This window comes from Cryptomeria japonica, chromosome 9 (assembly GCF_030272615.1).
Source record: "Cryptomeria japonica chromosome 9, Sugi_1.0, whole genome shotgun sequence".
Classification (NCBI taxonomy): Eukaryota; Viridiplantae; Streptophyta; class Pinopsida; order Cupressales; family Cupressaceae; genus Cryptomeria; species Cryptomeria japonica.
In genome coordinates, this window is record NC_081413.1 from 650740727 (window position 1) to 650812815 (window position 72089).

Sequence of the window (72089 nt, forward strand, 5' to 3'; positions counted from 1 at the left end):
ATTTTGTGAAATTGTTCAAGTTTTTCTTTACGATTCGACATTTCTATGTGTATGAAACTGGGCACTTGTGCTTTGACGGTTGCATACACTCTACAATTATTGTGATCCATGAGAAGTCTTCCCCTCACTGCACTATGACAAATAGCTCACATGTTTTCTCTATGCTTCCACACATTCGTGCATGTTGACCGAAGCAATTGGAACTATAATATCTGACGCATATCTCTCTACCATTATACTTCGATACATGTGCATACTCTATTCAAAGCCCCCACTTTGGTCCATAGGTAGGGAGGGCGCTGAGAAAGGCCACGAGACTAACATTTCTTTGAGGCATTTTGCTTAATAGTTTAGTTTCACTATCCATAATTGCACATCTTCCACGTATGTCTATAACCGGTTCCACAGCTCAAGTATTATTATAAATAGAGAAAAAAAATTAGCGAAGGTTTTGGCTTCATAGTCGACAGTTGCATTTTCTTGAAGTTCATAAAGCTTTATCAACATCACAATTTTGTGCCTATCTTTCAATCAAACAGCTCATTCATTTTGTCTATGTTTTTCCACACTTTGCATTCATATCGGCCAGGGTAATAGCGACTAAAACATTCGATGATGGACGTTTACAACTTGCTCTGAATCTTCCATTACACACAAAGGTGATGACGTTGGAAATCAGTGTAGAACTTGCCTTTACACCCGCCGCTTGCATTTGCTCGAGGGCTTAGATACAAACTTGTTTTACAAATGCATTTTGTGCATAACCTGCAATCTTCGCATTCCAGGAGAAGACATCTCTTTAATGCATTATATTAGACATCTCACATGCCATGAAGGTTATCCATTTTCTTTGAATACTGGAATCACATTATCACAGTGTACCATGAGACGATATTGCTTTGAGACATTGTTGGTAAACTGTTCATACACCTTCTCTTAGCTTCCACATTTGCATTTACGTCTTTGGGCTTTGGACGAACGTTTATGACCAATTTTGAATCATGGAGAACACTGGCTAAAGCTGTGGAATGTGGCTTTACACCTACAAATTGCACTTGCTTCAAATGTTCTAAAGCATCTTCAATAGCTCCATTTTGTACATATCCCTACAATCACAAAAATTTTGTTTGTTCCTTAGGTAGTTATAATAACTACCTTGTTTTAACTATTTCCAATCCAAATCTTATCCATAACATAGGTCAAAAACTTTGTTAAGTTGTACAAAATACCGATGCACATCTAATTTGCCTTTGTTTCGGGGTTTTGGTTAGGCACACTAACTTGACGATAAAGCCTTTCCCTATTCCAGAGTTGTTGCCTACCAATAACTATTTCGTGCATATATTGCAATGGTGCTACCTTCTTTAAAGAAAAACCTTGGTAGTTATAATAACTGACACATTTTCTCTTAAACATATCGACTTCTTTACGAAATTGGCCAAGTTGCCTATCATAACCATGTGGGTGATTTGAGAAATAATCCATCTCACCAAATCACCACATTCATTCATCAGGGTTGTCCGATACTTTACAGATTGAACCAACTTACCGATGAGAGTTTGCTAATCCTCCATGTCGTTGTTTTGTTCTCTCTCAACAAATTGATATCGAACTTTTCATCTCTTTGCACAAGTTGTCGATTATATGAAAGTGTCGATAAGAATAGCACCCTAACCTCCCTTTGCCAGTCTATTATACAAGGTGGCCAACTTAGATGAAATTTTGATGCCCTTTCGTAACTCTTATCGATGTTTTAATGAAGTGCTAAAACTTGCCGATGGCTTCTACAAATAATGTCTCATCAAAATTTTTGCTTGCTTTTATAACACTGATCAATAATTTAGATTACTTTAGCAAGTAGGCGAGAAGGTCGATACATTGTATTTTGTCGACATGAAATCCTTCATTTATAACTTCTTTTGACCATGAGCTTATCAATATGAGGGGTTTGGCATGAATGTTTAAAAATAAATCAAATTTAAAAATTGGGCTAACAAGTCTATAGAAGGTGACACTATCCTAAGGTAGCACTTGAACAAATAGTAGAAATGCCACAAATATGCTTATTATTTTCTATCAACATTACAACAAATATGCAAACTACATGCAAAACCATATAGTATTAAATCCAAATGGACAACAAAATAGGTAGAAAAAACCTTTGGTGCCTCGAGTTGTCATGGCCTAGTTTGATGATTTTGTAGGTGTTCTTAGGGTTTTTGGGTCATTTGACATAATGGTAGGGTTATTTTTGGCCCAATATACCTCTTGGATCAAGTAACTTTCTCAAACTTCAAATCCTTGTAACTTTTGCCAAAATGGTTAGATTCAAACAAAATGAAAGGCAATATTGACTTTCGCAACCATCTTAGACTTAATGTTGATAATGGAGCTCCTCCAAAACATGCCAAAAATAATCTATAATACAAATTCTCTTATCTATAAATAGCTCTACCCTTAGTTTTGAGAAGGGTTTGCATGGTCATGGCTCTTATACCATGTCAAGGTTACAAACTTTAGGATCACCAGCAAAAGTAAGACACCTTTCACAAGAGAGTATGCAATAATGAGATTTTTGAGATATGAGATATGTTATAGATGTACAATCAACTTTATTATAAAGGAAAGGTGTGATGATGTATGTCAAGTACCCTTCATTCAAATAATAAATGCATGATAGAAATATTAAATGCCTAGATAACTAAAAGTAAATGAGATAAACATGGCCCTATTATAACTAATTTCTAGAATGCCACCTAGGACCTAACTAAACTTAACAATGAATAGGTTCCCATTAATAACTAGTTACGAACATATGTAACCTTATTCAAACTAACATGTTGAAGCTGCAAACTTTGGGATCACTAGTAAAAATAAAGATGTCTTCCACAAGAGAGTATGCAATAGTGAGCTTTTTTCAATATTGAAACATGAGCTATGTTACAAATGTACAATCACCTTGATTATATAGGCAAGGTGTGATATAGTATGTACAAATACCCTTAACACAAACATTAAATACATTTGTATTTATATTAAATACCTACACGACTAAAAGTAAGTCAAGTAATCATGGTATCATTATAACTAACTTGTAGAATGTCACCTAGGACATACGTATTTACATAACATGTGGATAGGTTCAACATAATAACTTGCTAGGAACATAATCGTATTCACACTAAGATTCTCTTTTAGTCGTGTCTCTGATATATGACAAACCACATGTCTCCCCTTAGGAGGAAAGAAGCCCGCCAATAATTGAAGAAGCCACTCCCAGTCCAACTAATTGGAGAGAAGAAGTCTCAAAAGATGAATCTTTGCAAACTAATTGAGTGCCTATGAATCTATCTCAACAAAATAAGGTGTATCTCTAATCAAGGAAGAAGATATAAAGGATAGGAAGACTCAAGATTAATCTCCTAGGAAGATGAATCATCAAGGGGGAAAGAAACTCGTTGAGTATGTCTTTTGAATTTAAAAAAGAAGAATAACAACACAAAACTGTAATTGATACCTATTGGTTAATAGATTTGTCCTTCTTAAATACCTTTCAAAAATGACTCCCAAATGCTCGAATTGAAAGACAAAAACAAGAACCAACAGTTCAATCACTTGCAATGGTGAGTGCAAGTGCTCTCTAAATTTTGATATGAAGGTACATCTCCCTTTGTTGGATAAAAAATGTATATTTTCTTAATATGCTTTTAATTGGAAAGCAATAAAGGCAAACTAACATATGCTCATAGTCGTGACACAGATGCAAAAAAACATATTAATAATTAAGTGAATGAAGATAAGCAAACACAGTTTAACTACCCACACCCACAAAAATACCCTTTCCAATAGAATAAAAATGCCTTGGACTCTGATCGAGTCTCTCTCATGCCTCAAAGGAAAAGGGGGGTCAGAATACCCAGGCAAAGAGCTAACAACAGATTTCTTTCCAACATACAAATTATTTCTAAAATCAAAGTTTCAAAATCAAATGCATATACACAATTTGATGTAATAGAAAAGGAAATGAAAGGTAATTACAAGAGAAACAAATCTCATGGTAACCAAAAGAAAATATTGACAGATACGCAGATCAACAAAATCTTCTTTATTTCATCAATGCCAAAATGTGTGCTCACGGACTCAACACTTCTGAAAAATAAAACTGTGTAGTCCAGAAAACTACATTGCCCTCTCTTTTTTTACAACAGAAAAAGAAAAAAGCCCCGGCTCTTTCCTTTCCTTACATATATAGCCTCTTTTTTTTAACATACTTTCAATTATCAATAACTAATTCTTGAAAAGATTATTTATTTCCTTCTCACTTAACATTCCCATGGATACAATTCTCACCTTTAGAGAAATAAAGCTCAAATATTTTAATACATAATTGCCCTTTCTAGTCTCGGTGAATACTTTTTCACTTATAGGTGAAAATACTTTCCCACTTTCCTTAGTGTTTGAGTTTATATGAGTAAAAACCCAAGTATCTCCCAAAAAATGTGACTATCATTGACAGTTTTGACAATGTTGTTTTTTATATTCATATCTTACGAAACAAACATAGTTGTAGAAATCTCTTTGGTGAGGATTTAGGATATTAGGTTTTCTAAAACATATCAAAACTTCATTGAGATCCAATGGTTGAATTGAGAGTTAAGCCCCCCGCACAAAGACTTATTTTTCTGTCTAAAAACAAAAAAATCTCAAAAAATCTGTGTTTACAGGTTGCATTGAAGCTTGACATTGAGCCTTAGACAAATCACCATTATCAGCTTGTTTGGTAAACCAACATGTTATATTATTTCTTTAAAACATCTAACAAATCATGTCAATGTTATTGGATTATTAAACTCGTTGAATTTTGAACTCACACACTCTGAACCTGCATCTGTTTAATCTGATGAATCTCTGAACTCTAAATTTGAACCTCTGAAATTGAACCTGCAAACTCATTGACCTTTGAACTTGAACCTAATCTTTGAACCTGAAATTTGAACCTGAACCTTGAACTTTGAACTTTGAACTTTGAACCTGAACTTTGAACATTGAACTTTGAACCCGAACCTTGAACTTTTTTAAAAGGTTCAATAGTTCAAGTTCAATGACAATTGTTACAAAGACATTTAACTCTTTTCAAAACAAGGTTGTGATACAACATCCTCCGCTTGAACTTGAACCTTGAACTTAGATGAGTTTCAATTGAGAGGTTTAGTTCAAGAAAAAAAACTTCAACAAAACAAAAACCAAGACTTACACAAGCCCAGACTAAATAAAACACTCCTTATTTGAGGATGTGGGAGACATAGTGCAAGCAAAAATATGGAGGGTAACAATTGGCTCTGACTGGGGGATGAGGACTACAAGGATGAAGAGAATCTAGAACATCTTTGGGTGAGACCAATGCCTTATCCATTGGGCAATAGAGTCAAATAAATTGCAGGAATAAAGGGTGTTGTTTTGCAGAGGGGTGGAGGGAAACAGGGCAAGAACTAAAAACTAACAAGCCAAAGCTACTAAAGTCTACAACAAACCAAAACTTTATTTGCAAGTATGTACAGGGGTGGGAAATCCCTTTACCTCAGGGAAACTCCAAGCTGCTCATGCAAAACCGTTAACTGGCTGGGAAAAATATGAGCCCTTCCTCAACAATGGATTGTGACCATGAAATGTAGCTAATAATAATGACCCTCTGGTGACTGCTTCACTACTAATTCTCAGATTCACAACACTAGTACATTTGGGGCAAATTTTTGACGGTCTATCGTCGAAATTTTGACTACTTTTCATCGGATTGCCGACAAATGAAGTTGTCAAAAACTTGTTGTCGGTCATTCCGACATTGCCATATAACATCAGAATTTCGATGACATCCTGAACTCTTTCGATGATGGCCATGATCGCTCATCTGGCCAAAGAATATCATCGAATGGACGTTGGAATTCCGACGCTTACCAGGAATTTGCATCGACGATGACTATGACAAGCATCCGACAATAAAGTGTCATCAAACATACAGCATCCTCATCGGATGTTTCTTCAATTGGCGTCAAAATTTCGACGCCTGGCAGGAACTATGCACCGACGAGGATGTTGTTGGTTTGACAATGTGGCCATCGGTGCAAAGTTGGGTTGATGTCGAAATTTTGACAGTGATTTTTTTTTTTTAAAGAATATGCATGCCAATTACAATGGTGCTTATTGGTTCCCTTTTAGCATGTGGGGTATGATTCAGGCCTTGACCTTGGTTTTAAGACCTTGGGTATTGGAGCCTATTAAGCCTATTGGATAGGGTCTTCAACCTGCCCATTCCCAAACAACTCATGTTCTATTGTTCTTGGTACAAGTTGATAAGCATTGGGTCTATTTGGTGTGTATGCATCTCTAAATAACTGACATGGTGTACTCTCACCTCCAAAAGGTCTATGCTACAAATGTGAAGTGGATGTTGGTGCTCTATGAGACCGCATACCCATAAAAGCTTTTGCTATATCTGCTGGAGTCGAATGAGCATCATCACAAACCTACAACATGTGCCATTATATCCAATATACCAAAAAATAAATAAATAAGTATTGTCAATAGGATGATTTATCATTCTTGAATGGGGGTTGGAAAAAAATGAAATACACATTAAACTATACAATAGATAACACAAACAAAATGTGTCGACGTACATTTCGGGTAATAGAGGAAGACAATGCATCAGAAAACAAGTCATTTCCACAAGAAAGGTTGTCTTTCTCTTCCCTTGCCTTCTTCCTCTCATCTTGCCATCTCTGAGTCTTTGCAACTTGCACTCTGTTTGGTTCATTTCTACCATTAAGGTATTCTCTCATTTTTACATCATAGTTTTCCATGGTGGGAGAATTCTACAACTCGTGATTGTAATAAACCTATCAAGCAATTGAACTTCTCCCTAAATATTACAAAATCAAGTCCTTGTCAATAACATTTTTAAAAACATCCATGGAACATAACAAAAAGCCTAGTTGTTAATATATGCAGTATGCCTCGTCCAATGACGAGCCAGCATTTGTTACACTTGATAAGCCTAAAGTAGTTCAACAACCTCCCTCATAAGGCTTTAAAAAAAGAAATTGATAAATTAGCTAAGACTAATCCTTGGCTTGCTGGAAGAGAAGAGGAGTTTCAGGACTCAAATGGGCAAACAATCTTAAATCTTTGCAGACCTAGAAACTTAACCAATAATCTAATTGACGACTGGTTTTGATCAAAGTTCTCCAAATTGTGATTGAGGATTGGAAAAACATTGCTTGAGAAAGTGACTCCCAAACATTACCAATACCATTAAAGAAGGTTGAATTAAAGCTTGGAAGAAGGTGAAGGTGGATGTTGAAGAGACTAAGTTGATTTCATCCAAATTTTAATCAATTTTTGTCTCACATGATAATCTCAAAGGTATTAGTAGCAAACAAAAAGGTTGATATCTAGTCATTCAAACACCATTCGTAAGACTTGCAAAAAATACAACGTTTGCAGAATGATTAGAAATTTAGAACTAATCCCATTTAACATGAATGACAATAGCTTCTTAGTTCTTACCTAATGATGAGTGTATTAGTGAAGCTCAAAACATTGGGAAAAAGCTATTATGCAGTTGGATCCAGAAATCCATCCTACATTGTAATGTTACTTTCCATGGAAACGTAACACTGTGAGTTACTATGAAGCTAATATGGACAAGAGAAGTGTATCATAGATAGAATGTTTATTTTGCATTTTAGATTTAAACTTATTTAGACATACAATTGATACTGAGATTGTATTAAAGTGATTCGCCTCCTTTCCATTATAACTACATTGATAAAAGTTGCAAGAAGAAAAAACAATGAGTGAAAAGAAACAATATGACAAATAAGCATGATAATGGAAGATAGAAAAGAATGAACCATATGAATGTACTGGAATAAAACAAACTTAAAACAGTAAACATTGTATTAAAAATAATTGCCCACCTCGAGAGTGTTTTATTTTTCAAGAGATGCTCAAGTCCAGCAATTTCAGACTCATTTCTTTGACTTTCCACTGGGATGACTTCTCCCTCTTTATCAATAAAATTTGTTAGCACAACATTCTGCATACATATAAAAAGTAATCAAACCAATTAAGAATGAAATACAATGAAAAATAAACTCAGAAAATATAATTTCACTGCAAGTCATTCCAGTACTCCAGCCAGTAGTATTGTAATTGACAGCTCATCTAATGTTGAAGTGTTGAAGTTGTATGGGATGTTACTCTAAAAGTTGAACATCATAGTTTATTAGATTACAGAATTGAATAAGACCTTCCAGTTGAATAAGACATTACTTTACACAAGCTCCAATATTAGAATTTATTGCATTACAAAGTTGAATAAGACCTTCCAGCTTCCAAAAGTGCAAACAGTCAACTCTACATGTTGTTGTCCAATTAAAGGATTCAATATTTTAAGTGATTTGGGGAGCTATGCCAACACAAGTTGCAAACCAACCTCAACGAATGAAATTTTGTCACCATACAAATTTAGTTACATTATCAACCACTCTCCCATTCAAGTTGATCTTGAAAAAATCAAGGTGACATGATACCTAGCATACCCATGCAAACTCAAATAATTGCACAGCAACATGAGTATGCATTAGGGAGGACCATACATCCATGAATTAATAATGTTTAAATCACAACAACATGAGTCAACCTCGTAAAGGATGAAGTATTTACATAAAGTATGAAATATACCTTTGACACATATAGTGCGCAAGACACATGAATACACATAAGATATCGATCAAACGTAAATCTTGGATCATACCAATAAATAAGTACATATAAATACATGAATATATTTAAGGCATGATTTGAATAAGGATCATACATGTGAATATATGTATCTTATAAAGCATGGGATGTTCATTGTAACACGTAGAGTGTCCATGAATTCACTTAAGCACATATGTTGTGCATGGAGCATGAAGAATACACTCGAAACATGAGGAATACAAATGAATACACATGAGTCATAAGGCATACAAATGAATACCTTGAAGCATGAAGCATACAATGAGCACTTAAAGCATGAAGCATACAAACGAATACGCTTGAATTATGAAGCATGCAATGAATGCTTAAATCATGAAGCATACTCATGAATATACTTAACGCATAAAGCAAGAAGCATACATAAAGAATGAGGCATCTGGATGAATCCATTGAAGTCATAAAACATGCACTTGAATATATGTAAAGCATGAATTCTCTTAAGTCATGAAACATACATATTGTTACACGCAAGATCGGAGCATGAAGCATCCACACAAGACATGAAGTATCCACACAAGACATGAAGTAATACACACAAATACCCCCTAAGGTACAATGCATATATGAAAAAGTACACCTATAAATCATACAATGAGTAAATCATGTTCAAGACACAACAGACACATTAATATCCATAATTTATCAGGTATATATACATAAAACATGAATTTAAGATAAATATACATGAGGCACATGGATGCACTTAAAGCATGAAGTATGCACATAAAACATAAAGAATACATATAGAGCATATACGTGAATATACATGGGGCAAGAAGCATTCATGCAAAACATAGAGTGTACACATAAGGCACAAATACATATAAAGCATGAAGTGTGCACATGAATTCACTTAAGGCATGTAGCATACACGTAGCATAAAGTATACATAAATACCATAAGATGTGAAGTGTACACATGAGGCATAAGATAATGGATACATGTAAGAAAAGAATCAGCATATATGAATATATGCAAGGCATGAAGTAATGCACATAAGGCATGAAGGAGCTATGTAAATCACAAACCATACATATGAATACATGCAAGGCATGAATCATACATGTACACCATGAAGTAATACATAAATACACATAAGGTACAAGCATATATGATAAATTTTCTCATGGAGTGGACATGTTGAAGACACATCGATCATGAAGCATACAAGAGAGAGGTATTCATGGAATAGATATCGGAAAACATCTCATTCATGAAGTAACACAAATACACATACGATATAAAACACATGTGCCAGACACATGACAGACATGGTGTAAGCACAAGGTATACATGAGGGAAGTGTACATATAAAACACCCATGGAGTAGGCATGCTCAAAACATATTAGACACTTAGCAGTTAAAGGCATACTCATAATAATGCAATGTTATCCATATCAATTCAATTTTTGATTTATTTAAGAAGAGGGATGAATCATTAGTTCTAACTGAGTAGTTGTTAAAGCAGGTTCATCCAATAGGCTAGTAGAATCATGCTCGGAATATTATCAATTACATTTGACAATATAATTTTCATGCTCTGCATCACAATGCTTCAATGTTGACCTTACTTAATTCTTTGTTGCTCATTGAAGCTTACACAAATGCTACTAAGGATGTCATGGGAGCCATCTTGTTATAAGATGGTAAAATAGTATGCTACTATTCAAAGGTTTTCTTTTTAACAATGAGGGACTATCTACCTTATGATAGAACTTTATGCATTAGTCTAGGCGATGAGAAAGCATATAAAAAATAGTATGAGAAAGACTCAAATTATGGGGAATACAAATAGCAAGAAAATACATGATCATCGAGGGAAAATCTAAGATTGGTTGACAAACATAAGATAGCAACCATGCAAATCATACAACAGTGATAAGGAGAATGCCTAAATAATAGTCCATATGAATCGCCAAGTAATATCAGCATATAGTCATAATAATCCTCACACAAAGCAACCATGGAGTCAAGTTATAAAAACTAGAACAATAAATTCCATATAAAAGTGGTTAGACTTAAAATGATAAATAAATTTTAAAAATGCTAAAGAAAATGTCAAGTATTAAAAAAACTTACAAGGATGAGGCATATTCATAACTTTTGCAGACCTACCATGGATATCAACACTAGAAGTAACTCATATTGTTAGTGTACATACAAGACAATATGGGAGTTCATTATACCCAACAACTTGTGGTGTTGTTATTTGTGTTGGCTCTGTTGGACCCTGCAATTAAGATTCAATATACATTATTCAATAAGATTAACTATGCAACATAATGAAATATTGAAAAGTGTGTTATCTTATTGAACTTCGCTTGGTTTGAAGAATAGTTTAATATTATCTACTTAACAGGGCCAACCACGTGAAGGTGGAAGCTCATTTGGCCCCTCCCCCCCCCCAACATCACTCTAAATTCCCCGTTAACATCTAACATTCATTCATTATTTCTACCATTAATAAAATATAACATTCATTCATTAATATCACGTAAAATTCATTAACACATAACATTGATTAACATTAATTAACACACATTATTCATCAATATTAATTAACACATATCATTCATAACCATTCATTAGCACATAATTACATTCGTTAACACGTAAAAATCAGTCATTATCAAATAAGGTAGATTACAATAATTTATTTTTTGGTTTTTTCTTTGAAGCTATGAAAAGACTAAGTGGAGCATCATTTTCTTCATCATTTCCCCCCTCTTTAGTTGTTATGTCCTCTGCTTGATGTATGCCTAGTCCTATACTGAGGACGAGGACGTTGAAGTGAAGGGGGGTCCTCTGCAATAACAAATAAATGGGTTAGATTCAAAACATTTTTTATTATTGTTACAAGTATTTCATTAATTTAGAGAACATAACTGTTGCGCTTTTTACCTGATGGGGCCACATAATTTTGTCTAGCCTCAACCTCAACATGTTGAATACCCTCTAGATCCTCTGGAGTTGAAATACTAAAGGTTACATTAATGTTGAACACCAATTGCAATTAAATTTGTTTAAAGCAATAACAATGGTCATCTTTACCTGATTGGGGAATATCACGTTCCTAATGTTGTGTACCCGGATCATGCTCCACTTGGTCACCACCGACTACATGCTCTAAATATTAACAAAAAAGGTTACATTAATTACTACTCTAATTATAAATTAAGATGTTTAATTGTATTAATATTACATAAATAAATTTGAATAGAAAATGAATACCTCCACTACTGGGATGCACATCCGAACCTTCATGTGTAGGTGGTGTTTCACGATTAGCAGGTTGCATTCCAATGTCATGCATATTTTTATCATTGCTTGCTTATTTAAAACAAATATAGTCATTTTATGTTGGAACTCAACATCAATTAGATTATTGCAGGTAAAGTATTCAATTTGAAACAATTTTCATTTAGCTTATTTACTTGTGTGACGAATGCACCAGAATCTTGTGTTTGCCCACTTAATTCTCATAGCCAATCAGCCACGACTGTATAGCCTTGCTGGTAGGCAATTCTCTTGTCATCTTTTGTGGGCGCTCTATTGAATTTAGAGCCCTGCATTTTTGCTTGGTATCGTGAATTTTGCTTGCATTGTTTGATCAAAAAAAAAAATCGTTTGCAATTTATAAATATTTTGATGCGATATTTCATTTACAGATACTTACAATTCATGCGGCAAGTTTCATATAACCACCAGAGCCAAATTTGTGTTGCCCATGCTTTTCTTGTCTTGCCTTGGTTGCCTTTGACATGTCACTCAGTCTATGAAAAGTTTGAAATATGTTAGATTATATAAATATAAAGAGTAATTAATTAGCACATAATTACATTCTTAATAGTATCCCATACCTTCTTTTGGCATCTGGTGGTGTATTTCCTTTTTTTCCTTTCAATTATCTCCTTGGCATCCAAAATTAGGTCCTTCCACTCCCTCTTTGGAATCATGGGGGGACACTTGTACTTTACGTTCTTCTCTAAATGGGTCCTGTATTGGTCCTTCACATACTTTAGATATGTGCCAGCTTTTTCAAGGAGCTTGGTTTTGTCGAATGTGTCATTTCCAAACCACTCAACCATACTACCAAAATGACATTCGTGTCTATGTTGAAGGATAATTAGGGTATCACACTCATGTTGAGTACAATGAGTAAGTAAAGCACTTGATGCCAATGTGACACCTCCAAATAACCATTGTCGGGGTATGCTTTGACTTGTGGAGCCACGCGGAGTCGATACTTTGTACCTGTAACCACTTAACACACATGTCAAGCATACCTTCTCAATATACATCAAATCTAAAGCATTAAATGATCACCCAATGGGGGTCTGAAATCATATCCCATATTGTCATATTTAAATGATACAATCATGGTACCTAGCATTTGATTAAAACATCATTATTTATGTAATTGACCATGATTTCAAGCATAATAATCATAGTTTGACCAAGCCCACAACACATACACATGTTTCATGAAATATATGATCCATAATGAATCACATCTAATAATAGCATCAAAATTTAACCATTTAACTTTACAACATCCATCCCATCCATCTGGCATCTAAATCATGCAATTAGTACCAACACATCCTATCACTTAGGCTAGAGCTAGGTATCAACTTGTCATCACTTCCTCCAGACCTAAGAAGAAATGTAAAGATAAAACAAATAGCTAGACTATCTCTCCTTCCATTTTTTTTTTGAAGAAAAGAGTAAGGTTCCTAAAGAGCTATCATTTGAGGACAAGATAGATTTACTAAACAAAGAATGGTAGGATATCAAAGCTCCATAGGTGTTGGGTGACTTTTAGCTAGTTCTACTAGCCATTAGCTAGTCTTCCTCACTTTTTTTTGATTTTTGTTTTTGCTTCGTTTGTTTATGTTTTTGTTTTCTCTAGTCTCACTTCTAGTGAGACTTTTCTCTTTTTCCTCTATGGCTATCTTGTAAAGGGTGTGGGTCCCTCTCGAGTTTATCTAATAAAAAATACTAGAGGTACCACTTTCAAATGATATGTCCATGCATACTAGTACAAACCTATGCCACACTTCCATGAAGCAAATGGCCCACAAAAATATAAATATTTAACTTTTATTGCATAAAAGTGTTCTTTATGTTTCGAATTTTAAAATGGTGTAAAGTAATAAAATGTAGAATTCTTGAGGAAGTTTATGCTTGTAATTTTTTAGGAAAATTAAAAATTGTTTTGATATATTTTTTTATAAATTTAATAGTAAAATTTGGATTGTTGAAAATTTCAAAAAAGGTGAGGTTGATGAGGCATCACAAAAAAATAGCAAACACTTCATTTTTTTCCTTGATATATTTTTTTTTCAAATAGATAACTTTAATATCTAGTGCAAGGAAAATTATTTTAATATAATTTTCATGTAATTATTTTTTGTATAGTTGGGAAGATTATTTTAATGAATGATTTTATATGAGTAGGTATTATTCGTGACACGATCTAATTCTATAATTTTGAAGTGAAATACCAATATTCTAACTTTTAAGTAATCTATAAGAAAATGATATGGTTAAGATAAAGGACTTTGCATGTTAATTTTTTTATTGCTTTTGCATCATTATGTATGTTAGATATAGTAAACATATAAATATAAATACTGTAAAGCGGAAAATCGCGATTGAACCCTAAGTGTTCCCCCCACCACTCCAAGGAGAGAGAAAGGAGGTCACTAGGGTTGACGGTTTTCACTTAGGGGAGACTTTACATTCAAAAGAGGGGTTGAAACCCAAAAGATCCAATCCCACACAATGCAAGATTGGATTCTAAATGAATTTCAAGCGGTTGTGACAGCAAGGCTACCCTCTTTTGTAAAGAATGTAGATAGAAGGATTGAGCTAGGAATGCATGTAAAGTGAGAAAGATTCGCTTATAAACAGAGATAGGAATATAGGATGAAGCTGCGGACCTGGAATTAGTAGTAAAATGTCGAGACGGCGCTGTCCTGCAAATTTGAGCAAAAGTTGACAGGATGATGGCGCCCGGCGTGCACACGGTCCTCCAAAAAATCCGCGAAACGAAGGGGGATCTGTTCATCTCTGCACAAGGATTCTAGATCTTCAATTATAGCTGCGTACTTGCAACCTACACACAGAAAAGAGAGGATGATTGAGGGGTTAGGGATTAGGGGTTTGCCCTTAGGTCAAACCCCGGTTTTGGAATTAACCAAGAAATGAGAATGCTGTAAATGTAAATGATTGTAATGTAAACAAGTACTGATACCTTGTTGTAAGAATGTTTGTATTCTTACATGCGAAGGTGTAATTGTTGTTGTATGTTGTATGTTGTATGTGATCTCCTCTTCAATGGTTGAATCCTTGTCTTGAATGCAACACTTAGCCTTGAATGGAGACTTAGAATGATCAATTGCTTGAAGGAATGCTTGAATGCTTGAATGCTTGAATGTTTGAATATCGCTTCCGCCCTTTTTCCATCTACCAAAATGGGAGAGGAAAATTTAGTTTATATACTTGTCAATTAGGGTTGAAAGACTGATTTTTCTGACCTTAGGCCGACCAGGAAACATTATTTTCCAATTTGCAAACTAAAAGACCCGAAGCCCCATAAGAGACCGGGCCCAAAATAGGGCCAGGGACCAGGGCGCTAGGCCCTGGGGGACCAGGGCACTGGGCACCATGGTCCCACCTCCAGGGACAGCAGGGTGCAAGGAGGATCAGGCCAGGGTGCTAAAAAATGTAGTTTTTGATGTCATGAACAAGTTTCGGGGTCTCCATTCAGGTTCCGTGTTGCATCGCCATCGTGAAGACCCAAATGCGGTCGAAATTGCAAGTGTCACAATTTTAGGATGCTACATTTAGCCCCCACTTTAGCAGGAGTATAAGCGTACGCTCATACTTCAAGTAAAGTACAAGGAAACAACATTGAAAGACTTTCACCACATCAAGGAGGCAAGACACACCAAGCCCCCAGTGGACTAAGGATCTTACGACTTCGATTGAAAAAGTAAAAGGGAAGATCACGAGGGAGAACCATGACTGTCAGTAGTAAGGCTCCCTCACTATGAGTCATGCAAGAGAAATACCAAAAATTTTCAAGGCAAAGCTAAGTTCGCCAAGAAATTTTCAAGTATCCCTGAAGGGATAGATGGGGTGTATGCCCCCCTATGTTAAAGCAATCGCACACGCCTCAACGGGGGTGATTGCTTTAAGGTAGTGATACACATAAGAAATGAGAAGGGAAAGGAGCACGTTATCACAAAGATTTAGCCCCCAAGTGTGAGATAAACCCAAGGATAATAGACACAAAACACAAAGCACGAGGTGACTTCGCTTTCCTCGGGGTCAGTATGCTGTATGATAATTCATGTATATCATATGTATGTATGCATAATTGCTCTTAATTCCCCAATCAAGGAAGGCCACCTAGAAGAAGGGAACACATGTGTCTTTTGAGTCAACATGAGAGAGACCAAAAGAGATCTCAATGCTTTGCATCGTCCTCAAGTAGACAACACTAAGGACAACAAATAGAAGAATGAGAATAACACATAGAAGAAGTAACAAAAGAGAGGAGGAGAGAGTCTGGTATGCTAATGAAACTAGTCTAGCATGTCATCCACCCCCCAATCTTGCTAATCAATATTTCGGGAAGGCAGGAAACACGCTAGAGGAGGAACATTCAACACAGCAGATGGAGCTATCACAAGATCCAAACAAGGGCTATGTTCATGTTCCAAGCCACGTTGTTCTTGTCTAGGAGCTAGGATAAGCGCTTTCGAAAATTCGTTAGATAAATGGTTATCAACATCAACATATTCATATTCACTATCAGAAGCAAGAGAAGTAACATTTTCATCATGAATAACATTTTCATCTATATCATCATCAACATTTATAAAAATAGGATCTTTAACTCGCACAGGATCGAAACCATCATGCATCTTATGTTTAGGAGATTTTGGCTCAATTTTTGGCTGAGGAGAAAATGGAAGAATACTAGCTGAAGGTGTTTTTGGAGATTGCAAAGTTTGAGAAGTAGCTGCCTGAGCTCTAAGACGATGCTTTCATCGGCGTTCACGCGCAGAATGATTTCATCTAGTCTTAGTAGGAAGTGGAGAAGATTGAGGAGGAGGAATGTTCTCATCCTTATCACTTGGGTGTTTGGGTTGTGGTCTCTTAGGCTGGATAATAGGAGAAGAGGAAGGTCTCTTCTCTCCATAAGAGGAAGGAGGAGGAACTGCTCCATATAAAGGAGGAATATTTGGCTTAGGAAGGAGACTAAGTCCATCATGGCGAGGAGGTATAGGTCTACTTTTAGAAAGTTTATTAGACATAGACATAGTCACATCCATAGGAATAGGTTGGGAATCTTCTTGAGGAAAGACATTAGTTTTATCTTTCAAAGGAAGAACTTCCTTCTCAAGAACGATAGGAATATCAAGTTTGGGTGTTCTAGGTTCACTTAGAGATAGGATCATATCTGTTTTCCACTTTTGATAAGATTTGAAAAGATGATCACTTTGCGGAGGAAGAGATTGGAATTGTTTAGGCCAAAAATAATCAATAGGAACGCTAGAAGTTCTTTCAGCTGGTTTAAAGAGACTATGATTGACAATAACAACTTCACCATTATGGGGAAATTTCAAACATTTATGAATAGGAGAAGCAATAGCTTTCATGGAAGATAGCCAAGGATAGCCTAGCTTCACACAAAATTGTTCGGATGAAGGAATAATAGCAAAGTTCACATCAAGGGATTTGTTATGGACCTCAATGGGTAATGTAATAGAACCAATTGCAAGAGAAGAAAATGCATCAAATAATTTCACAATCACGTCTGTTTTGTCATAGATCACTTGATTCAATTGCAAAGTAAAAAGAAATTCTTCAGTAATAACATTAACCATGCACGAAGGATCAATAAGCACTCCACGGCAAGGTGTATTCTTGACTTTTGCAACTATGTATAAAGGACCATCAGGTGCCCTAATAGTTTCACTAGAATCAAATGTGATGGAAAGTTCTTTAGGGTTTTCTTGCTGCTCTACAAAGTTAATCACATTCGGAGTCATAGACACAAGACCATCAGATGAGAAAGAGGAATCATTAGTCTCAATCACATTAGAGGTATGAGAAGGTAATGGATCAGTAAAAATCTTAAGATTTTGGTTAGGAGGAGCTACAGATGTGTTACCTTTATCATTCACTCCTGAAACAGAGATAGTATTATTATCAATCAAATCTTGAATTTTACCCTTTAAAGAAAAACATTTTTCAGTATCATGCCCAGGTTGACGATGAAATTGACAAAAAGATTTGTTATCAAAATAGGGTGAATTAATCTTTGCAGGATCTATTTGCCTTATAGGAGGGAGAGTAAGGACATTTTGTTCCAATAACTTATTCATAATACTATGCAATGATTCATTCAAAGGAGTAAACTTTCTTTCTTTCCTGAAAAACTTAGAAATAGGAGGCACACCTGATGTTGCATTCACATTGTTGTTGATGATGTTTTCATTGAATTTAACGGACTCTCTGTTTGGTTTAAACTTTCCAAATGGTTGTTGACTACTATCACCCTTATCACTCGGAGCCATAGGATTTGCTTGTTCCATTTGACTCACAGTCAGTTGATAATTGTGAAGAGTTGCACACAACTGTTGGAAAGAAGTAAACTCAGAAAACAGAAGTTTTTCTCTAATATCTTTTTGTAAATTAGAAATAAAGATTCTTTGAACATCATTGTCAGGTACTGGAAAAGAAATTTGAGCATACAAATGCTTATATCTACCAATGAAATCAGTCACTTTTTCTTTAACACCTTGTTTACAATGCATTAAATCAATCAAAGTAACTTTAGGACTTATATTGTTTTGAAATTGTTGAATGAAAGCATTTGCAAGTTGTTCGAAAGAAGTAATAGAATAAGAAGGCAACGAGCAATACCATTCTAGGGCTTTATCTCTTAATGTCCTAGTAAATAATTTTGCAAGCAACCTTTGGTCATAAGCAAAATCAGTACATATTGTTTGAAAAGTCTTAACATGTGTTAGAGGATCACCTTTACCATTATAAAGCTCCAAATGCAGGATTTCAACATGCTTAGGAGGGATAGCTCGAACAATGTCAAGAGAAAGTGGGCTTGCAACATCAAATGTGGGCACACTAAAATTAGATTGATTCATAGAGGCAATTTGTTGCTGTAAAGAAGAGACAGTTTGTGCAAGATTATTAATGGTCTCTTCAGTCGAAGAGTTCATATTAGACGTGTTAGATTGTGATGGAGGTATTATGTTATTGAAAGAAGGTATTGATTGAGAGTAAGGTGGCGGGACACTATGATAGTTAGTCATAGGAGATGATTGGAAAAGAGGAGCACTACAAGGAGGAATGGAATGGTTAAATGAATTGCCCCCTTGCACCATGTTCATTTGTGAAGATGTAATAGGAACACTTATTGAAGGAATGAATGAAGAACTTGGATTGAATGAAGGAAGAGGGTTAATTGAAGAGGAAGGATTGCCCCCATGACTGGTGATCATAGGTGGAATGTCTTGTATAGAAGTAGTCATTATGTTTGATGTAAAGGTAGGTATGCTAGCAATAGAAGTTGTCAACGGAATAGAATGATTGACTTGAGTGGGAGGTTGTGTATAACCTAAAGTTTCGGCACAACTCTTCATAGGCATCACATTCGAATCCACAATGTGTGCAATACCACGCAAAATATCAATTCCATTCTTATCACTTTGAACCATACGTTTTAGACCCTCAATTAATGAAAGAGCTTGACTATCGGGATACTCTTGAGACATCCATTGCTGAAAATCATCAAATTGGTTATCAAATTTTGAAAGTTGTTCTACAGAAACCTCATGGAGAGCTTCTTCATCATTAGGAGGATTAGAGGAATTACCCATGTCCTCGTTAAAAAGGCTATTCAAATTAGGTTCCATCTCCTCGGTAATTAAACCTTGGAAAGACTTAATTCTACAGCTTCGTCTAACGGGAATAGTGTAAGTAGGGCTTATTGTTGTAAAACTCATGCACTAGAGAGGGAGAGAAGATTTTGAATTTTAGAGGTAGAAAATTTCAATAAAATCAGCCAATCTCCTAGATTTAAGCTGTTAAATGCAATCACGACAATCTCCCGAAATTTCGAAAAAAATGTCAGGGACCGTGGCGAACGGAGTGCACACGGTCCTCGCAACTTTTTTCGAAATTTTCAGGGATGAAAGTTATGATGATTTTAAAGCTAATCTGAAAAAATTGAGTGATTTTATGATCTGTAGATAGGCCAAACTAAAGTTGCAATCTCAAAATTGAACCCTACCAAGATTGTTGAAAAATGCAAAATTTGAATTTTGAAAAAGAGAGAGAAACTGAAATTTTGAATTTTATGATTTTAGAGGGAATACCAAAAGCAATGCAAGTTTTGAAATTTAAAAGTTGACTCAATTTCATGCAAAATTCAATTTTGAAAGCGGAAATCAAAGTTGTTGCAATTAAACACTTAATTTCAAAACTTACAAATTGCAAAAATTTGAATAAAGCACTGAAATTTCAAATGAATGCCAACACACTTTTTAGATTTAGGACAGTAAGAACACAATTTCGACACAAAATTTCAATTTCAACGATTTTTGAATGATTAGAAACCTTAATCCAAGCAATCACTAGACCGACTTTGACCTTAATCTTGAAAGTGTTAGAATTGATAAAATCAGCCAAAATTCTGGATTTTAGTAGAAAAATACAGTAAGATCTAGCTCCCGAAATTTCGGAAAAAATGTCGGGGACAATGGCGCTCAGGGTGCACACGGTCCTCGTAACTTTTTTCCAAATTTTCAGGGATGAAAGATATTATGATTTTGTTGCGGAATCCAAAGTTACAGCTGATTTGGAGATGTTTTGATCAGTGAAATTGTCGGTCAAAGGTTGAATCAAGAGGGTTTTAAAAATTAGGGTTTTGACACTTAACCACTTAATTTTCGGAATTAAATCACAAATATGAATTGATAATTTGCAATAGAAGGGTAGATCTGAAACAAGCATTAACAATTAGACATTTCACAAGCTTAATTACTAAAAAGAAAATTTAGGGTTTTTATGCAATTCACCTCTAAAACTTGCAAAAGATCAAACATGGAAATGTAATCAAGGCAGCCAATTTTTCAGATCTAACCATGAATAATCAGAAAGGATGTTCACATCGGGTTCACCAAAATGTAAAGTGGAAAATCGCGATTGAACCCTAAGTGTTCCCCCCACCACTCCAAGGAGAGAGAAAGGAGGTCACTAGGGTTGACGGTTTTCACTTAGGGGAGACTTTACATTCAAAAGAGGGGTTGAAACCCACAAGATCCAATCCCACACAATGCAAGATTGGATTCTAAATGAGTTTCAAGCGGTTGTGACAGCAAGGGTACCCTCTTTTGTAAAGAATGTAGATAGAAGGATTGAGCTAGGAATGCATGTAAAGTGAGAAAGATTCGCTTATAAACAGAGATAGGAATATAGGATGAAGCTGCGGACCTGTAATTAGCAGTAAAATGTTGAGACGGCGCTGTCCTGCAAATTTGAACAAAAGTTGATGGGACGATGGCGCCTGGCGTGCACACGGTCCTCCGAAAAATCCACGAAACGAAGGGGGATCTGTTCGTCTCTGCACAAGGATTCCAGATCTTCAATTACAGCTGCGTACCTGCAACCTACACACAGAAAAGAGAGGATGATTGAGGGGTTAGGGATTAGGGGTTTGCCCTTAGGTCAAACCCCAGTTTTGGAATTAACCAAGAAATGAGAATGTTGTAAATGTAAATGATTGTAATGTAAACAAGTACTGATACCTTGTTGTAAGAATGTTTGTATTCTTACATGCGAAGGTGTAATTGTTGTTGTATGTTGTATGTTGTATGTTGTATGTGATCTCCTCTTCAATGGTTGAATCCTTGTCTTGAATGCAACACTTAGCCTTGAATGGAGACTTAGAATGATCAATTGCTTGAAGGAATGCTTGAATGCTTGAATGCTTGAATGTTTGAATATCGCTTCCGCCTTTTTTCCATCTACCAAATGGGAGAGGAAAATGTAGTTTATATACTTGTCAATTAGGGTTGAAAGATTGATTTTTCCGACCTTAGGCCGACCAGGAAACATTATTTTCCAATTTGCAAACTAAAAGACCCGAAGCCCCATAAGAGATCGGGCCCAAAATAGGGCCAGGGACCAGGGCGCTGGGCACCATGGTCCTGGGGGACCAGGGCACTAGGCACCATGGTCCTAAAGGACCAGGGCACTGGGCGCCATGGTCCCACCTCCAGGGACAGCAGGGTGCAAGGAGGATCAGGCCAGGGTGTTGAAAAATGCAGTTTTTGATGTCATGAACAAGTTTCAGGGTCTCCATTTAGGTTCTGTGTTGCATCGCCATCGTGAAGACCCAAATGCGGTCGAAATTGAAAGTGTCACAATTTTAGGATGCTACAAATACATGTTTAAATAATTAGTGGGTTTTTTTCTTAGTCGAATTCAAATCAGAAAGATGTGTATTAAAGTTATAATGTTAATTGTTAAATGAAAATACAAAAATTATGCACATAACTAGATGCAATCTCTTTAATTTAATACAATTATTTCTTTGTACATCATTTAACTCTTTAAAACATTGAATACATTTTCCTTCATTAAAATTTTCTAAACCTTTGGACATAAATATAAAAAGAAAATTAACCATGGGTTATTAAAATATTAAATAAAAATATTTATAATTTTTTTATATGCATTTATAAATTATCTTCTACAATGAATTTCTTGACATGTGTTGAAAAAAGTTTTTGCAACTTGAGGTTGTTACACTTGTCCTCATGAAAACGGGCAAAGCATATAGTTTACAAATATTATAAATATAGTATTCAATAATCTCTATCATCATACTTTATAAAATATGTTCCCACAAATCTACTTTGGGGGGATAGATTAAAATGGAATATTCCAAATTGGATTTTATAATATTATATGCATCTTTCTTATTAAGTCATTGTTCATAATTGTCAACATAGCTCTCTATCATTCTCAACATATCCCATATCCATATTTGCACACATGCCATGTGTATTATTAGTATGGAATGATGATGAAGATGTATCATCAACTAGTAGTACATTATCTTTATGTATACTAACTAAATAATATAACATATCCTTGAATCTTATTCTTTATCCTAATGCACATCTAAGTCATGCATTTTTTTAATAAAATATATATATATATATATATATATATATATATACACTCCACAATTACTCAAATATATACATCATAATAAAGTACAAAAGGATCCAATGGAGAGTCTCCATGGAAATCAAAGAAGGGTTCGATATCAATATGTACACAAAAAAATCTAGTAAGGAAGAGGCACTAGAAGGGAAAGAATGAGAATAACAAGTGACACAAATTCTAGAGACAAAATTTGATTAATCTATAAAAGAACATGACAAAGAATCACTATTGCATTTGAATTGAACTATTATTTACCTTAATGAATCATATTTGTACTATATGCATGTATAAAAGTAATATAATTTAAATAAGCATAGTATGTAGATAATAATGGTCTAATATGTAACTTATCATAATGAGTTCTATAAGAATATATCAATGATATAGTACAAGGATGGGTGAGTAGTCATCAAAGATAAATATATTGAAAGACATGAATAATAGGTGGATGCAAAACCTAATCAAATATGAGCGAAGAATTAACAAAAAATATATTTGTGTAGTGTCATAAAATTGTGACCCTAGCAATTTTCGACTGCATTAGGGTCCTCACGCATGCGAGATCGAATCCTCTAGCCTGATCGGAGATCAGAGACTACTCAACCATCAGAATTAGCTTCTTTCTTGGCCTCCACACCACCCTGTTTGCACTCTGCCCTGGAGAAAGGGGTAGGACACAAGCATGGTGCCACTATCCCCACTTGGATAGGGGTGTGGTGCCTCTGTTCCCACCAGGACAAGGGCATGGCACCCTTTTCCTCACAGGATAGGGGCGTGGTGGCTTTTTCCTCCCAGGACAGGGGCATGGCGCCCCTGTCCCTGCCCTATTTTGGCATAGGACCTTCCTAGAGCATGCATTATGGGTTGTGCATTGGGCAGGAAAGTCCCCCGATGTCGGCCTGTGACGAAAATCAAATCCACTAACATGTATTTAAGGAGAATTCATCCTCTAATTTGCAAGGATAAAAAGTTGAAGAAGATTGGAGTTTGTCAAGTGGCATAAGCAATCAAGCATTTCGGCATTCTTTTCCAGCATTGAGCATTCTCAAGTCTCCCTTCAAGGCTAGGCGTTGCATTCAGGTCAAGGATTCAACCATTGAAGAGGATATTGATTCCAACATTCAATTTCACTCAAGAACTTCTATCAACATTGCTATCACAACCTCCCTTGAGGTGATTTACAATTCAGTCTTTCATTTACATCTACTTGCAAGTACTTTCTTTCATTACGTGGTTAATTCCAAAACTGAGGTTTAACCTAAAGGAAAACCCCCTATCCCAACCCATTTTCCTCTCTTTTCTGTGTGTAGGTTGTAGGTGCATAGATGTACTTTCAGATTCAGGCTCCATTTGTAGAGGTGGAAAAACCCTTTTCTTTTCACTGATTTTTCAGAGGACCATGTACATTCCCGCCACAATCCAAGCAACTTTTCGTCAAATTCGCAGGGCGACTTCGTATTGACATATTACTTCTAGATCCAAGTGCACAACTTCATCCCATATTCTGATCTTAAGTTATAATCAGTTCTTTGTCACTTTTGCACTACATAATTCAATTAATTTCTTTCCATTTCAAATAAGGAAGAGGGGATCAACTTATCATTCACATTTCATTTAGAATTCAATCTTCATCTTTGAAGGTTGAATCTAGGGAATTCTCCTCTCCTCTTCCAATGTAACTAGGTGAAAAGTGTTTGAAGGGAAACCTGTAGTGAAACTCTTGTCTCTCTTTGGAGGGAAAGGGTAGTTTTCCTCTTGATCTCTCATTCACATTTCACCAACATTACATTTTGGTGAACCCGATGTCTTGCATGCTTTCCTTCGAATAAAATTGCATATTTTTCATTTGCAAGTTTCAAATTTCTACAAACTTAGTGGTTAAATCATTAAAAACCCTAGTTTTTCAAATTAAAATTGAACTCATGATTTATAAAAATTGCTTGTGGTTATCTTAGATTTGAAAATCGCTTTGTTTGTCAAATTCAATTTCCTCATTGTCTTGTTCAATTTGCAAATAAAATTTACAAAATTAAGAGGTTACTTGTTAAAACCTTAATTTTCAAAAATCATCTTGAACTTGTGCAAAAATTGGATTTCCATTTAATTTTCAGATTTTTTATTGTTCTCAGACTTGTCTTCATTCCTACAATTCAAATTTTCAATTTCCCCCGTTTTTTCCCAAAATTTAAATTTCAAAATTAAGTGGTTAGGTCATCAAACCCTAATTTTCAAAATTAATTGGATTTTGTGCAAATTTCAAATCAATTTCATTTAAATTCAGATTTCTAAACATTTTCCAAGGTGTCCCTATCCATTAGGTTTGAAATCATCATAATATTCATCCCTATAAATTTTTTAAAAAATTGGTCAGACCATGTGCGTTCCCGCCACAATCCTTGGCTTTTTTTCTGAAATTTCGGGAAACTGTTATGAGTGTATTTAATAGCCTAAATCCAAAAGATTGGCTGATTTTGTCAATTTTTTATCCCTCTAGAATTGGAAATACCTCCAAAATTCAACATTTCAAATTTCAAGAACATTTTTAAAATTAAGAGGTTAATTATAGTCCGCCCTGATTTTAAAAATTTTGGTTTTAAAATTAAGTGCTATTCCCTTCGCCCTAATTTTAAAAATTTTAATTTCCTTTCTTTTTTTTGAAAATTGTGTCATCCTCTTCCGCCAACAAAGTTCAAACTATGTCATCATTATTTTCTTAAATATTGCATTAATCAATTTTGGTAAGATTTGCTCCAAAATTCAAAATTCAAATTTTCCCTCTAGTGCATGAGTTTTACCAGTATTAGTCCTACCTATCCTATCCCCGTTATACGAAGCATTAGAATTAAGGCTTCCCAAGGTTTAATTACCGAGGAGATGGAGCCTAATTTGGGTGACTTCTTTAATGAGGATCATGCTAATTCTTCCCATCCTAATCATGTGCCTATTCACCCCATTGATGAATCCCATAATGAAGAAGAAGCTTTAACTAGGGTTTCTATAGATCAAATTTCCACATTGGACAATCAATTTGATAACTTTCAACAATGGATGTCCCAATAATACGCTAATAGTGAAGCTCTCCCATTAATTGAAGGCCTTAAACGCATGATTCAAAGTGATAAGAATAGAATTGATATATTACGTGGCATTGCACATATTGTTGATTCTAATGTCATGCCTATCAAGGGTTGTGTTGAAACCCTGGGTTATTCACAACCTTCAACAAAAGTCAATCCTTCAATTCCTTTGACTACTCTTATGACTAGCATTCCTACTTTCACCTCCAACATCATGGCTACTTCAACTCAAAATGTCATTCCTACAACCATGGGTCATGGGGGCAATCCTTCTTCTTTACCTATGTCTTCCATAAGTGTTCCTATTATTCCTCAACCAATCAGTGTGACATAAGGGGGCAATTACTTTCACAACTTTATTCCTCCTTAGAGTGTCCCTTTTCCTACCCAATCATCACCTATGCCTACTTATCATAATGTCCCACCACCTTATTCTCAGTCCATGCCGTCTTTCAATAACATCACACCACCTTCTCAATCAACTATGTCTAACATCAATTCTTCTACCGAAATGACAATTAACAATCTTGCTCAAACCATGTCTTCCTTAAACAACAACAAATTGCTTCTATGAGTCAATCCAAGTTTAGTGTGCCCACCTTTGATGTTGCGAGCCCACTTTATCTTGGTATTGTTAAAGTTGTGCCACCTAAACATGTTGAGAGCCCTTAATTGGAACTCTATAATGGAAAAGGTGATCCTCTTACGCATGTCAAAACATTTCAAACTTTGTGTACTGATTTTGCTTATGATCAAAGATTGCTTGCAAAATTGTTTACAAGAACACTAAGAGATAAAGATTTACAATGGTATTGCTCTTTTCCTTCTTATTCTATCACTTCCTTTCAACAACTAGCAAATGCTTTCATCCAACAATTTCAAAACAACATTGGTCGTAAGATCACTTTGACTGATTTAATGCATTGTAAACAAGGTGTTAAAGAAAAAATGACTGATTTCATTAGTAGATATAAGCATTTGCGTGCTCAAATTTCTTTTCATATACCTGATAATGATATTCAAATAATTTTGATTTCTAATTTACAAAAATATATCAGGGAAAAGCTTCTTTTGTCTGAGTTTACTTCCTTTCCGTAGTTGTGCACAACACTTCACAATTATCAACTGGCTATGAGTCAAATGGAGCAATCCACTCCTATGACTCTGAGTGATAAGGGGAAAAGTGTTCAACAACCATTTGCAAAGTTCAAACCAACAAAAAGATTCATCAAGTTCAATGATACAATCAACAACCACAATGTGAATGCTACAACAGGCGTGCCTTCTATTTCTAAATTTTTCCAAAGAGAAAGACAATTTACTTCTTTGAATGAATCTTTACATAGTATTATGTCTCAGTTGTTGCACAAAAATGTTTTCAAACTTCCTCCTATAAAACAAATTGATCCTTTTGATCTTGCATCCCCTTATTTTGATAACAATTCCTTCTAGCAATTTCATCGTCAATCTGGTCATGATACTGAGAAATGTTCCGCATTGAAGAATAAGATTCAAGATTTGATTGATAATAATACTATATATGTGGTAGGTGTGAATGATAAAGGGAATAAATCAGTAGCTCCTCCTAATCAAAATCTTAAGATTTTCACTGATCCCTTACCTTCTCCTACCTCTAATGTTATTGAGATTGTGCCTAATTCTTTCTCTTTTGAGGAATTCACCTATATGGCTCCAAACTTGGTTAATATGGTAGAAACACAAGATACTCCTAAGGATCCTTGTATTACATTTGACCCTAGCGAGACCATTAGAGCACCCAATAGCCCTTTATACATAGTTGTGAAGGTTAAGGATATCCCTTGTCGTGATGCCCTGATTGATCCCTCTTGCATGGTTAATGTCATCACTAAGGAGTATCTTTTCACTTTACGATTGCATAAACCAATATATGATGCTTCTAATGTGGTTGTGAAGTTATTTGATGGATTCTCTTGTCCTACCATTGGCTCTATCACCCTTACTGTTGAAGTTCATACTAAATCCATGGATGTTGACTTTGTTTTCATACCCTCTTCTGAGCAAATCCATGTGAAGTTGGGCTATCCTTGGCTATCTTCCATGAAGGCTATTGCTTCTCCAATCCACTAGTGTCTAAAATTTCTTCACAATGGAGAAATCATAACCATGATCCATAGCTTATTTCGTCCATCCAAAAGAAGCCCAAGTGTTCCTATTGATTTCTTTTGGCCCAAACAATTTCAATCTCTTCCATCAAGGAGCAATGCTCTTTTTCAATCTTATCAAAAATGGAAGAATGATATGATCTTATCCTTAAGTCAACCTAGATCTCCAACAATTGACATTCCTATTATTCTTCAAGATGAGGTTCTTCCCCTCACAGATAGAACTAATCTCCCTCCTAAAGAAGATCAAAAACCTATTCCTATGGATGTGACTTTACCTTCTCTCAAGGAGAATAACAATATTCTTCCTAATGTTAGACCTATACCTCCTCCTCATGATGGACCTGGTCTCCTTCCTACACCTAATATTCCTCCTTTCTATGATGTAGTTCCACCTGCCTCCTCTTATCAAGAGAAGAGGCATGCTTATCCTCTTGTTCAACCTAAAAGACCTCAACCTAAACCTTCAACTATCAAGGAGAGAAACATTCCTACTTTTTCAAGTGTTCCTCCTCCTTCTCAGCCTTCCACTAAGACTTGACAAAATCATTGTGCGAGAGAATGCCTATGAAGACGTCGTGTTCGAGCTCATGAAACTATCCCTCAAAATACTCAGTCTCCTTAGACTCTGACAGTTGACATGATTCCCTTTTCTCCCAAGCAAGATGTTCAGCCTACATCTCCAAATCATAAGTTGCACAAAACATGTGATGGTTTTACTCCTATTCGTGTTCTTGCTCCTCTTTCCATAAAATTTGATGAAGAAATGGGTGGAAATGTTATTCATAATGGCAATACAACTCCTAATGCTTCTGATAGTGAGTATGAATATGTTGATGTGGACAAGAATTTATCAGATGAATTTTCACAAACCCTAATCCTAGGTCCTAGAATCAAACAATGTGACTTCCAACATGAGCATAGTCCTTGTTTGGATCTTGTGATAGCTTCATCTGTTGTGCTCGATGTCCCTCCTCTGGCGTGTTTCTTGCCTTCCCAAAATAGTGTTTAGCAAGATCGGGAGGCGGATGTCATGCTAGATTAGCACCTTTTGTAGAAGCACCAAATCCTAAGAAAAATTGCAAGACCTATGTAGGTATGTTGGGTTTACCATGTTAATGCATTAAAATAAATGATTTTGACTTAAAAGTTACCTAAAATAAATTATTACACAATAATAAAACCTTAAGATTTAGAGTTGAAACTACTATCTAATGTTGTAAGAGATATTTTAATTAATGTTCAAAATAAATCGATAAACATAAATGTTTTACGATACTAATATTTTGCTAGAATACTATGAGAGGTATAAAAAATAGAGTTGTCATTATGCCTAAGAGCTATGATTCATTAGGGACCATATATACTAAAGTAAATAAATTTTTTTATTTATTGTCAAGTATAATGATGCACCTATAGAAACAAACCTCAAGCCTTGTGTGTGGAAACTCGATCATATAAAACCCTACACACAAGTCTATACTTAGGATGTGGATTAAATTTGACAAAAAAATACAAACAAGAAATATTTTGCCTTGACTTGTCGTACCTACATTTGAAGAGGGTAGTCTCTAGGGACAATATTGAGGACCTTGTTAGGAAAACTATTAATTATACTTTTATCAAACCCCTAGATGTAAGTTGATAATGCATTTAGGATCCTCTATGATGCTACTCTTATGTTCTTATGTGAATATTAATGTTGTTACCATGTCTTATAGGATTGAAATGCACTAAGGCATGCCCTTTAAATTATACCCTAACATATAATTTGAAATACTATATGTTTTAGTTGGCTCATAATGACTTGTTGGCAAGGGGAACATGGATCCAATTCAAAATCTAAAATTTAAAGTGTTGGGTTCAAATATGTTGACACAAAACTAATCTAAACCACTTCCATACCCATGAATATAAATCAAGGTGATGAATAATAGAAATTTGAGATTGAAGCTAAACCCTTGGGATGTGTGGAGATGGAATGGGGCCAAGATAAAGTTATTTGTCAATCTTCACATATATATTAAAAGAAACACAAATATAAATACACTATGTGTTGCATTAGGAACACACTACTTAAAGTAAATAAAAAATGAAAGTAAACACATATAAGATATACACTTTTCACAATGACAATAAGATGTTATTGTGTGCATGGAAAAATAAAATTTAAGTGTCTACAATTATAAATATTAAACAAATTCACATATCTCTGAAAATTTCTCACTTTGTAAAAATGTTTTCACACTTTCCACACTTTATAATATTTTATTGAATTAAAAACATGAAACTTCTATAATCCATAATATCATTTTCAAAAAAAAATTGTATTTGATTATCATAATACCATTTTTAAATAGTCAAATCTGTTTTTTTTTTTTTTTTTAAAGCCCAGCAACATTATTATTAAATATGTTTGAGTCAATATAGCTGAAAGATGTGCCACATATAAACAACGAATATTTTGACTGAGATATACCAACTCTTTATAAAAAAAATGCACTTAAAACAATAATATATAAAAAGAAAGATATTTTTAAAATTTTATAAGATGTCTATTACAAACTTCTTATTGAAATCTACTGGGTAATCCCTCTCAAACCAAGACTATCCAAAGATCAGTAACCATTCTCCATTCTTCCTTGGATAACTTACAATAGTGACTAATCAAACAATAAAAAAATCCAGAGACTAACTTGGACAAACTGCACCAAACAAATCTTTTCAAGAAACCCAACCAGTAAAACTAGAGATTTAATGCCGTGTAGTCCTTGTATATGGATTTGCATCCAGTAAAAGAAAGCACCCAGAAGAATAAAACGTTTGGTCCATGGATTATCCATTACCTTAACGTGTTACAGGAACTGATAAAATCTTGTACAAAATCTCTGCCATAAAGCTAATTATCCGCTGAAGAAAAGCTCTAACAATAAGAAACGTATACAGATTAGCCTCTCATATAAGTTGCCCACCACCTTAGTTAATCATAAGAAATTTTGTGTTGCAATTGAAGAGAGAAATATGGAGAAACAAAAGTATCTTCCCATTTATCCTTCCATGGGGGAGAGAGTAAAAATTGGGAGTGTTGAAGAACAGGCCGAGTTAAGAGAGCTTTGGAGTAAGGAAATGGAGGAAATCCAAGGATTGAATAGCAATGAAGTGAGAAACAAAAGTGGGGGTGATTTGCCATTGGCGAGAGTGAAGAAGATAATGAAAGCAGATGAGGCGAAGATGGTTTCAGCTGAGGCAGTTGTTGTGATGGGAAAGGCGTGTGAAATGATGATGAAAGAGCTGAGTTTGCGGGCGTGGATTCGAACTCGGGACGGCAAGAGACGTACCCTGCAAAACAAAGACATTTGGAGTGGTGTGAGCGAGAGTGAGGTGTTTGATTTTCTTGTGGACGTACTTCCTAGGCCAAAACCACTTCACCCTCCTCTTCTTTCCTTGAATGCTTTTGATCTTGTTAATAATCCTTTCTTCACCTATGGGCAGTTCCCCAATGGCTTCTTGTGGCCCTCCTGAATCTTGATTCATCTTCTCACTGGAATTTTGTATAGGGTTTGAGGGCTTGTACATTTGTTAATGTTTTGAATGTGGGGAGCTATGCATGGAAGTCAAAGAGATATTATTGTAGGTTTGTGTTATCTTGTATCAGAGATAGCAAAACAAATTTATTGATGATATAAATCTTCGATAAATAAGAGAGCTTTGGAGTAAGTTGTCATTGAAACCTTCTATAAAAAGCAGCTTTGGAATAAGTTGTATAAACATTGAAATACTCTATAAAAAGATAGTTTTAGAGTAAGTTGTATATATATTGAAACCATCCATAAAATGGCAGGTTTGAAATAAGTTGTATATATATTAACATCTTTTATAATAAAGACATCTTTGAAGGAAATTTGTATATATATTGAAGTCTTGTTTTCAAAGTTTAATTGTTTGGTTTATGATAGACAACTTTTAATGTCTTCATTGATTGTATAGGAAGAAAAACTTTCCTTAAGATCTTAGTTTAGGTTGAAATGTTTACAACTTTGTTTTTAAATTAATTTAGAAGTTGCGGGTTAATCTAGTTTAAAATTGTATATAAATAATAAAAGTGAAAAAATAATTATTTTATATGAAAATTTTAAATTTTAATTATTTATATTTAAAATTTATGATCTTCTGTTAGTAGAATGTCTTGAATTTTTTGTTGAATCTATGTTCTATTTGAGATCAAGTTCATGAGTTTGGGTCAAGTCCACAATCACTAATATTTCTGTTGAGCCTAGATTCAACACTGTACACAATGTGAAATTTTGATATATATTGTTCATCTTGATGATATTCTTCTTTTATGCTCTTTTCTCATGTTTGAGGGCTAGTGGTATATAGAAATGCCTTAGAAAGGATGTCATTGTGTTTTTAAGGTGTAAAGCGGAAAATCGATCGAACCCTAGTTGCTCTCCCCTCTTCCAACTCCAAGGAGAGAGAAGGGAGGTCGCTAGGGTTGATGGTTTTCACTTAGGGGAGACTTTACATTCAAAAGAGGGGTTGAAACCCACAAGATCCAATCCCACACAAGGCAAGATTGGATGCTAAATGAGTTTCAAGGGTTAAGACAGCAAGGCTACCCTCTTTTGTAAAGAATGTGCATAGAAAGATTAGGCTAGGAATGCATAGAAAGTGAGAAAGATTCGCTTATAAACTGAGATAGGGATATAGGATGAAGCTACGGACCTGGAATTAGCAGTAAAATGTCGATACGACGCTGTCCTGCAAATTTGAGCAAAAGTTGACGGGACGATGGCGCCCGGCGTGCACACGGTCCTCCGAAAAATCCGCGAAACGAAGGGGGATCTGTTCGTCTCTGCACAAGGATTCCAGATCTTCAATTTCAGCCGCGTACCTGCAACCTACACACAGAAAAGCGAAGACGATTGGGGGGTTAGGGATTAGGGGTTTGCCTTTAGGTCAAACCCCGGTTTTGGAATTAACCAAGAAATGAGAAATGTTGTAAATGTAAATGTCTGTAATGTAAAACAAGTAATAATACCTTGTTGTAAGGATGTTTGTATCCTTATATGCGAAGGTATAGATGTTGTTGTATGTTACGTGTTGTATGTAGTAGTATGTGATCTCCTCTTCAATGGTTGAATCCTTGTCTTGAATGCAACACTTAGCCTTGAATGGAGACTTAGAATGATCAATTGCTTGAAGGAATGTTTGAATGCTTGAATGCTTGAATGCTTGAGTATCGTTTCCACGCTTGTACATATATCTCCTTCTTCTTTTTTATCTACCCAAGTGGGAGAGGAAAATGTAGTTTATATACTTGTCAATTAGGGCTGATAGACTGATTTTTCCCGACCTTAGGCCGACCAGGAAAGGTAATTTCCAATTTGCAAACAAAAAGACTCGAAGTCCCATAGGAGACCGGGCCCAAAATAGGGCCAGGGACCAGGGCGCTGGGCGCCATGGTCCTGGGGGACCAGGGCGCTGGGCGCCATGGTCCTGAAGGACCAGGGCGCTGGGCGCTCTGGTGCCACCTCCCGGGACAGCAGGGTGCAAAGGAGGTTCAGACCAGGGTGCTTGAAAAATGCAGTTTTTGGTGTCGTAAACAGGTTTCGGGGTCTCCATTCAGGTTTCGTGTTGCGTCGCCATCGTGAAGACCGAAATGCAGTCGAAATTTCCAGTGTCGCAATTTTAGGACGCTACATAAGGAACACATTTTCCTCTGTCAACATGTCTCCAAACGTCTGTACAAGATTAAAAAAAAAAATACTCTTTAAATATGAATATGCTCCTAGAATACTTGTTCATATCTAATCTCTTGTTATTATACAAATTGAACTATTGCAATATGAATAAATCTTGAAAGATAAAGTGATCCTTGGTTGTTTAAAATGAATGCATTGAATTCCTTTGTATACAGGCACATAACATCAAATTTCATCTATTGAACCCCTCGACGCTATTGACTTGGCCTCCTTTGGCCCTATGACTACTACTCTTGTTCTACATCATCGATCCAGTCCTACCGAAATTTCTCATGATGTTGTTTTGTTGTAGCAGCCTACTGTCGATGTTGACTGTAAGTCTACGGGGGCCTCCCCTCCCAATCCTTCTTTTGATAGTCTTAATGATAGTATTGCTTGGACTCTGGTTCTTCGCAAGAGGAAGGGAAAATATTTCCCCCTCCCCCAAATTTGCCTTGGCTTGGATGATTCTCTCCATCGTTGAGCTGGGTTTTGGGTTGTTGCAGGATTGATAGATTCTTTTCACCTATCTGGCCCTGGTTCCTCTGTGGTTTGTACCCCTATTTTGTTGTTTCTTTTACTGCCTTTGGGTTGTGTTTTTAAGGGTCAACACCCTTGTCTACTGTTTTTTTAATGTTGATAGTCTTTGGCAATGTCAAGGGTCAACACCCTAGTTAACACTGCTTTATTAATTAAAAACATCAAATTTCAAAAAATCATGTACTAGAAACTAAAAACTTAGAAATCATGTACTTAGTTCAAGACTAGAAACTAAAGGGGGCTAATTGGCAAAATTTTGAATTAAATTTTAGAAATAGGGCTTAAGTCTATAACAATGGGGTCAAACCTTGTGATTGCAACAAATGTCCTAGAGTGGATAAACTTTCAAATTTAGATGGATACTAGGTATTTTTGGATAGGTGTACAAATAAGTGTAATAAATGAAAGGCTTAAAGGTGAATGTATTAGGATATCTACATAAAGTGATAAGATAAGAGCTAAATATGTGAGAATGTGTGTATTTAAGAATAGGTACAAAGTCTAATAAAATGAGTCCAACTTTGCACAAGATTATATAATCTGTTAATGTTTGTATATATAAACAAATTATCCTAAAAAGGGAACAAAATAAATGGGAAATAGAACTAGTCTACAAACTTAACCATTGCATTTTACCCCTATTTCAAAATTCATGGTGATCCTATAATGATCACCTATCTTAGAAGTATGTAGCAAGTTCATAAACATTCACGCAAAGTAAATATGCAAACACCAAAGGGTACAAAAGGCTAAAGTCTGTATAAAGTAATGGGCCCTATATATAGGATGTGATTTTGATGATTTGTCCTTTGTCATGTACAAATATTATGTGAGTAGATTTTGTAAGGCAAGTAGGAACAAATACAATATGAATTCCAGTGTCAATATCATTGTTTGGAGACAAGAAATATTACCTATATTGAAGTTATAATAATTCTACGAAAAACAAAATTATAATGATTTTCCTCATTTGGTGTTCAATGAATGAAAAAGTATGCAAAGCGCAAGAAATTTCATTTACAAAAGATGAGTCTCTATAAAAACTTGAAACTATCTACAAAATTGGCATGAAAGTGTTAGTAGTAGAATATGTCCCCAGTAATTCGTTGCATTCATAGGATAGAAGAATTTTAGTAGAGGAAAAATAGTAAATGACATGTAGAGATGTATTTAGAAAGTAAGGATGTATTCATGCAAAGTAATAACTATATAAATGAATACATCATATAATATGAATACAAATATATTAAATGATAAGCATTATAAGCTAATGGTTGAAGATGATAACTATACAAAATGATATTGCTCTTGACATGGGAAAATAAAGGATGGTGATATAAGTGTGTAAGATACTAGAGCAACATATGTGCCCAATGTGGCATCTAAGAGCATGAAAACGCATTAGTATACGAAAATGTCCCTCCAAATTATGATTTTGATATATGATAGGTATCCAATAATATAGTGAAGGCAAAATTCTTGATGCCCCCTATTGTAGCAGGAGTTGCATTGGGAAGAGTGGAACATCTTATTATGAGTCAGTTTCTATCTTGAATACAAGTTTTAATGAGTAGTGGAGCATAGATTTTTGTTTGTGGACCATGGTTTTGGTGGCTAAGGGTTTATAGAAACCACTTGGTGGTTTTTTATTTTCTTTTCTCAATGCGTTTAGTGTATTTTATAGAGGTTTCATAGTGTTACGCAAGTGGCATGCTATTATCTTATTGTAATGTTGTTAGACTAAAGATATATTGAGTGGATTACAATAAACTTGGTATCTCTTTGGTGAGCACTTAATTCTAACAAATGTTTCCAATGTCATGTCTTATTGTTGTTTATATTTATGCTTGTACATGTTCCATTTGATGGTTTGATCACATGTACTAATCAAATCAAATTTGATCATTATTAATCTATGCTTTCTTTGTATATGCTTACTTTATTCTCAACAATTATGGCATATGTAAGAGTATCCCGTAAGAGATTTGAATGGGCAAAGTCCTTGACCTTGAAGTTACATCAAATTATCCAAAGGTGCATTCATGAAAGGGTGCATTAAAATTTATAAGTCTAATTTGGATGCCCAAATTAGGTCCTTTGTTCTAACTCTTGATATTGGAAACCACTTGTGACTTTTTGAAATGCCTAACCCTATTTATTAGATATTGGAATGGAGTTTGTGAATTGTGTGGTGTTTTGTAGCATTGTTACACTACATAATTGACTCTAAAAGACAAAGTTGAATATTTGTCATATCTCTTGTTGAAAGCACTATTATGGTGTTATACTATAATATTCTATTTAAATAAAATAATCAAGACTTACTTTGAACATTAATTTTTTTATAGAATATATTTTGTACTTTGTATTGTTAATATCCAAATCTCTAACTTATTACATTAATACTCTCATAAAATTAAAGTATTTCTAATTAATTAAAGTGACAATACAATTCAAGTTGTTAAGTATAATATAATGTTTAGGTGTGAAACTATGCATTTTAGTTAATAAAAAAACTTAAGTGAAATAACCTCATTGACTATTAAATAGAAACTGAAATTTAATTTTTTTAAATCCCTTTCAATCCTCAAAATTTCCCAACTTTTCGTCAATCTCTTTCTTCTTCCTATGTACAAGCCAACCTTATTCCCCCTTCTTATTCACATCAAATTTCTACAATGGAAGCATCTTGAACCTCTCCCTACCTTATTTCCTCCTCACTGAACCATTTTATTGTTGAAAATTTCAAGCAACATATTGATGGACAATGGAATTGAACCAATAGTACAATCCATCTCAAGGAAGTACTAGTCTACACGGTAAAATATTATATGCCGCGTGTAACCTTTATTAAGTAATTGTTTACTGGTTAGCTCACCTGCTCATCTATAGCTCAGGCAACCACAAACTATAACTTCTACAGTTGTTTCAATTTTATTTTTGTCTAACAGATCTTCCGTTTGATTGCATAATAACGCCAAAAGTCTTTTTCATGGTTCACCTTGTGCACTGTAATTGCGAACTCGCATAAGAAAGGTTCATGAATCGATTATTCAAATATATCTCTTTCTGCAATTCCTAAGAAGTCTGCAGACTCAACATCAATAAATTGATGTAGCTTTTTGTCCCACCATTATTGGGTTATATCATTGGTTGGGTTCTCGAAGAAGCAGTCATTACTAAAAGAATTCTAATGTCAATGGCATGGGTTCTACAAGAAGCAGCCATGATTAAAAAATCATATGCCAATGGCTTTTGACAATGGCGGACTTTGACTGGACTTTTGGTCTACCAGTTTTCTTCAAGATTTCTTGAGATTATTTGCCCATTTTCATTTGTCTCCATTCTAGAAAGAAAAGAGAATACCTAGTGATTTGAAATAAGAAGAATATTTATAAGATAATCCTACTGCAAACGAGATATACAAAGAGAATGGGAGAATGCCTTCATTTTATTTATCTGAGAGTTTGGATCGCCTAAATTATTTCAGACCTGGGTGGGTTTTCTCAAAATAGAACAAATCCAAGGAAGGGAAACGTTCCATGAATGAGCGTTAATAGGAAACAAAACTGATCTCTGGTTCATTTTCTCGTGCAACAATCTTGGATAGAAATTTGGCTTCAAGTGGCAGTTGCTGCATATTCCAAGATTAATAATACTCTGTTAACGCAGGGTAATTGTGTAACAGCATAAATGGCTTTCAAATTGCCTTGCTGTGGTAGCAGGTAATTTGTTCCTCCTCCGCATCATTCAGCATGCAGCATATTGGCAGATAAGTCCTACCTTCATCTCTTGATACAATCTCATTGTTTGCATGCTCTACGAGGATCAGCAGCAAGCTTGGTGGTAAATTTTATTGTAAGTGGCATTCAAGACACCCGCTGGCTCTTCTGAAGAGAGTTTAAATGCTCTAGTGATGACAAACAAGAAGAAGATCATATAAAACATGGGAGTCTATTACAAAATTTGCAGAATAATCTATTACGCCTTCTGGACCAGCTATGAAGACAAACTAAAACTGAATTTTTAAGCTGAACTTATAGCCTATCACATCTTAATGTAGTGATATCTATAAGATGCACCGTAATAACTAATAAGATTAAAGGCTGGCAATTTCTCATCGCTGAACTAGCCTAGCCATATTTTTACAAAGGCAATACAACAATTCGAGTCTTACGTATGGAATTAGAGAGTCATGTTAGACATCCAAAAAAACCAAAAATTACCAGCAGTATAAAGAACAGTTGAGAGATATTGAAACTTCAAGCTTCATCCAGCTTCCGTGATCTGGAGACTTTGAGGGTAGTCTTCAATTTGATTGAGAATAATAGGATTTACATCTCATACTCAAATCATTTCTGCTCCTGCAGAGCTAACCCTTTGTTGTATCAAACGTAAATTGCTGTAGTATAGACAAATCAAAGATCTTTCGGGTCATTCAATTTTACAGTGTTGAGAATAATTTCAAACTTAACAGCGTTTGAGAATAATTCCAAATTTGACTTCTGCAATTACTGGATCGTGAGATGGTTTTGCCGGAGTTTTCAGAATTGTAGTTCAACTTCTGCCTTTTAATCTTTTGTTGTGCTCCACAATAAAATGGATTTTGTACATGTATATCTCTTCCAAGACTGTCAGTTGTTGATCCCTCCAGATGTTCTCAGATGTTGGGGGAAGCTGGCTGCTGCTGTAGAGTAGGACACATTCTTATCTTATTTTCTGATGATACTCAAGATTTCTATTTTTTATCTTGTGAGTGGAATTTTCTCCATAAAACTAAAATTTGCACCCTGAGAGCAGTTTTCCATTGAAAAATCATGGAGAAAGAGTTGGTTCAGTGAGTCAATTTCACTGTTCACATACAATTTACCGATAGCCCAAGGGGATTTCTTTTAGACCACAGAAGTCATGGGATGTCTCATTAGCTATTCGAGGCGATTGTTTAATATCATATAAGTACCTGAATGGTAACACTAGCTATTCAATCTAGTTGGTGTCAAAAGAATTCGTTCCCATGTTCATTAACTTATTCTGTTATTCATCACAGAGCTCGAATAGCAATAGACATGTTACATTGATTTTCCAAGATAATGTCGCCACCTTTTTTTCAATTTTCTGTCTGCAACCTTTCTCCTACAGAAAAAGCATTTACATGTTCATTGATCTCATTCCAACTGTATCCGGGTGTCTTTTTTACACCCCTGTCGTTCATCATTTGCCGTATAGTTTCAATCTCACTCAACCTGCCAGCTGCAGCATAGATATTCATAAGAAGCACATAAGGTGCTGCATTTTGAGGCTCCAATTCAAAAATTCGTCCTGCCACATATTCTCCTAAATCCACATTACTGTGTATCCTACAAGCACCCATCAAACAATTCCAAATGGCGCCATTGGGTTTTACTGGCATTTTGTAGATGAAATCGATTGCTTCATCCAGATGGCCAGCACGCCCAAGAAGGTCAACCATGCATCTATAGTGTTCCATAGTAGGGTTGATATTATAATACGTTCTCATGCAATCGAAGTACTTATGGCCCTCATCCACCAAACCTGCATGACTGCATGCAGACAAAATACTAAGAAAGGTGATATGATCTGGTGTCATACCAGAAAATTTCATTTGCTCAAAGAGGTCAAGGGATTTCTTGCCATAACCATGCATCGCGAACCCTGTAATCATAGATGTCCAGGAGACTGAATCTCTTTGATGCATTCTTTCAAATATTTCATTTGCCTTCTGAATATCACCACATTTTGCATACATATTTATCAAGGCATTGCCCACAAGAACATCTGTGTGAAACCCACTTCTTATTACTTTTTCATGGATTTCCACCCCATGTCCTAGAGCTGCCAATTTTGCACAGGCAGGTAGCACAGTAGCAAAGGTTTCCGAGTTTGGCCTTACACCAGCTAAGTGCATTTGTTGAAAAAGCTTCAAGGCCTCGTCGTCATAACCATTATGCCCTAATCCTGCAATCATTGCGTTCCATGAGACAGTGTCCCGTATAGTCATTTCCTTGAAGAGCTTCAGGGCCTCATCGAGAAATCTATTATGTGCATATCCTGAAATCATCGTTGTCCACGAAACTATGCTTCTTTCGGGCATTTCGTTAAACAGTTTCACAGCTTCTTCAACAAACCCATTCTGCATAAACCCTGCAATCATTGCATTCCAAGATATCACATCACGTCGAGGCATTTTATTAAACAGTTTTAGAGCCTCCTCAAGAAATCCGTTATGTGCAAGTCCTGTAGTCATTGTATTCCATGAAACCACATCGGTTTGATGCATTTGAGCAAACACATCCTGCGCCTTCTCTATGCTACCACATTTTGCATACATATCCATCAATGCATTTGCAACAGAGACATAAGTCTGGAATCCACATCTCAATATCTCTGCGTGGAATTGCGTACCGAGCTTGAGAGATCCCATGTTGGCAACTGCCGTAAGAACACTAGCAAAGGTGAGCTCATTAGGCCTGCAGCCTGTTTCTCTCATTTTCCAAAACAGTGTCAATGCCTCTTCAGCAAACCCTTGCTTTGTATAAGCCAAAACCATCACAGTCCATGAGACAACATCTCGTTGGGGTATTTTGTCAAACAATTCTCGCGCCTTTCGTATCATTCCACATTTCACATACATATCTATAAGAGCATTGGCCACAGAGATATGAAACTCATATCCCTTCCTAATGATCTCCTCATGGATTTCCACACCCTCTTCTAGCAATCCGAGACGTGCACATGCCGAAATCACCCCTGAATATACAAACTGACATGGCTGGAAGCCTGACTGCTTCATTTGCCGAAACAGACTCAAAGCTTCCTCGCAAGGTTCTCTCCTTGCATAAGAAGAAATAATAATAGTCCACGACACAGCATCTCCCAAAGACATTTTATCAAACACTTGGCGGGCATCCACGATATATCCACAGTTTCCATAGAAATCGACAAGGGCATTGCATACAGAAATAACGGCGGAAAACGTAAAGTGACTGGGCTGAAGGATGCTTGTTTGCATTTGCTGGAACAGTGCCAATGCTCTGTGAGGAAAGCCCTGCGCTGCATAGCCTGAAATCATGACACTCCACAAGCATTCGTCTCGCTCAGAAGTTCGATCGAAGACTTTACGAGCGTCCTCCACATCCACATTTCACATACATGTTGCCCACCACTTTATGTAAAACTGTATTTGAGGTAAACGCCATCACATTTATGCGAGAGTGCATTAACTTGCCCCCTGCTATGTCTTTCTCCTTAATGCAAGTCTGCAAGAATTGAATGTAGTCTTTAATGTTATGTTCACTGACGCAAATATGCTGTGCTGTAGTAACTCCTTGATGCTGTAAGTGAAACAACGGCATAAATTTGCACTTACCCTGCTGTCTGAAAAGCTTTAACATCCTTGGACATTTTTCTCATAAATAAAACCCATCTTGTTCTGTAATTTTGTTTTGGATATGTGAAGAAAAGACAAATATATGCATTCTAATCTTGCTGGTAGCCTTTGTGCGAAGTTGATGTCAGTAATATCACTCGGCATCCTTGCAATTGCTTGCAGGTTCCCACTTCATGATGTGCCAGAAATCTATTTTTCACGGTTTCATTTGTAAATTTGAACATCATAGAATATTATCTAAACTCGGAACCAAATACTTGTAAACTCAGATCAAATGGAGGTCAATTTTAGACCACACCAATTGAACAAATCAGAGGTTTCGCATCTACAAGCGGTAGAAATCTATTCATAACAGGGGCTGCGGGAGAAGTGCAATTTGCAGGGCAGTTGTTAGATATGTTTTGGTAAGACCAAATCTACTTTGAGCAAAAAAAAATTCTTTTTTGTATCGTCAAGTTTAGTAAACTAAAAGAGGGGTCAAAAAAATTTAGATCAAAGAAAGAGTAACAAAGTAAGAAGAGTTAAATGTTTCATATAGAAAAAAAATTACATAATTTTATTGATATTCATTAAATCATTAAGTAAATGAGACATATTCATAGATAATTGCTTCTTATTTATTATATTTCAGCTTTGTCCATGATCAGAAGTTCATTTGGCTAAACAATTAGCAACTCCATTCCATTCTCTAAGAAAGTGATTAAAAGCAGAAGATTCAAAGGAATTGCACAACCAAAGAATTTGTCTAAATACCACAGTCAAGTGCCAGCTAACCTCGTCTAACCGTTGCTCATTCAGCGAAGTCACCACCATCTGAAAATGAATTTATGAAAGCAATCAAATGAAATATAAATTAAAATTAATTTTTTATTTTTTATTATTCAATTTATAATTTATATTTCAGTAATGAATTATCTAATCACAATTACATAATAATGTTAAAAGTATAGAATTGCAATTTCAATTATCAATGATCTTGATTTAGTCTTGAGAGCATGTAATAGTTGTTGATGAGTTTAAAGCGGGTTTCTTTCACAATAATTTGCATTTTGAAACTTTTAGTGTTTTAGCAAGACTAATTTGCATTTTCAAACTTTTAGTGTTTAAGCAAGATCATATTTTAGTAGAAACATTCACTTACCACTTTTTCATTGTGTTTGAAATGCTTATTGTATTTTGTTATAGTAATTCATCATCAAGGAATTTTATTTTAGATTTGAATATCAAATAGTTTTCTTTAGAACCAATTAGATCACATGTTTTACTCAATAATTTGGCTTTGCAACAATCAAAAGATGTCTTCTTTATGATTTTTTTCTATTCATGTATGATTGGGAATGCTTTGTTGTAATGCAAAGTTAAATGAATATAACAATGTTCATGGATTTATAGTACGTTAGTTGATCGCATTCAAGTTGCATGGGCTTTAAAGGACATGCATGACATTTATTGTTTTATAAAAAATTTCAAGAACTTTTATAACTTCAATATAATTTTTTACATTATTATATTCCATTAAATTCAACTAGCATTTGTTTACTTTTTTCTCTTGTCTTTTGTGTAGTGTGCAATTTTTTTGTTTTCCATGTGATAGAAGTCCTTTATTGTAATGGTCATTGAAAGGAAAACAACAAGTGTATGGATTACTAGAGGTGGTTTTTAAATCAGGATAATCAAAGGTTCAAGAACTCTTTTTGTAACTCCAATACAATTTATGATATTATGAATTTCAATAATTGATTTTTCATGAAGAAAATTTCTTTTGTGTTTGTTTATGACATGGTAATTTGGGAATAATGTACAATGTAACTAATGATTGTGAATTATTAAAATTTAGATTCAATTCTAAGAACATGTTTTTTTTTTTTTGAAAGAAGGGGAAAAAATTTATTCAATCCAAATCGAGATACAAGGCAGAAGCCAAAGGCTCAGCAAAAAGGAGAACAACCAACAAACCAAACAACAACACTACATAGTCCTGTCTTCCATTAAATCTCTTTCCAAAATCCCTCGATAATCAGAAGGTAACTCACCCCTACCACTAATATCCCAACCCTCCCCTTTCTCCGAGGCCCACTTCGCCAAGCAGTCAGCCACGGTATTCCATTCTCTAGGGATGTGACAGAAAGAGACAGATTCCAAGGAGCTACATACACTTAAAATCTGTCTGACCATCAAAGCTAAATGCCAACTAACACCATCCAACCTCTGGTTGTTCAACATATCCACAACAATCTGAGAGTCAGACTCACAGATAATTCTCCTCCAGCCAAGAGAGCAACCCCGCTCAACAGCAGTCTTAATAGCCAGGGCCTCCATCAGGTTATTAGAGTAAAGCCCTTTGTAGACAGAGAAGCAAAAAACAACATCACCATCTTTACTTCTACCAATACCCCCAATACCAGCATGCCCAGGATTCCCCCGAGAAGATCCATCCGTATTAATCTTCAGGACCCCATCAGGAGGAGGAGCCCATCTCCCATCACGACAGACCCGTCTCTTGACACGACGGGGTATAATATTAGCAGAGCAACCCCTACTATTAACACCCAAGCTCAAATCTCGCACGACCGTAACATCCCCAGGATCAATACTTACAGACATATCACATTTAGCATGAATAGTCTCCTGAAGCCTACTGATAATCTTTGTCCACAGTTGACCACTATCCAATCTGGAATCACAAAAAACTCTACGGTTCCTTTCCAGCCAAAGGTTCCAAAGAATGAAACTAGGCCCAATGAACCAGGCCACCTGAAGAAAAGGAGTCTTCGCAGGAGGCCTGCCCAGACTCTCCCAAAACTCAATAAGAGAGGAAGCATGAATGCAACCATGATGCCAAGCCTCCCACCATCTGTGCCAAATCTCACGAGAGTAGGGGCAGTGGAAGAACAAGTGGGAAGAACATTCTTCACTGCTCAAACAAAGAACACAAATGGAAGGTCCCTGAAACCCCCTTTTGCGAAGGTTCTCCCAAGTGAGACATTTCCTCTGGGCAACCAACCATAAAAATAAATTACACTTGGGCCAAGAAAAGTTGTTCCAGACCTTTCTCCACCAAGGCACCTCAGCAGGACCATGTAAATTCCTATCAAGCACAGCGTAGCCTTGAGCAATAGTATAATTACCTTTTGGGCTAGGACTCCAAGCCAATTTGTCCCTCTCCTTCAGAGAGCTGCAAAGCCTGCCCTCCAAGACCTTACACAAAGCTGCCCGATCCTCCTCAGAACCGCCCACCGGCCACTCTTGCGGATCCTTCCAGCAAGACACCTCCAAATGACCCATACGCTTAACAGTTTTAAAATGCTCCACCTTAATCCACCCAGCATCAGAGAACATCTGGCAAAGAGGCAGAAGCTGTGGGAAACTAGATAGGATGGGAGGGTGACCATCCCAAGAGTCCAACCAAAAGAGAGCATCAGATCCATTGTTACAGATCCAGAAGAGACCATTCCTAACAAGCTGAGCTCCCTTCTTAAGAATATCCCATATGCAAGAACCTTTGCCCAGCAGAGCAATCCGCGGCACATCCTGGCTCTCAACCCCAGGAACATACTTGAAAGAAAGAATCTTGGCCCACTCCTGATCCTGGTTGTTGCACCATCTCCAGTACAGCTTAGCCGCCAAAGCCGAAACCATAAGAGCCATAGACCTAAGGCCAAGGCCCCTAGCATGCTTCGGCCTACAGACAGACTCCCACTTGACTAAACTCCACTTCGAAGAAAGAAGGTTTCCTGACCAAAGAAATTGCCGGGAAAGAGCATCAAACTCCCTCATAAAGGAGGCAGGAGGATTCTGCACACAACACCTATAAATAGGGAGAGCCTGCACCACAGTTTTAAGGAGAAGCACTCTACCAGCAGAAGAGAGCCATCTGTAAGTCCAATGACTAACCTTACTCTGGAACTTATCCAAAATCCCCTGCCAAAAATCTCTCCGTTGGGGTCCCAAAGCCAAAGGAATCCCTAGGTACATCAGGGGAAGCGATCCAATTTGGAATCTAAGGATCCTGGCAATCCTGTTCTGAATGAGACGAGGAGTATTAAAGAAATAAATGGAAGATTTATCATCATTAATACTCTGACCAGCAGCTTTCAAGTAGATGTCTAAAGTTCTCCTGAAATTTACTGCCTCACTAACTCTAGCCAAGCCCATCAAAGCAGTATCATCCACAAATTGAAGGTGAGAACAGGGAGGGAGATCATTGTTCCAACTCCAGCCGTGAATACGACCCTGCCACACCTGAGATTTAATAAATCTACCAAGACCTTCTGCCATGATAATGAAAAGATAAGGGGAAAGAGGGTCCCCTTGCTAGAGTCCCCGAGAAGCACTAAACCAATCTGAAGATTCCCCATTAATGAGAATGGAGAAGGAGGATGAGGTAACACAACTGAGAACCCAACTCACCCATTCCTCTTTAAAGCCAAAGGCCAAGAGGATATTCTGAAGGAACTCCCAGCTCACCCGATCATAAGCTTTAGCCATGTCAATCTTAATGAACATCGCCCTCTCCTTAGAGGAAGCCATAGAGTGAATAACCTCCGAAGCAATCACGACACCATCCAAGATTTGTCTCCCTTCCACATAGCCTCCCTGCTCAGTAGAAATCAAAGCACCAAGGAGAGGTTTGAGTCTCTCAGCAATCAATTTGGTGATGATCTTGTAGACAACATTGCATAAAGCAATAGGCCTGAATTGATCCATCTGATTAGCCCCCTCCTTCTTAGGTATGAGAGCTAGAAAAGTAGAATTCAGAGACTTAAGCATTTGTTTGTTCCTAAGGGATTCCTGAACCACCTCAAGGAGATCAAACTTTATTATTTCCCAAAATTCCTGGAAGAACTCAATCGGAAACCCATCTGGGCCAGGAGCTTTGCCTTTTTTCATACTAAACACAACCTTCTCCAATTCAAGCAGCAGTATTGGACCCAAAAGAGCCCCATTCATCTCATCTGAGACCAAGCAAGGAATAGAAGCCAAGATAGCCCTCTCCTCGGATCTAGCAGCAATATCCTCCCTAGTAAAAAGATTAGAAAAATAGTTGACAGCTTCCCTCGAAATTTCACCACAGGACGAGAGTTGGGTCCCATCACTCGAGAGAAGCATGGAAAAGGAGATACCCTTCCTACGGGCCTTGACCGAATTATGGAAGAAAGATGTGTTCCTGTCCCCCTCCTGAAGCCAATCAATACGAGATTTTTGCTTCCAGACAATCTCCTCCCGAAGCTCCCACTCTTCTAAGCCCTTAAGTGCCAAGGACTCAGCATTCAAAAGGTCAGAGGACAGCCCATGGTCTCGAATCTGACGAGTAACACTATCCAGCTTAGATTGAGCAGCAAGTTTCTGAGCATGCAGATTCCCAAAACATTGTTTATTCCACCTCTTAAGCCTATACTTCACATATTGGAGTCGTTTGCTAAAAGTGTACATGGCCCTCCCATGGGCAGGAAGCCCTTCGTACCACCAATCCAGCACCAGATCCCGAAGAGAGTGATCCCATAGCCACATCAATTGAAATTTGAAGGACGGATTTTTGGTGACCCCATAAGAGGAGACACAAAGTTTGATAGGCCAGTGATCAAATCCCCTCCAATCTAGGATATCAGAACTGGTAGTCCACCTGCTACTCATCCAATAATAGGAAACCAGAAATCTATCAAGCCATTCTGAGATAGCCTCATCACCACACTGCCTATTATTCCAAGTAAAAACTCCATTGATTGGCTTCACGTCAACAAGGTTAAGGAGACCAATATTATCTCTGAGAAAAAGAGAGGAAGGATCAAGCCTAGCTAACCCTCCTCGTTTTTCATCCATACTAATAACAGCATTAAAGTCACTAGCCAAAATCCATGGGAGAAACGGTTCCAAAGAACGAACAAAATTGATATGATCCCAAAGGTGTGTCTTACCTGGAAGATCAGTAGGAGCGTAAATATTGGAGAAAAGACATTTTTCACCAGTTTCAAAAATGGAAGAAACCATAGAGATAGAAGACCGACTAGAGACCCACCATAAGGGGGAGACTTTCCTCGGGTTCCAAAAGCAAGCCACCCCCCCAGAACTGCCCAACGCCCCCACCCCCTGCCAGTAGCCTTGGGGCCAGATACGCAGAGCACAATTATTCAAACCATCCACTGTAAGCTTGGTTTCCTGAATGAATACCACATCCGGAGCCTGAGACTCGATTAATCTGCGAACAGCCTTTTGTCTGGGGATGTTGTTCAACCCCCTTACATTCCAAGATAAAACTATCATTTAGGGGGGTGGGAGAAGTGGGAATCAATGGGTTTCACAAACCCAGACTCAACCAAAGTATCCCCCATAATCTTGACCTTCTCTTGATCAGTCTTCCTTCCACTCCTTGACTATTTATCTAGAGGCCCCTTTTTAAAATGTTTTTGATGCAAGCCTAAGGCAGGAGGAGCCTTAGCACTCTTCACAGGATCCGCGGATGCCTTCAAAGCTTCCGGACAAGGAGTCAAGCTAGCATTACCCACCGTAATCTGTGACTCCTGGAGGCCACCAATATTCTGAACATGAGAGATCAAGTCCAAAGCCGGTTGACAAACCTGTTGAACCCCTGACGATAGAATCGGCTCCTCCTGCCTTGCAACCACCTCTTGATTCTCTACTTGACCCTTAACCCCAAAAGAAAGCTCAGTTGGAATACCATCTTCTTGGACTACGCTATCCAGAACCTCAAACCTGTTAAATGTGTCATCATTCTGTCTATCCATCCAAGGTCTCTTCTTGCCTTTGCCTTTATTACGAGATTTAACTGGGGTAAATCCCTCCTTATCAACAGGCCCATCAGACACCGGGGCTTTCCCCTTGTTCAACCTAGGAGGTTCAGAGGCGGGCAAGGGGGAAGAATTCAATCTGGGGCATCTGCGATGAAGATGACCATATTCATGGCAAATTCTGCATCTGAATGGGAGGGTTTCGTAATCTAGCTGCTGAATCCAGGAGGAAGAACCCATGCAAATTTCCATAGAGTCTGGTAATGGATTATTCAAAACAACTTCAACACAAATGCGAGCAAAGGAGATTACCTTACGATCTTGAGTCTATGAAGCCGATCCAACGGGTTTCCCAAGAAGTAAAGAGATTGAGTGGAGGATATCTTCCCTCCAAAATTCCAACGGAAGCCTCGGCAAACGAACCCACACAGGTACCCGCGACGGGATCTCTTCCGCAGAGTTGAAGCCCATATGCCAAGGCTTGATAAAGAGCCCAACTTGGTTAAAGAAATAAGGGCCACCCTCAAAAGCCCTATTCCTGTCTGCTATGCTTGAAAAAATAACCAGGAAGTAGTTATTAGCCGCCAAAAGAATCTCCATATCTCCTTCAGGGTTCCAAACCCGACGTGCCCAGGATTCCAACATAGGAAGAGAGAGACGAAGGCCCAAAAATTTGCATATAAGAGCGTGCTTGCCCCAGTAATCAACATCTTCTAAAACCTGCTCAGGTTGAATAACCAAAACTGGTCTATCTTCCGATCTCTCCAAACATCCATTAACTTTTTTAATTCGAAAAGACCCTTTTGATGAGGAGGTACCCTCCCCAGAAGGGGGAAGCTCAGTCCTATCCTTGTAACCGACATGCATCAAAGAGGATGGATCTACCATCTCCAAATCTAGGGAAGAAGCAAGGCCTTGATTCTCCATGGAAAAAAGAGCCCAAGAACCAAACAAAGTAAGGAAAGAGGCAAGGCAGTCGTCCCAAATGCCCAAACGACCACGAGCCCCCCGTCTAAGAGATTCTCGCACCAGAAGGCAGCCAAAAAATGCCCAGCCGCAGAAAAAAGGAGATCAAACCCCTGTCCAACCCCCTCCAGACCCCTGTGAACACAGAAAAACTCCCCCCGCGAGTAGAAAACCAAAATGTGATACCATAATTCTAAGAACATGTTATAAGGGTTATCTCAATTTAATTAATTTGTGCTAAATAACCAATTACATTTATATTTCTTTCAACAATTGATCATTGGGGAAAGCAAAATAATGGCTAGTAGTTTTGAACCATAAGAATTATATTGCATTCTTTCTTTGAGTGCTTCCTTGGAGGCAGTTTCTTTTTGTTATGTTCCCCATGAGTGGAATAGAGTTGCTAATTGTCTGGTGAAGTGGGCTTCAGATCACTTGGAGGGGTGGAGAGTTGAAGACTGGGTTCATCTACCCTCGAAGTATGTTCATATTCTTGAGGATTTGGTCAAGGAGGATTTAGCAGATTAGTTGTTGCTCGTTTGGGGGCTTTCTGTCGAGTTCTTTGTTTCTATTTTCATTTTTGGGCTTGAGGCCTTGTTCTTTGTACCATTCAGTTTTATTTAATAAACTTTTACCCCTCTTTTTTTAAAAAAAAAAAGAATTATATTGCATTGGAAATTTTGGTGGTCCAACAAGACTAATTTTCTAGTAGCATTTCTCATGTCTGATGCTACTTGCTTCTTGCCACAAAGCCCTTCACACCTTTGTGTTGTTGTATTCACATTCATTATAAAATGAACAACATTGATTTCTTGAGTTGAATTCATAAAAATGTCCTAAAAGTTTTCAAATTGTATTAAACTAAATAAGAATCATAATTTTGAACTCTTTTCTACACTCTTATTAAATTGAATGTACTATACATATAGAAATGCTATATTATACAAATTGTAGTAAATCATTTATTAAGATTGGACTATTTAGAAACACTTTACAAATATTATATGCATTAGTGTATAACTTTAAGACAATAAATCTGAAGAAAAAAAAAAAACCCTAAAATTATAAAAGAACTTAGTAAAGAAAAGTATAGCATGCATCAATAATTTCAAATTGCACTATAGTTTGCAAGATTATAAATATTTATAGATCGGTGAAAATGAAAATAATAACTTAGGGTTACCATTGGAGATTTCATTGTGCATTAGGCATGGATTTAATAACACTATAAAATTTGCATAGTTCAATTACCATAGTAAAATATTGTTGGCACTTACTACTTTTAAAAATATGGTTTATTAATTTCATTTTTATTGTTCGTTTGTGCATCTAAATATAATCTTTAATGGTAATCATGTATTAAGAAACTTATTTCCAAGATTTTGTAAGAAACACTGTATGTCAAATTACAATTAAAACTCTTATGTACAATAATTCTTAATCATTAAACTAAAATTAATTAATATATTTTATAATAATAATTATATAATTATAATAGCTATACAATTATTATTGTTAATTAATTAAATATAATAATAATTATGATAACTACTATCATGTATAATTATACATGTAATAATTAATCTATATTATAATAATAATATTAGACATATAATAATAAATTATTATAATATTAATTATTAATAACATCTATTATTACTCATAGTAAGTATTCTATTATTTATTATTAATGATTATATAATAATAAGTATTAATTATATAATTATATTTGATTTATATATAATTAATATCTTATAATTATTTCATTAATATATATAAATTATAATATATTATTATTTAATAATTTTATTTATTATAAAATATTATATAAGAAATTATTATCTTATCATTATAGAAATGAGTTAATTAAAATTATACATTTAATAATTTTATATGTTTGATATCTATAACTTTATATATTTTTAAATTATTATTATAAAAAATCAAGTGGATTTATCATCCATTGCATTGTCAAAAGAAACATGACGAAACACTATTGTATGAAAATAGAAACATTAGGAAATCTGATCAACCTATTTTAATTATTTCTTCTCATTGATTGATGTTTTGACATTTAAAATGTTGACATCATCCTAACATGACTCTATTAGATTATTATTATCAATAGAATAATAGATAAATCAATTTGTGTATTTTTAAATAAATATGAAAAAATACAAACATTAAAAAATTTAGTCAACCTATTTTAATTCTTGATTAAGATTGATTGATGCTTTGACATGGTCAACCTATTTTAGTTGTTGATTTGATTGATTGATGCTTTGATATTTAATAGATTTGGATGAATACATTAGTATTTCTGTCATAAAAGGAACTAATAAAAAATCATGAATTCACAAATTGAAAAAACCTCATGTCTTTTCACAACTACAACTTAAGAAACATTGAGTTAAAATATTAGAATAAATTTTACAACTTACTTTTAAGAAAGAAACATGATTACAGATTTTTTTAGGACAATGAAAATATTATAGATCTAAATTTTATCTGAGAAGGTTCAGTAGTTAACAAATCTAGGTACAGATCCCTTCATTCTTTTTTAGAAAGAGAGGCAGGTCTGAAAACTTTCATCATTAATTATTTTCAATATTATCAAATGTATAATGCTAAATTTATCTTCAGCATATTGGGCTTCTTGCAAATAGTAAGAACCTTATATTTAAAAAAATTATGTTATGTACAATCTAAGTTACTTAAAAGTCTGTGTAGTAAATTTTTTTTTAATAAATCTCTGTTAAGTTTATTACTATCTTTTGATGACCTCCAAGGAATTAACAAAGTTCTTTGCCATGCATAGAATAAATGTAAATACATTGTACCTATCTAACTTAAATGTTGCATATGTTTGGAATGAAAATATGCAGCCTGGGGGTTTATATTCTTTGGTTTCTTTATGTGCATAGATAGATGGGTTTCTGATTTTAAGTTGCATTTGGCATTATTAGGTTTCTACCATCAAAGTCGAGCTTTCACAGCAAAAACATTGTTGCATTGTTAGTTTTGGATGTATTTTAGTTATTGAAGCTCTATTTGGATGAAAGTTAGGAAATTGCTTCTAGAAGTTTTAATCAGAAAATTTGATGACTTTTTTTCTTTTTTTTTTTCTTTCTTTTCTTTTTTATTGGGTTGATTTTAGAGGCTTGATGATCAAAGGTTAGAAAATTATCTACACGATGAACATAAATAGTAAGTGATTAAATGGCCTGTTAGCTAATAATTATCTTGCACGATGAACATAAATTAAGTCAAGTTATAGTAAGTTATAGTAAGTGATGAAATGAAGCTCAAAATGTCTATGCAAGCAAAGTTAATTACTATAGTAAGTGATAAAAGGGAGTTAGGTCAAGGAATAACGAAAAAACTAAGTCAAATGAATAATTACATTAAGTGATGAAAGGAAGTAAGGTCAATTTAAGTTATCATGGAGGAAAGCTAAGTTAAAAAACAAATTACTTGTGTGAGGAATATAAATTAAATCAAAGTCAATTTTATGCACATCAAGATATACATAATACATTAATAATATACCACCTTGAATTGTATTGTTTATTAAAAGTTATTTTATTTTAATTTATGTTATTAAAAAATGATTTCATTTACATTATTTAAATAAATAATTTATTTATTTAAGATTTATTTTATTTTATTGAAATTTATTGTTTTCCATTTTATTTACTGTAGATTTATTTATTTTACTTTAAAACTATTTAAAATTGTTGTATTTTTTTTCTATTGTTTATTTTATCTCAATGAAAAGAGATTTTCATAATATCAAGATATAGTTATTTTTGGATTCAATTGTGTTCAACATTTTTGCATCAACGTTTTGGATCACATTTTATGATCTATCATCGAAATAAAGAGAGCCAAAAGAATAAAAAAATATGCTATTATTTAATCATTAAATGTAAAATTTAATGAAATTAATACTTGAAACTCTTTAATTTAAATTATTGTCTCCCCACACATAAGAATGTGCATATGACAATGTTTATTAATTAATGAAAAGACAAACACTTTTGAATAGTTGTCTCTTGATTAACATAAGAAAAAATGTCTTTCATCAATTAAAAATGAGAACTCCCAATGAAGACATGATCTTTAAATTTAAAATTAACATCAAACTCTCATTATAAAAGTTAATTCTCTTTATTTCCCTCTTGAACTAATATGGAACTCTTACCAAATATATATATATATTGTATTTATTCTAGAGAAGTGGAGAATTTACTCCAACAAGGAGCTTAGCTCTTGGAGCCCTCCTACAACAATCTGTCACACCACAGACAAATCAAAAATTTGAAAATTCACAACCTAACCCACTGTAAATGGCCAGCCTTAAATCGACAGTGGGGACCTATAGAACTCTTAAATTTATTCCCATAAACAAAATCCTAACACATGTCATTGCCGAGGAAGAACGAAGATCAATTGAAGGCAGAACAGACTTTGCGAATCTCGCCATCACTCCCAGTTTTCACACCGACGTTACTCAATTTGACCATGGCCTTAGCAAAAGCCAAATCAAATCTGACGCCCAGCACTCCTCTTATGGTGCCCGCATACTTTTGAACTACGCTTTTGGTGGAGGCGTCGCCCCACAATCTCTGATCTGACTCTAGCACTGCATTGCCGTCCCTCACATTCTTAAAGAAGCTGTCATCGAAGTTCAACTGGCTGCCCTTGTCCAGAGCCACGCGCTTCGAACCGTCGCCGCCGGAGGGGCAGAGTGACTGCAGTTGAGAGAGATATGAGCTGCTGATGGTAGGGTCAGCGTTCCCTGTCGTCGTAAAGTTGTACAGTCTGTAGCTGAAGAACTGGCAATCTGTTTGTCCAATCGTATGGGCTCCTACATGAACAAATTATAAAAAGATTAAATTTTTTACAGTTATGGATTAGTTGGTGTACACTGTAGAGTGTGGTTGGAGTGCTCACCAACGAGAGTTACAAGATCTTCGGTCGTGAGGCCTTTGTCAGCGAATTTCTGTTTCTGGACGGTGACAGAATCAGCAGGTGTTGGGAGATTGGCAGCGTCTGAGGAAGATGAAACTAAGCCGTCTCTTCTACCAGTCGGTACATCCCACGTTGGTCCCGTGCTCTGCATTGCATTGCAAACCACGTATTAAAATTAATAATCTTAAGAACAATTACTGATATTTAAAAAGGATGATTTATGATGGATTATAGAGTCTGATCTGCAATGTTGAGATGTTGAGAAATTAAAATTAAAAACAGCAATGTGAAAATCTAATATCATTAAAAGATCTATTCATCCCTATACTTATTGATTATTTATTATACAATGATCAGTTTTTTAATGCTCTGCAATCAAATCGAAAAGAAATAAAACCAGGAAAAACAAACGGTTCAAATAAGGGAAAGAAGAAGAATACCAGCACAACGGCATCTCGAGAAGCAAGGGCAAGAATGTCAGCACAAGAGACGACTCCTGGGCACGCAGCTTCTACCTGTGTTTTGGCATCCTCCACAACCTCAAACCCACGTAACCCCAGATTAGTCAGCGAGTTTTTCTCTGCAGATGGACCAGTGATCAATATGGACGCATCACAACCCTGCATTACAATAATTCACCCAACTCTTAGTAAACTTCCTATAAAAACCTTTTTCTTATGATGTGAAATAAAAAAGCCATTGATTTCTTACTTGAACAAAGCAGTCGTGGAAGAAAAGCCTTAGCAGGCCAGCTGCAATTGTTTGATCAGCATTGAAATGTGTCTTGACGGTGGACGTAACAATGGATTCGGCCTTTGGACAAGTGGAGGAATAGAACCCAACTTTGGTTCCCTGAGCTCCTGCCAATACAAAAACACCCAACGAGAAGGCCAGAAATTGCAATACTCCCTTAAAAACTATGCCCATTGCCATGGCTTCTCAAATTCACAGGAGATTTCAAGTTGAAACCTTAACTAAAACTTGCTTGATGTGTGATATTTCAGACTTCAACACAAGCTTTATATAGCTATTCAATAGCTCAAGAGTCAATCTTGGCTGCCGGCCATTTGCAAATGCATGGACTTTCTTTATGACATGACAAAGCTAGCTGTTCTGCATTGTGCCAGGCTTTGCCTCGACATCGTATTCAGATCGACGCGTTTTACTTCTTTATCCCATTGGCTTTATTCCTTTCTTCTGTGACGGTTCAAAAGTGAACAAAATCTTCATAGGTGTGAAAGAAAGGAAAAAGAAGAATATTAATATGTTTGCAGGGCCCATCTTGTGTAGCAAATGTTTTGTTTTTTACTTGAAAGAAGATACACCACTCTTAAGTGGGTTTCAGTGGATTCCTGCATTGCAGAGGGGGGAGAATTAGGTGGTAAGAGAGGAGACTTTACAAGTCAAGGGATTCTAGATGGTGAGCTCCAAAGTTTGAATTGGGCTCATTTTCAATGCTTCGTAGATAAACACAAATGCCAACATTCTTTTATCTCTTTTGTTCTTTTTCTTAGAAAGTTCCTTTTACCGTACTGTATAAAGGCCTTTTGCTCGGCTCTTCTAGGGTCATGCCTATGTTAAAAGTAACCGTGTATAAATAGGCCTTTTGCTCGGCTCTTCTAGGGTCATGCCTACGTTAAAAGTTACCATGTATAGGCTTTTGCCTAATTTTTCAGGCCACATATGGACATGTGAAGCAGGAGGTGCAGTGATGTCTCTTTAATATTATAAAAGATTTCAGTTTATTAATCTAAATAAAAGTACCAAATTAGGTATTAGATAAAAATTAGAATTGATAAATAAGGTAAAGTGCATTTAGTTTTATGTGTAATAATGAATAATTTATTGTAGTGCATGATTTATGATCATACTTTAGTTATATGAATATGTCAAGCATTGAGTGCATTAATGTCTCTCTTTAATATTATAAAAGATTTTAGTTAATTAATCTAAATAAAAGTGTTAAATGAGATATTGGATAGATAAAGATTAGAATTGATAAAGAAGGTCAGAGGTATTTACTTTTATGTGTAACAATAGATAATTTATTGCAATGCATACTTTTATTATTGAATATGAGATAGTAGTCTCTACAAAGTATAAATAGATTTGCATTATATATTAAGATATAAAACTACACATATGACCTTGATCTTAAAAAATGTGGCCTCAAATATCTTTTTCAAAACCTTAACTATTTACTATGACTCTTTGGAATTGTGTTCTCCATTTTCTATTTAAAAAAGGTCATGCTCAAAAGTGTCAATAAATCATTCTCTCTTAAAGGTAGTATTTGTTTCTTGTCTTATTGACAATGAAGCCCTATTAGGTTGATCCAATAGTGTTTGAAAAGTTCAAAGACATGCAATCTCGAATGCAAATACCTAGCTATGTGTCCAAGTATGAATGTAGATGTTGATGCTATGCTATTAGATGTGAAAAATATTTTGTATGTGCTCTCTGATATAAGTGTTCAATGATCTAATTTATGAACTATAGCTTTGTCTTTTTATAAAACAATGTAGCATGTAAATTTGAATATTCTGCTATTGATTTGATATGTAATATCTAGATAGAACTGAATTGAATTACACCATAATCAACTTTAATTTTAAAAAATGGAACTCAAGGTCACATGTTTAGTCATGAACTAGGTGTAGGGCTACAATTATGAAATTTAATTGGGATAGAGAGAAAAAATTTAAGGGGTGAATGATCCAGATCCTTGGGGATGGGTGGCCAAGTTCAACTCAATTTCAAGAGAAATATTTCATTTGGACACTAAATTTTGGCACTTGGGATAAAGGGTGGTCAAATCAAGCAATATAGATACTAGTGATATTCTTTTTACCTCTACATTTTACCCACTCTTTGAATTGCATGTGGGCTACCATGAATCATTTATGTCAAAGTAAATAAGCCACCAATATGACTGTAAATGAAAACCACATGTAAAAATGATATAGATATATACAATAATTTTTCTCATGCTTGATGTGATAATAACTTTTTCTTCAAAACTGCACACATAAATTCCACCAATAGCATATGATAAAAATATAAAATAAACAATAAACAATAACTTAGTAATGCCAATAATAAATGTGTAAACATAAAAATATAGGTATAGGACAGGTGAAACCACAATAAAGCATTATAGTTTTCAATCTTATTGATTCACAAAAATTAGTATTTTTCAACATTCAACAGATTCCATCAATTATACCAAACAAACTACTCAATAATTTCCCAATAGGGTGATTTCATTCATTTTATCTATAAATTTAACTTATAATAAATTTGAAAGTTTAAATAAATTACTTCTATCATTTTGGGTTCATGACTTTGAAAGGAAGATAAAAGATGTAAATATAATTGTGTAATTTTAATTGATTATGACCACATTTCAATATTGATTAGAAAAGGTTTAAGAAAATTGTTAAACTTGATGTTGAGAAAACCTATATGTAAAGGAGTATATGTATCTTATGGTTTTTTTCTCTTTGTACATGTTGTGTCACGATATGCTCTTCCAATATGAATTAACTTGTTTTTTTTTGTTAGATGAGATAATAAAGTTGATAAAACTAGATGAAATTGAAGGTATCAAATTTTTGGTGTGCTCAATTATCTTGTAAGGTATATATTTGAGATAAAAACAAATATTCATAGGATCGGTTGATATTTGAGACATGTAAAAATGATTCATAATTGTGCTTATAAATTATCAATTATGAACCTATAATAAGACTTATCATTAGAGTCACCTAATAGTTGCTACCAATATGGCTCTTATAGTATACCACATGTACATGGTCATCATAAGTGGAGATTAGATGAAGAAGATCGTGAGAGGAATTTGGATGTAATCAATGAGAGATCTAAACCAGTTTATATGTTTGAATTATTTTTTGATAGTATTTTTGGTATGGTCATTTTCTATAATTTATAATATTTTATAATTTGATAAGTATTTTGATGTACTTATTTATATACTTGATGACTGTGTATATAAAATAATCTAGTCTTATGACTTGATATGTGAATATTGATGACGTATTTAATTGAGCCCAACTTTATTTATCTTCTTTTGATGTGATTAATAAATTTTCATTATATATTAATTTGAATTGTGATGCAAATTATTTTCATAAATAATGATATTTATAGAAGCGTGACATTAAAATAAAATAATAAGAAATATGAAATTGTGATTGCAAGCCCCCCCCTGCCCCCCGAATCCTATTATGTTCCCTTAATCCCCTTAATACATCCACTTAATTTCTAAGAAAAAGATTGGGTATAGAACCTTAATTTCTAAATTAATACTTATTGTTACAAATTTCATTTATAATTTTCATCAATAAAACTCAAAATTAATTACACATTAATACAAATATCAATTGATATTGTCTTATAAAGGTATTGATAAACTATGATTGAATGCAATATATATTAATCAGTAAAATAAAATATTATAGCATGTTGCTAATGCAACAATGGGACAATTTGTTAAGTATCAATGGACGAAGGTGGTTGATGAGCATAGATCTAATCAATGAAAAAGATTGTGGCATATTGATAATGCAACAATAATAACATTTCATAAATATCAATGCATAAAAATCGCAATGGAAAAATTATATCCATGCATCAATAATGACTTTTGCTTGTGTGAGCTACACAAAGGTGGTTGTGAGGATCAATGAAAAAGATTGTGGCATGTTGATTATGCAATAATAAGACTATTTGTTAAATGTCAATGAATTGCAATCACAAACAAAAATATCAACCTATCAATAAAGTATTTTGCTTGTGTTAACTATGTAAAGGTGGTTAGTAAAGATAGACCTAATCAATAAAAAAAAAATTGTAACATGTTGATAACGCAGCAATTAAACCATTTGTTAAATATCAATGAATGATTTATCCATCTATGACTAATATATTTTATCTCTATGAACTAACTAAAGCTAATTGGTGAAGATACACTCAATAAATGAAAATAAATGTGATATATTGATAATATGACAAATGAGACCCTTTGTTTAATATTAGTAGATGTCAATCGCAATAGAAAACTATCCACCTATCAATAACGGAAAATGATCGAGAAGATGTTAAAAGAATAAAGAATGTAGTTAGCCTCCTTTATTATATAATGTATATAGTGGCACATTCATTTAGAAAGAATTGGAAAGTCTTTCTTGGTGAAAGAATGGGTTTAGCTTTAGAAGGCAGGTAGAAAGAAAGAAGGTGGTCCTCGAGATTATCAATGGTGGCAAGACCATTGCTACCAAAGTAGGTAAAACATTTCCAGAATATATTCTCAATGAAATATCAAACCTAACGGTCATAATTTGGGTAGTGAAAGAGATGTGGAAAGCCATGTGTAAGCATTTGTGAGGTCATGGGTTTTCTGTTACTATACTTAGGCCAAGAAAAAATGTGTTTGATGGAGAGAGGAACTCGATTATGAACTATGGCTGGAGCTTTCATTCTCCATAAACCGAGAAAAGGAATTTCATGGTTTCCATTTGGATCACTCCTACACAACTATTAATGATCAGTATAGGCTCAACACACGTATGGTGGAGTTAGATAAATCTATGATTATGAATATTTCTAAGAGTGCATGTGTTGAAATCCATTAACGATAAAACAAGTGTATAAAAATATTGATGGAAAAGCTTTTAAGACCTATGTAATGTTCTACTCGTTTAGTTTTGGATTGTGGGTGGCCAATAAGACCTAGAAATATAGATAGGGTAATCCAGATTGAAAATATAGATAGGGTAGTTCAATTGATGGAACTATTAACAGTAATTGAATTCAGAAGTTGTTGTTTTTTAGATTTTGATAATGTATATTTGTTGTTTTGTGGACTATAAGTCTATTATTTTCAAGATGTATTATTGTATTACTATTCTAGGAGTATGAGGTAGTCTCATATTGCTATTATAGATCCATATACACACCACCTGAAGTATAAAAGAATCTTTCTTTCTTTTGCTATTGTTTTGTTATTGATAGCTGATCGAATTGTATTTTTCTGTAATCTTTTCCTAATACAATATAAAATCAACAAAATCTAGAAGTTTTGCCGGTAAAAGATAGAAGGGTAACATTTTTTTTAATGGATTGGTTTTACATTATTTTGGTGATTTAATTCTAAACTTTATAATAAAAATTTGATAAAATTCGTATCAATTCTCTCTCTCTCTCTCTCTCTCTCTCTCTCACACACACACACACACACACACACATACTCATATTCTCACATATATTTAGTTCATATTATTTCACACATATTCCCAAACTATTCCCTGCTCTTATCTCCCACTTTTGCCTATTTATGCCTTTTCATATTATCTTCACATCACATCCTTTTTGTTAAAAACTTGAGTTGTTATGCTTTGTTGTCATTGATGTCAACCTATCATGTGTTGTCATTGATGTCAACCTATCCTATGTTGTCATTGATGTCAATTTGTCTTGTATTGTCATTGATGTTGAAGTAAGGATGGTGGAGTGGAAGTTTCAATATGTAAGAAAGAGTATGTATGTGTTTTGGTATTGTTGCTTGTGGTGTCAAGTAAGGAGGGTACAGTGGAAGTCTCAATATGCAGGAAAGAGTATTTATGTGTTTTGATTATCTTGTGGAGAATTTCAAGTATTTTCAAAAGGTTGGTGTATTAGAAGTTTCAATATGTAGGAAAGAGTTTTTAATGTCTCAATGGAAGAATGTCTTGCATTTTTCCAGTATGCGAAGATTATGTGTTATGGTTTTGAATGCAATGTTTATGTTCTATGTATATTTCATTTTTAGATCTATAGGTCCTCTATTGCTCAAACAATAGAGTTAATTGTTGATGTTTTTGATAGTTAAGGCTATCTGTCAAAATAGGTCCAGAGAATGCCTGGTGGCTTTTGGATATGTGGATTGAAGTGATATAGTTTGGAGGACATGTTCATATGGTCTATGCAATTTTCTAATTCAATTTTCAAATGGTAGTCTAATTGGAAATCAGAGTTTTGATGTTCTAAGCCCTGTGTTGTTAGCTGGTCTGGTTTTTGGTTGACTACGGTGCTCTATCCTACTTGGATCATATCCTTTTGGTATATGTTTTCAATGAAGGATGATTTTGGTTAGTTTTTTGGGTCTCACCATGGCGTGTGTAGACCCACATTGTGAAATTTGTACTGAAGACTTATTTTTGGGCTGACTACCTAGCGTGTTTTAATGCTTATCTACATGTTTCATTTGATGTCGAATTTAAAAGATGTATTAGCATGTGTGGTTCATTGGAATCGTTGGAAACAGATGTGTTATGATGTTTTGGGGTTCTCTTTGTCTCCTAGAGTGGACTGCAATGGTTGTTATTGGTGTGAATGTATGAGTTGTGTATGGAATGTGTGCAAATTGACAAGTAGTAGACATTGGTGGTTTACAAGAGACTTGATATTGAGATTATGTGAAGGTCTATTGTGAAGAGATTTGATGATATTATCTTCTATATGAAAAAAAAATTAGATAGAATTTGAATTCAGATATGTTTGCCATGATCTTGGCCTTTTGACTTAGTGATTCAAGAACAATTTCATGATCCAAAGATCATGTTTCTTTCAATTCAACTATTCCTTTCTCTATCGGAAAACAATGAGTCTCTTGGCAACATTTTGTACATTGCCCGAAGACAGTGTGTTTCAGCCTTGAAAGTCATTTGTATCTTGCCCTAAGGTTGTGTGTCTTAGTTCTAGAAGTCTTCTTAGGAGTAGTGGGTTTCAGAGGCAATATTTTAATAAGCTATATTCATATTGTGAGTCTAATTCTTACTATGGTTTTTCCCTACTTAGGTTTTTCACATAAATCTAGTGTTCATGTGTTTGTTGTGATATATGTTTCCAATTCATAACTGTTGTGATTGTATGGTTGTGGTTTAAAGTTTGAAGATAAAAAATTAAGTACTCTTGAGGTCCAAACTAATTAACTCCCTCCCCCTCTCAGTCCTGTGGTGTGTTCAACACTTTCATAATAACACTTAATTATTTTATTCCCACAAATTTGTCTTTCCTTCTATAATATTTTACATTTGTTATGGCTTATTTTGATATATAAAGGTGTTCTAAGGCTATTTAAATGATATGTAATGGATATATTAGCCTAAAATTGACCCAAATGGTATTTATACGTTGCCTCAAAAACCCTTTATACCTTGCCAACATGATGAAAACTATTGAAATATATAAATTTTGATGAAGGTTATACTTGAAATTTAGAAACTAAAAAAAAAATTGTTTGATATGTTTTTTTTATAAATTTAAGGACAAACTTTGAATTGTTGAGAATTTTAGAAAAAAGTGACGTGGAATTTATGTCAAAAAAAGAGTGAACAATTTTATTTTTTCCTCAGTTCTCCCCCTCCTCCCCCAATAAATTGCTTTAATATCTAACATGCATAAAAATTAATTTTTCATGAATATTTTCTAATAATATTTTAAACCAAAACTTTACTAAAATATCATAGTTTTCATATAACATCAACTTTTCTCTAAATTTTATATTATTTTAAAAAATAAATTATACCCTTTTCAAAAATATTTTCTTTAATAATACACCATATATTTAAAAAAATTAAATATATATATTTTTAAATTTAAATTTTAAAATTTATTTTAAAATATATAAATTATTAAAACCATGATTATATTACTATTTTTCATTTTCTCTTAATAGAACTTCTAAGCTAGTTTATTTATACATAATTAATATTTAATAAATAATTTAAATTATTAATTATGATTTAATAGATTTACTCTCATAACAATATTAACTTGTAAGATATAGACCAAACAAATAGGGAGCGGTTATTAATTTTCTTGCATGATGAACATAAATTAAGTCAAGTTAGTGATGAAATGAAGCGCAAAAATGTCTATGTAGAAAAGTCAATTATTGTAGTAAGTGATAAAAGATAGTTAGGTCAAGGAATAATGAAGAAAAATTAAGCCAAATACATTGAGCGATGAAAGGAAGTAAGCTCCATTTAAGATATGATGGGGAAAATTAAGTAAAAAAAAAATTAATTGTGTGAGGAACACAAATAAAAGCAAAGTCAATTTTACATACATTAAGATATACATAATATATTAATAATATGAAATCTTGAATTGTATTTTATTTTATCATTTTATTTATTAAAAATTATTTTATTTTACTTTATATTATTAAAAATTATTTTATGTATATTATTTAAGAATTTTGATTTATTTATTCAAGATTTATTTTATTAAGAGTTATTTTATTTCATTTTATTTACTGAAATTTATTGTATTCTATTTTGTTTACTTTAGATTTATTTGTTTTACTTCAGAATTATATTTAAAATTATTGTATTTTTTTTACATAGTTTATTTATCAAAATATAGTTGTTTATGGATTCAATTGTGTTCAAAAATTTTGCATCAACGTTTTGGATCACACTTTGTGATCCATCATGAGAATGAAGAGAGCCAAAAGAATTTTAAAAAATAGATTATTTAATTTTTTAAACGTACATTTTAATTTTAGTTAAAAATTATTGCTCATTGCCCCCACGGGTTAGATTAGTTGGTCTTAAGTCTCGGGTTTGCTCCTTGGGGTCTTGGGTTCGACTCTCTCTCTCAGAATTATTCTACCACAGACACCTAGGGGCAGTGATGATTGCACCGTGGCCACAGGGATTAGTCTCACCCCCAGCTTGCCCCTTGCCTGAACCAGGGTAAGGTTGGGGCGTTGGGTTGGGGCCGCGGGGATACCCTGCGATACCAAAAAAATAAAAAATTGTTCATTATATGTGTGTGTCGTAATTACTTGAAGCTTTTTAATTATCCAATAGACTTTATTTGGTGGAAAATCCCACTGAAATAGTCTATTGTCTTAGGTCAGGTTTTGTCATCTTCACTATGCTTCTCTGCTTTTGTTGCGACGTTGTCAATCAATTTCTCAGCAATATAGTGAGGAGAACCACATTGGCAGGAGGAGATCCACATTGGCAAGAAGAGATTAACATTAATTAACACGCAACAATCATCAATATTAATTAACACATATCATTTATAACCATTCATTAACACATAAAAATCAGTCATTATCAAATAAGGTAGATTACAATCATTTGGTTTTTTGTTAATTCTTTGAAGCTATGAAAAGACTAAGTGGAGCATCATTTTCTTCATCATTTCCCCCCTCTTCAATTGTTCTACCCTCTACTCGTGATCTCAATGTATGCCTAGTCCTATACTGAGGATGAGGACACTGAAGCAAAGGGGGGTCCTTTGCAATAACAAAGAAATGGGTTAAATTCAAAACATTTTTTATTATTGTTACAAGTATTTCATTAATTTAGAGAACATAACTGTTGTGCTCTTTACCTGATGGGGCCACATCATTTTGTCTAGCCTCAACCTGAACATGTTGAACACCCTCTAGATCCTCTGGAGTTGAAATACTAAAGGTTACATTAATGTTGAACACCAATTGAAATTAAATTTATTTAAAGGAATAACAGTGGTCCTCTTTACCTGATTGGGGAACATCACGTTCCTGGTGTTGTGTACTCGAATCATGCTCCACTTGGTCACCACCGACTACATGCTCTAAAATATTAACAAAAAAAGGTTACATTAATTACTACTCTAATTACAAATTCAGATGTTTAATTGTATTAACAATTACTTAAATAAATTTGAATAGAAAATGATACCTCCATTACTGGGATGCACATCCAGACCTTCATGTGTAGGTGGTGTTTCACGATTAGCAGGTTGCATTCCAATGTCATGCACATTGTTATCATTGCTTGCTTATTTAAAAAAAAATATAGTCACTTTATATTGGAACTCAACATCAATTAGATTATTGCAGGTAAAATATTCAATTTGAAACAATTTTCATTTAGCTTATTTACTTGTGTGATGGATGCACCAGAATCTTGTGTTTGCCCACTCAATTCTTGTAGCCGATCACTCACGGCTGTATAGCCTTGCTGGTAGGCAATTCTCTTGTCATCTTTTGTGGGCACTCTATTGAATTCAAAGCCCTACATTTTTTCTTGGTATCGTGAATTTTCCTTACATTGTTTGATAAAATAAAAATCATTTGCAATTTATAAATATTTTGATGCAATATTTCATTTACAGATACTTACAATTCGTGCGACAAGTTTCATGTAACCACCAAAGCCGAGTTTGTATTGCCCATGCTTTTCTTGTCTTGCCTTGGTTGCATTTGACGTGTCACTCAATCTATGAAAATTTTTAAATATGTTAGATTATATAAATATAAAGAGTAATTAATTAGTACATAATTACATTCCTAATAGTATCCCATACATTCTTTTGGCATTTGGTGGTGTATTTCCTTTTTTCCTTTCAATTCTCTCCTTGGCATTCAAAATTAGGTCCTTCCACTCCCTCTCTGGAATCATGGGGGGACACTTGTACTTTACGTTCTTATCTAAATGGGTCTTGTATTGGTCCCTCACATACTATAGATATGTGCCATCTTTTTCAAGGAGCTTGGTTTTGTCGAATGTGTCATTTCCAAACCACTCAACCATACAGTTTGTCAATTCATCTTTTAACCTTTTTTCTTGGTCATTCCACCTTTGAAAGCAAAAACAAGCCTGTTGGATTTAGAAATGAACTGAAGCTACATTTATTATAGTTCAAGAAATGGATCAAAGGAAAACTATTCTAGCAATGATATGAAATCAAAATAGTGGATTAGGGTTACTTCACATATGATGTTCCACCTTTTATGTGTGGTGGGCTCAAATATCTGCAATGCAATGTCATTAAGATTTTTATAAAAAATATCATTTCCTACAAAAAATCCATTGGATCATTAATCCAAAATGAGTGATCAGAAACTAAATTATAATTAGACTATATGTAATAATAATTTAAAGTACCTAGAACCTTTTGTATCTTTAAGGGAATCATTTCTTCGTCGCTCACCACCAATGTGACTTCCAATGTTCTTGTACTAGCAATACGAGAAGATCCAGGAAATGATAGTATGTTATTAGTAGTAGTCGCCTCTGGCGCATCTGCATGTGCATCTCCTACTATAGAAAATGAATCCATTATGAAATGCCCCCAAGAAAGAACCCTTGAAGGGAAATAAACACATAACAGAAGATAGAGCAAAAGAGGGATCTACCAAAAGTGGGCGGGCCAATATGACGTGCAGTAGAAGATGTATGCATGTTGCATGTTGCATGTTGTCGATATTGCAATCAACAATACATGTGGGGCTAACCTCTGATGAGGTATCGACGACATTTGCATAGGAACATTGACAGCACCTGAAGAATAATAAATTAAATATATAAAACATTAAATATATGAAAAGTGCAAGAATTGTAAACAAGGATGAACCCTTATTATGAACATTGACAGTATCAAGTATGATGTATTTTGGGTACTCAAAGTGATAAGCCAAGCAAGTAATAAGCCAAGAAAATTGTCATCACCTGAACTACCTACAATACCCTGATCATGGCCATTAGGTTGATGAGGACGCATAAATTGCTATAAAAACAACACGTACATATTTTAGTTAATGACATAAAAGAGTATAGAATATAAACCATTATTGAACTTTTGTTATAATTAAAGCTTTCATTACTACTTACTTGCAATTTTTCTGTAGTCCAAATCAATTTTTGCACCCTCTCTCATATCTCATCAGTATGAGGCTCCACGAATGCCAAAGCAACAATCTCTCTACTAATTTTTATAATAGACATTTTTATCAATTCCATAGGGTTTGTGGAATTTGCAAGGTCATCATCACTTAATCTTGTTGAGTCCATATCCCTAGAGAGGTTCTTAGGTATTGTAGCTCCCTTTCCCTTTCCCCGAACATCCGTCTGTGACAAGAATATCATTAACAATTACAAAATTACTCTAAAACACTCAAAAAAGAACATAATAATGTAACAGTTTGCTTCTATCTAATTTTTACAATTACAATGAGGTTTACTTGCTCGGTAGAAGGGTCACAACCCACATCCCTATCTATGCTATGTGATGGATCCATGTCGCCCTATGACAAAGAAAAAATATAAAAAACGTTAGCGAAATGAAACCAATAGACTTAGCAAAAAACTTCATAATAAAATGGTATATTGGAGTCATTAATTGGAGGTTGGTTAATTTAAATGGTATATAGTATGTACCACCCCCATGACAGTAACATTGTTTGTATCTATATGATTCAAATTGTAATCGATTAGAAGCTCTTCCCCTACACTTATTGATTTTATCGCACATACAAATACATGGTTTCCCTCGCATGCCTCAAATGTGCAATTGGATTGTTTATTAGTTGACCCAGGTCGCATATGATTTATAAAACCTACAATATTCCCTATTGCTTTTGGCCTTCCATCAATGTATATAGCCACTCATTTAATTTGATCATTATCTTTCTATTGTATATAATTTGCTGACAGTGCATACCTATGCATACTTTTTTTATATCGAACAATCTATGTCCAATTATTGTAATTGTAACAAGATCTGACAAACTCCATCAATTCAGAAACTTTGTTGTAACATACCTTTATGTCGTCCATGGAAAATAGGCCCAAACCATGTAATGACGAAGGTGCTATGCGATATATCTTATTATTAACACAAAAATCGGTGTTTATTGGAGGAAGTTCCTTGGGTACCCATTGTTTCTATAGATGTCTGTACCTCAAGGGCACCTCAATGTCGCCTTTGGTCTCATCATCATAAGAACATGATCCCCCTTGAGCAAAGAAAAATTTCATGCGTTTATTGAATTTTCTTCTAATCTTTTGACCTCTAGTTGATCTCCCTATTGTAGACCTACTACATGTCTCACTTTTATTTTCTATTCCTGCATTTCCCTCACTCGAGGAAGACACATCTGACAAATACATATTTGGTGGTACCTGCACTCCATCAAATGAGATAGTTAGTTGGTAATGAGAGAGATATTTTGCAAATGAGGGTAATGTTGATGAAGAAGTCAGCCCTAAATTTGATGTTGAGATTAAAATTTGAATAAGTCCAACTGGGGCCTCAAGTGCTGATAATTGTATTAGATTTGTTGCTAATGTCGAGGTTTGAAAAATTGAGGAAGTTTGTTTTCTAAGTAATTTTTAAAAAATAAATTGTTTCTATAGGGTGTATTGACTTGTACCTGTCAATCCATGAGACTGTGCAGGATCATTGTCAAAGGGGTTCAGGTTCCTACACATGTAATTCAATTATCTTATGTTACCTGAAAATTACATAGTACACGACATGAACAACATGAACTTTGTAGACAAAAAGAGTATTAAATTAAAAAAATATGTTGTCATCATAATCATTGTAATTTTTTTAATTCCTTACCTTTACTTTATGTAGACTATGCAGGATCCTCAACTAAAGGATTGATGATGTCTATAGTCAATGACCTATTCCCACCAAGGGTGACAGCACACAAAATATATGCATGAAATCAACACCATCAATTGAGCATCATAAGCATTACATTTGTAAGTTGATAAACAATAAATACATATGTATCATAAGCATCATAAGCATCACATATGTATCATCATATATGTAATTGAGCATCATAAGCATCACATGGGTAATAAACAATCCACGCTTTATAAATAAACACAAAGTTCAAAAAATATCACATGTATCATCATAAACATATAATCCATCACATGTGTATTTTAAATCAACATCCATCACATAGATAATAAACAATCTAAATTCCATAAATAAACACAAAGTTTAAAAAATGTCACATAAATAGTCACTCTCCCTATCTCTATCTCCTCGGGGTGGCATAGTTCTACTATTAGGACCTGCTAGAGGTGGAACATGAATTAAAAACATTAAAAGGTGCATCATGAATTAATTATGTAATAGAATTAGAGTTAAAAACATAATGAATTAATTATGTAACCATATAAGTCAAATAAATTTCTATCAAGAAATCAATATTAAATAGATAATATACTAATCGCATACCTCATACATTTCATTCGTCATCATGACCATCATGATCATCATCACCATCATCATCATCATCACCACCACCACCACCACCACCATCATCTTCTTCATCATTTTCATCACCATAATCATCATCACCATAATCACCATCACCATCACCATCACCATCACCATCACCATCACCATCATCATCATCATCATCATCATCAGCTTCTTCTTTTTCATCATCATCAAGTAATTGTCGATCATGATCATCATCTACATCATCCTCTACTTCTTCGGTGTCTTCTTCTTTCATCACATTATACTTTATCGGTCTTCCTCTTGGGTCATGTCTAACAACAAATGACCAACCTGATTGATATGGAACCTTTGAGTAAAATACCTGCTCACATTGGCTTGGAATAACATAGGGCTCATCCCCAACTGGTTCAAATGACCTTGTATTAACCATTATCATGTTCAATAACAGTTCTATCAGGATCATTTTTATTCAATCCTAGCCTATACCATTTGATGATGAACAAAACTAATTTGAAGGAATTAAAATCGCACTCAAGTATATCATCCAAAATTCCATAGTATCGATTTTGAGACTCTTGAGGATGTATGTCATTTTTCAATGAAATATTTGTCACCTCAAAGACTGCAGTTATCCCAGAATCAAAAGTTTTCTTCGTGTCATCCAGCTTTTTGATGCGAAATTTATGACCATTGCAGCACATAGCGTTGTGGTGTTTGACCTGCGATATATCAAACATCTAAAAATTATTGCATCATAAGTTGATAAACATATGGGTGATTAATAAATTTATACGTACGTGTTTATCTCTTAAATCATATGCTAAATCAATTTCTCTTTGTGTAACATTGGAATCTCCATTACGATGAGCTTCTTTAACTAATGAAGCCACACCTTCCCATGTTAATGTGCAACCAGAATGTTGACAATGTTCAATCCATACTGTCATCTAATCAAGATTGTTTGCAATATAAAAATATTGTGCATCCCACTCTCGACCAATTGTACAAAAAAAAAATAGATGTCTTACAACTGATTTATTTTGAAGATTAAGAATTAATTAACTACAATAACATCTTATAATTACCTCTCACTTTCCTCAATCTACCTTTCCCCGTCAAGTACTCCCCAATGAATTTGTTAATGGGGTTGGGATCTCAAATGCGATCCACGTGGATCTTTGCTGCAAACTTAGGAAGATATTCAGAAATGTACACCATAGTTTGGTATACCATATATCCCTCCATCATAGAACCCTCAGGATGTGTTCTTTGTCAAACCAAATCCTTCAAAAATTTCAAGTGCCTCTCAACCATCCACATTGACCTAGTGTGTACAGGTCCACATAATTCAATCTCCTCAACTTGGTGTATGAGGTAGTGTTCTTGTGCATTGAAAAAAACTAAAGGTAGACACTCTTGCATTTCACACATTAGATGAAGAATTTTTCTCTTCCAATATTTTATATCGTCTTTATGGATTTATTTACATGACAACCACCTACAAGATATTCAAGACACAAAAAAATATATTACATAACAAGTAAAACAAATCACAAATATAATATCTATACAACGAACTGAACAAATATCACTACTTACCTCATGTATTTTCCAAGATCATATATGACTTACTTGACATTATCGTCGAAGTCATTTGGGAGAGATAGAGGTAGAACATACTGCAACAATTATAAAATTATCTTTTCATTTTTTTCTAACATAATACAATGAAAAGTACATGCGCAATATACAAATATATAGTAAAAACACAAGAACATGAATTACCTTAATGAAGGTATGTCAATCATGTGTTTTCATCCTTGGCCCAAATTCATTTTTCTTTGATATGAGATTGTTTATGTTCACAGCAAATCCTGTGGAAAAATGAATTTTTCGTATGAATTCTTTTATAGCATTGCTTTATTGGTCCGTTAATAACCAAGGAAGGTCACTTATATTAATCTAGTCTCCATGGCTATTTGATTGAATGACATTTTTCATTGCATGATTGAATTCTTGAATGTCACTACAAATTTTGACATTTTTTTCTTTGTCCATAATGTCTCTGTTATATTCTTTCCAATATGCATAGTACCAAACAATTGCACAATTTGTAACTGATCGTAGTAGAGCAACCTACGAAATTGTCAGGGATAACTTTTTAGTCCCTTAGGAAAGTGATCATTAATACCTTGACGATCTTCACGATCATCAATCACATCATCAGTAAACAAAACACAATAGAAAAGATGTTTTATGACATAAACCATTAGATGGAATGGCATTACCTTGATGATTAATTCTATTATATTCTAACTTCCACATGTGA

The 72089-nt window shown here is 34.7% G+C and overlaps 3 protein-coding genes across 3 annotated transcripts; 1 reads left to right on the forward strand and 2 right to left on the reverse strand.

The window, feature by feature from the left end:
- Positions 1–31349: 31349 nt before the first annotated feature.
- LOC131045752 (nuclear transcription factor Y subunit C-2-like) lies at positions 31350–32158 on the forward strand. Its single transcript, XM_057979343.2, has one exon. It carries the CDS (start codon positions 31380–31382, stop codon positions 31842–31844), a length of 465 nt encoding a protein of 154 aa, XP_057835326.1. The 5' UTR covers positions 31350–31379; the 3' UTR covers positions 31845–32158.
- Positions 32159–38039: 5881 nt separating this feature from the next.
- LOC131045727 (pentatricopeptide repeat-containing protein At4g02750-like) lies at positions 38040–42415 on the reverse strand. Its single transcript, XM_057979318.2, has one exon. The coding sequence runs from the start codon at positions 41694–41696 to the stop codon at positions 39714–39716; it is 1983 nt and encodes a 660-aa protein (XP_057835301.2). The 5' UTR covers positions 41697–42415; the 3' UTR covers positions 38040–39713.
- An 11457-nt stretch (positions 42416–53872) lies between these two features.
- Positions 53873–55705, reverse strand: LOC131045755 (peroxidase 25). Its single transcript, XM_057979346.2, has 4 exons — positions 55412–55705; positions 55141–55320; positions 54683–54845; positions 53873–54596 (listed from the first exon to the last, which is right to left on the reverse strand). The coding sequence occupies exons 1-4, from the start codon at positions 55631–55633 to the stop codon at positions 54175–54177; spliced, it is 987 nt and encodes a 328-aa protein (XP_057835329.1). The 5' UTR covers positions 55634–55705; the 3' UTR covers positions 53873–54174.
- Between the last annotated feature and the right edge of the window lie 16384 nt (positions 55706–72089).

Excerpts from the sequence above, each read along its gene's own strand:
- LOC131045727 (XM_057979318.2), bottom strand. The coding sequence starts at position 41,696 with ATGATTTCAGGCTATGCAGCGCAGGGCTTTCCTCACAGAGCATTGGCA.
- LOC131045755 (XM_057979346.2), bottom strand. The coding sequence starts at position 55,633 with ATGGCAATGGGCATAGTTTTTAAGGGAGTATTGCAATTTCTGGCCTTC. Across the intron at positions 54,846-55,140 it reads CTCGAGATGCCGTTGTGCTG|AGCACGGGACCAACGTGGGA; the intron begins GTATTCTTCTTC and ends AATGCAATGCAG. Across the intron at positions 54,597-54,682 it reads AGATCTTGTAACTCTCGTTG|GAGCCCATACGATTGGACAA; the intron begins GTGAGCACTCCA and ends TTGTTCATGTAG.
- LOC131045752 (XM_057979343.2), top strand. The coding sequence starts at position 31,380 with ATGGGGGAGAGAGTAAAAATTGGGAGTGTTGAAGAACAGGCCGAGTTA.